Raw genomic sequence first — 72,089 nt, 5'->3', positions numbered from 1 at the left:
TCGTGTTCCTGTTCCTCGTGTTACCTGTGACTTATAACATTTTATTTAAATTTGACTTTCACGCATTCTGAAAAATTATATAGTACCACTTATCTCGTCAAGTGTCTCTTGCTTCTCTCTCGCTCTCTCTCTGTCTCTCTCTCTCTAAACTCTTTCACCCTGTCTCTCTCAACAATCTCTCTGTCTCTCTCTCTCTCTAAACTCTTTCACCCTGTCTCTCTCGACAATCTCTCTGTCTCTGTACACACTGTCCAGATTTAATGTTGGGAAACTGGCCCAGTCCTGAGTGTCTGCGCTGAGTCACTTTTACCTCTCCACTGCCGTGTGTGTGGGTGTGTGCGAACTCACATTGAGAGCATTGTGGGGAATGGGAATAGGTCGGCTTGTAATCAGGGAGTGAAACAATCACAACTGAGTCTGTGTTATGACACTGAGGGTTGGTGAGCTCATCTCTGATGTGGTTTTATGAGGTGTGTGTGAGGTATGTTTGGTTTGTTTTTTATTTAGAAAAATAGTTTTACCCCTTTTTCATGGTATCCAATTGGTAGTTACAGTCTTGTCTCATCGCTGCAACTCCCGTATGGAGTCGTGAGAGGCGAAGGTCGCGAGCCGAAACACAACCCAGCCAAGCCGCACTGCTTCTTGACACAGTGCCCACTTAACCCGGAAGCCAGCCAATGTGTCGGCACCAATGTGTCAGAGGAAACACTGTACACCTGGCTACCGCGTCAGCGTGCACTGCGCCCGGCCCGCCACAGGAGTCGCTAGTGCGCAATAATAGGACAAGGACATCCCTACCGGCCAAACCCTGCCCAAACCCAGACGACGCTGGGCCAATTTTGCACCGCCCCATGGGTCTCCCAGTCGCAGCCAGCTGCGCCAGAGCCTGGACTAGAACCCAGAATCTCTAGTGACACAGCTAGCACTACGATGCAGTGCCTTATACCACTGCGCCACTCGGGAGGGCCCAAGTTTGGTTTGTGTGTTCTCCATTTCTCTTCCTCTGCCTAAAAATAAAATGCTCATCTCCACTGTCTTTCCCCTTTCCCTGTCTACTTCGCAATGTGTTGCGGAATCACACTGCTTATTGATTCCTGAGGCGATGGCTGGAGGAGATAATCCGTCTGTTAGCTGGGTTTGACCTGTTGACAGAGTTGGGCATCATTTGAGGCACTGCGATGGAACAGATCTGTATCGCTTTATTTGAACTAATTCGGTCAGGAACTGCCGATGTAAAAACAATGCCATGGCAACCCGTCACAGTAATAAGGTTAAAGGTGGAGTTTTGCAACATTGTGACACATGGAAGCAGGTTTGTAATGTTTCTTAACATCTCATTAAACGTGTACTCATTCTCCTCTCCTACCTCCTCTCCACCCTGCTGTTACCTCATATTAAATCGTTCTTTATCATTTGTTCCTTCCTGTGTAGGTGTACTCCCATAGCATCTAGCCCTCCTCCTCCTCCTCAATTAGTACCACTTTCCTTTCTTCCCTTGTTATCGTCAAGGCAACATTCCCCTGACACTTTCTATTTGTTTCATCATAGTTCAAACAAGCGGCTCAGGATCACAGCTCATGCAAAGCCAAGGCTTTTTATGACGGCTTTCATTACTCTTGTACCAGGGGAGACGTGAGTGTTTTTTGCAATGCTGAAATACATTTAAAAAGTACTTGACTGGAGCAGCGTGAACTGTTAAACAGGATAATGTGATGTTCAAGCCTGCAACATATGTCCTGGGACAAATCATTTGTGATTTAGAATTCCGTACTTTGGTTTATTCTGACATACTGAACATCATACCTCATCACTGCCAGGCAGATAGTATGTTTCATATACTGTATTTTTGCATCAGCATTAACCAATACCACACCCTTCCCCTTATCCATTATTGGGCTGGTCTGACGTTCACAATGGTGCAAGTGGAACCTATCATAAAATGACCATCGCTTCCTTATCTGGTGCTGTGTCCTACTCGGCCTGCAGTGTGTGTGTTTATTTCGGGCTCGCCTTTCCCTCTCTCCGGATTCCATCCACCATTCCCTGGCCACTAGCCACTGTAACATTCTGCACCCTCCCCTCCTAGCCTCTCCTCCCAGTCCTCAACAGGGCAACATATAAACATAGGATCATGTCACCACGGCAACAACCATTATGGAATATCGCCCCTGGTGGGGTGTGAAGCTAAGCCTGATAAATGACTATGGAGGATGATGAACCCCCCCTCCAGCGACACCATCGGAGGAACTACTGTACTACCACGCTACTGTTCTATGGGACAGATTAGATTCAGAACATAACTGTCATCATCACACTAATATCAACAGTCTTGCTACAGCTAAACAGTACAGTACATTACATGACCCCTAAGCAGCATGTCGGCCTGGCCTACCAGTGATTCCATTGGGGTGATGTAATGAGATGATGATACAAAGCCACATAGAAACTGAGAGAACAAATTGAGAGGGCAGAGTTCTCTGATGCCAGCCAGCCACTATGTCTAGACCAGGCCTCATTAAAAAGTTATTTCCCCCAACCAGCCCCTGGTTCTTCCAGAGTCAGACCCTGATGACTCTCAGAACCTTCACTCAGAGCCTCACTGCAGAATGACAATCAGGAGCTGTGAAGTCTGGAACAGGAAGAGGCTGCAGCCAATGGAAAAACTGTTCAGCCGGGCATTCTGGGAAAGGCTGAAGCCATACAAACATAGGATGTTACATCATTGAGGGCATCGCCATCTCCTGTGTCGGGGTGGTGCCCCGACGCAGCCTGATTAAAGTCATGTAGGAAAGGAAATGCACGTCTTCGTGGCCATCAGTAGCTCTCCCTGTATGTGATTAATGAGAGAGAGAGAGGGAACGGACCGAGGGAAAGAGTGAGGACAGAGATGGAAACTCCATGAGTGTCCCTGTGTTACCCCACTCTCTCCTCCCACTCTAGCCATGGAAAAGTCTGGTCTACATGTGAGTGTGTACGCTACTATGCTTGAAGGAGTACCTGTGGAGAATGTGGTTGGTTGAGTGTGTGTGGGTCTTCACAGAAAGAAAGAGGGAGCTCTGTTTGTCTCTTTCTTTGCACCGAAAGGGAGAGTGGCCTGGGGGGGCTGAATTACAGCTCATGGAAAGCTGTCAGATGGTTACACACTGTGTGTGTGTGTGTGTGTGTGTGTGTGTGTGTGTGTGTGTGTGTGTGTGTGTGTGTGTGTGTGTGTGTGTGTGTGCGTGCGTGTGTGCGGCACACGCATGTTTGTGTGTATGTGGAATAAGAGTGTCTGTAAATCTCTATATGCAATACTGTGTGTGTTTGTGTACAGTGTGTGTTGGCTATGACAGTGTATCCTATGCAGGGTGCTGAGTCCAGGCAAGTCGACATCTGTCTATTGCTCATGAGTCGTCTCTCTGAGGGAAACACTCCCTAGGAGATTCTGAAAATACACAAACCAGCCTGAGGCCCAGAGAACACAGTAAACAAGTCATACATTCTACTGACTGAGAATGAAATAACAAGGAGTGTGTATGTGTGTGTGTGAGAGAGAGAGAGAGAGAGAGAGAGAAAGAGAGTGTGTGTATGTATTTCAGAGAGAGAGAGAGAGAGAGAGAGAGGGGGGGGGGGTATGAGAAGAAAAGTAGAAGGTACAGTGGTAAACAGGCCTCTTAACATTCAAAGTCTTGCAGTCCCATCGATGATACATGAGGCCTATCCTGTTTTGGCATCTGAATGCAGCGTTTTACTATTAAAACCTAAAAAGGCTTTCTAGTTTGGTTATTTTTCTCTGAGGGTGAGTGTTCTGCCTCTGACTCATAGGCACTGGGGATCATTCTTAACCACACACTAGTTGGCCCTGTCCGGGGGTTTCATCGGATGGGGCCACAGTGTCTCCTGACCCCTCCTGTCTCAGCCTCCAGTATTTATGCTGCAGTAGTTTATGTGTCGGGGGGCTAGGGTCAGTCTGTCACATCTGGAGTATTTCTCTTGTCTTTTCCGGTGTCCTGTGTGAATTTAAATATGCTCTCTCTAATTCTCTTTTCTCTTTCTTTCTTTCTCTCTCTCGGAGGACCTGAGCCCTAGGACCATGCCTCAGGACTACCTGGCTTGATGACTCCTTGCTGTCCCCAGTTCAACTGGCCGTGCTGCTGCTCCAGCTCCAACTGTTCTGCCTGCAGCTATGGAACCCTGACCTGTTCACCGGATGTGCTACCTGTCCCAGACCTGTTGTCCCAGACCTGCTGGAACCCTGACTTATTCACCGGACGTGCTACCTGTCCCAGACCTGCTGTTTTCAACTCTCTAGAGACAGCAGGAGTGGTAGAGATACTCTCAAAGATCGGCTATGAAAAAGCCAACTGACACTTACTCTTGTGTTACTGACTTTTTGCACCCTCGACAACTACTATGATTATTATTATTTGACAATGCTGGTCATTTATGAACATTTGAACATCTAGGCCATGTGCTGTTATAATCTCCACCCGGCAGAGCCAGAAGAGGACTGGCCACCCCTCATAGCCTGGTTCCTCTCTAGGTTTCCTCCTAGGTTTTGCCCTTTCTAGGGAGTTTTTCCTAGCCACCGTGCTTCTACACCTGCATTGCTTGCTGTTTGGGGTTTTAGGCTGGGTTTCTGTACAGCACTTTGAGATATCAGCTGATGTAAGAAGGGCTATATAAATAGATTTGATTTGATTTGATGACGACAGAGCAAACAGTTGTCCAAACCACAGCTAAAAACTACAGCAGTTATGGCTATAAGGGCACTATGGCATCTCTTTCTTCTCCTAGCCAGCCCAGGGCCCCTTTTCTGCAACACAAAACCACACTCTCAGACTCTCTCTCTCCTTAGAGATCAGTCACAGTCCCATGACATCAGCATTTTATAATGTCAATTAAATAAACCTAATATTAATATCTGTCTGTCTTTCATGACCTATCAAAAATGTCATGTGGATTTGATAATTGTTGTAGATAAGGAATGTCACAGACCAAATTGTATTGTAAATTACCGTCCATGCCCTTTTGGATGGAACTCAAGGTTTTCACAACAAATGTTTAGGGAATGTAGATTAGGACATGTTTGGATGACATTAGGATTGATGCCAACCCTTTACTCTGGTACCCTCCCACATGCATCAGATATTCCACAAGAACAGGAAGAGGAAGCCTAGTGAGGAAAGAAGAGCTACTTGGGTTTTACTAGGCAATGGACATCTACCTACAGATGTCGGATCTTATTATGAGACAGTTCGCTTCAGCAGGAAAATAATCCTGCAGCAACAGTAAATATGAATTATTATATGGATTATAATGAATTTACATTTTTTGTAGGGGTTGATACATTTGTCGTTGGGGAAAATCAAGTCTGACATTTTAAAATGAAAATTACAAGCCTTTTTAAACCTTGAATATACTACAAGCTTGCATTTCATGCTGCGCAGGAAAATTCTCAGTAACAAAAGAGCGATCAAATTAAGATCCTACATCTGTATAAATGACCTCTACTCCCATCTTAATCAGATGCCCGTGACCTCCCTCCATCGTTCCTCATGGGGCACAGATGAGAGGCATGCCTTGTGAGTCACCCTGGCAGCTGTCTGATCCTGTCTAGCCCCAGTCTGCAGTATGCAGCTGTGCCTTCAGCTTTCACAATGACCCATCTGGGCCCCTTCTGGGCCCCTTCTGGGACAGGAGCAGGGGTGGAGGGGCCTGGCAGTTATAAACATGGTGCTAGCAGCTGATGTACTACAGGCTACTGTACATTTCCATTGCTTAAGCCTCTTTCTATAGGCATAGTTTTTTGGGGCTCAACACATTTAACACACTACTATAATGAGAATATTTATTTACAAGAAGCTATTACAGAAGAGGATTGGGAAATAGTCTACGCATCTCAGCTCACTCTTTTAGTTCAATTAGACACAGCCAAGGCACAGAGATCAGGTTCTCGTTCCATCTACCTCGAGCATCCTGGGGAATCCTCATGACCACCATCCCGACGCAGCAGAGGAGTACAAAGGGAATTCTGTGTATTGACCCACGGCATCTCTGATCTCACCATCCCACTATGGCAAACAATGTAACATAGCCTAACTGTGATGGCTTCACATGAAATGAAGCAGTGGAAATACACTCTACACCTTTGCCACCAGGACCTCTCCCTTTCCAAACCGAACTCCAGACAGCCAGCTCGAAAAAGTTCCCTGTATTCTATTTGGACACAATTGTGGTGTAATGGTACATTCTGTTTGACACCGGAAGGGAGTTCCTTGGGGTTTCTTTCAGAGCTATGTGTGACCTCACCACACAGGAGTCTGGCGGGGATATATCCCTTTCCAGGGCTTAGCCAATCCCCTCAAACTCTCTCTATGACTACGACCACTGGAATCCCTACAACTACAACCACTGTCAACATGGCATCACCAGCCATCATGGAACCTTTGCTTTTCCACACGTTTTTCTGTAAGACTGGCACGTCTAACTCTCTAACGTAGCGATTCTGTAATGTCTGTACTAAGATCTGGTCCAAACTTCTAACATTAACACCAGGTTGAAGGTTTAGACATAAAGTCTGTATCAGATCGCATCGGGCTGTAGTAATGATTCATGGAACCATCATTCCTGCCTAATAACACAAGACACACATCAAGCCATTAATCCCATGTCATGTCAGTCTGCCTTTTGTTCTAACTGTATCCACTGTGGAACTAATTCTGCTTTATCTAAAGGGCACATCCTTGGGGAAGGGAGGGGGATGTTTTTATGGAAAAAGTTTGACATTAGAGGAAGAGCTTTTGCTCTCGCTCTTCGCCTGCTCGTCAGGTGTGCAGCATCCTCTGTTTTGGTTTACACTATCAGACTATCCCTGGAGTTTATTAGGACCAACACAATCCATTGTGTTCTCCTTCCCCTCATCCACCTCTGGTGGAAGTTTAGGCCACCTGAGACGACTGATTAATGTCCTATCAGGAGATATGCCAGAGTTGTCAGAATCTCTACCGCTGAAGTTCATATCTCATAGTTGACATCAACATACCTGGGTGGGAGGCACTAGTTCTATGACCCGCACTTAAATGTCTTCCCTCTCAGAGAGAGAGGTGTTAAGTAGTTCTAGGCAGTGGTGAGTCTTAATAAGGGTGAAATATAGGAAGACTAATAACAACTAAAGCCAGTATCAAACCCTCCATCCACCCATGAGAGCTCCTTGATAAGAAACCATTTTAAAAGCTTGATCAGTCTAATGCCCTCTGTGTGCAGTCTGCTAGGTTAATAATCAGAGTTATGAGTGGCCATAACCCACCCAGTGCCCTGCCTAGATCTCAGTGACAGGATATAACTCACAGGCCGGTGCCAGGAACACACAGTCCGAGCCGCAGGCATCGGTATTGGGGACATGTCACCAGCTAACACAGCTGCATCTGGAACTGCAGGACACACTGTCTGAATACAAATATGTTATGCACTGTGTTTAGATGTTGACATCTGAATAGCCACACACAATCGCAAAGACACAGGTGTGCACACACAGAGATACAGAAACACAGAGACACATCCACACACATCCAGATACACTGACACCATCGTTCTGTGCTGCTGCCGGTGGCTAAATCCAGTCTCACTCTATGAAACAGGACCCGCCGCCATTCCATTCCACATCGTTGCAAGAGTATTTTTATCAAAGCACCAGAGCAGATTTTCTTTTACACGGTTTCTGAAAAATTTGGCTGAGTTATTACTATCTTGGCAGTGGCCTTCTGAAGTAACGGCTAGAGGGTAGGCTACAACGTACAGTAAGTAACATGCTTTCAGTGGTTGCTCCAGCTCCCACAATTCTGTGGACTGGAATTGGAACAAAATATCTGTTGACCAACCAAGAACGTTGAGTGGACGGATGTACAGGTGCCCTGACCTTTAGCTTGCCTGGCAAATCATGTCTTCTGTTGTGGGAGCGAGGTCTGTAAGCCAAGAGGGTAGTGGGTGGTTGAGCCCAGTGCAGACGTCTGGGTCATATGAGTAGTTCATGTTTGTATATCTTAATAAGTGCAGCTCACAGTGACTTCATCTGGTCCCCTTAATTCGGTCCTCAAGTGCAAGAGGCTTTGACCCACACCCACGCACAAAAGTACACACACATGCACTCATTGACAGGATGTGAGCTGAATTAGCTAATGGGTAGCAGGAAACAACAGTCTTGTGGGTCTGCGAGTCAGACGACACAACAAGTGATGCTGTTTCTCAACAGGACCCCGCCTCTCGCCCCCCAACGCCATCAAAATGAGCCCAGCGTGAACCATGCACATTGTTAACAGTGCTGCAGGTGCTCCAGCTGTAAAGTCTACTGTTAATATATAAATAGGCATGGACAAAGAGACACACCCTACAGTGGTTTCAGGTTAATATACTGTGTCCAGGTTGGCAGTGTCTGAGGGCCACTGGCCTTCAGCCTCAGGAATAGCAGGGGTCCTCTTTCTGCTGCACATATCCCACTGGCAGTGACAGAAAAGCCTGTACGCAAGAGTAGCACTGTCTATCAGCCAATCTCTTATCAAGCCTTCACACAGCCATGAAACCCAGATACTAGCTATGAGACAGATCTATCAACCTTCATGAACCCATTGATCTTTTGTAAAGAAATTACTAGAATGAGAATGGCTTTTCATTACCCTTTAGTATTTGTTGGGGGTGACTGGGTGTGATAGGGTGGAGAAGGGGTCTTCAACAGGCGGCCCATCTGTTTGGGATTCATTCTGTCAATTTGCAGTGTACAAATGATTATAATTATGTTCCGTCCACAGACCATCCGCTCAGAATCTAGCTGGGGACTCTTACGGTAGAGGGAGGTGTAAAGAAAGACAGAGGAGAGGTGGATAGAACAACCGCCGCTGGGGGGCATATGTAGTCGGGTTTTAGCGGCACTACCACCAGACCAGACCACGGCAAAGCCCTCCTAGATCTGACACAACTGTGTAAGCAATATGGCTGAAACTCTACCAAGCTCTCTGCGTTATTAGGTGGAACTAAATGATTGAACCTATCCAGTCACGTCTTTGTATATCTGTTTCTATATCCGTGTCTTGTGTTAGGGGCCAGGGGTTGATTTGAAATCAGGCATACATTGCATTCTTTAGGACATAAACTCTATGAATATTGTGACAAGAGAATAAAAAAAAAATGAAAATAACTATTCTGTGATCTTAAAACATAAAGTTACAGGACAAAGCACGAAGAACCATAACACCCATTTTGTCAAGAGTGGAACCACATTGTTAAAATAATACACAATCCTTTTACACAAGTTAGATCAAAGGCAGAGAGAATCCTTTCAAGCCGGGGAATGATCCTGTGATGTGAAACCTATGCAAGTGCACCTTTCACAGCGCTTTTTGATCTTTCCCAAGTATAAAAAGGAAAGAAAAACAAAATGAATGACGGCTCAGTGCTCTTGGCTGAACTCCTCCTAAAGCCAGAAGAGATATGAGAGAAGAGGGAGATAATCAGTAGAGGACCACAGACTGCTGCATTGTGCCAATAGATACAGTCCATGTAGCTAGCTGGCTCCAGGCTGTTCCAGTCTGATCCTGGGCCATGATAAAGATGGTGATGATGGGAGGGAGAGCCAACAGAAAGAGCCTGTGGTTTGGAGTGGACTCAGGATGTTCAAGGAAACTCACACATCGGAGGAAAGAAGAGGAACATTTTATTTGATGCAAACCTACAAGAATGTAGGATCTCCTTGTCAAAGCGAGGGCTTCCCCTTTTTCCTGCCATGTTATGGCTGTGGTCTTCCTTCTGATCTGTCCATACAACTTTTAGGATCCCCTGAATACTCAGGCAGACATCTTAGAACAAAAAGAACAATAAAGTGAGTGGAATTAAGGTGAAAGGGCATGAAGGGATACACTTCAAATAAACTGTACATGAACGGCTTACCGAAACTGATCTAATACAACTTCTAAATTTGCACTCAACATAGAACATAACACCATGCCAGTGTGTCATTCAGAAATGTGAACAGTGAGGGAGAGGGCCATTGAACTGACTTTTCACACACACAAACACTCATGCACCCTAGTATTGAATCTCTCGGCCAGTGTTCTACAGAAGAGCTGACACGCAACAGTGAAATGTAGAGCCTGCCAGACATCTCTCCACAAGCTGCAGGTACTGGAGGGTGGGGGGGGAGATGTGGGGAGGGGAAGAAGGGAGAGAGGGGGGGAGTGTAGGAGTATGGATGACAGGAGGGGTTGACCCAGAGGGGGGTGAGAGACAGAGAGTGAGTGAGGGAGGGAAAGTGGGAGAATCCAAGGGGATGAATCAGCGTACTAATTTGGGGCTGCTGTCTATCTCTTCGTTCCTCTCTCTCTCCACCCTACTGTACGCCATCATCACACCCCTCCCCAGTTCCCCCACAGTGATCACAGTGAGTCTGGGAGGACAGGTTAGTCCCCGACTAGACCATAGAGAGGTCACAAGCTTGGGGTAATTGGTTCTGAAGTGCTGCCAGGTTTGCCTGGGGTTGGGGACTGAGACTGGGGGAGACAAGCTGTAACTGAGAAGTCGGATGTCCCCTGTGATAGAGTCAGAGACAGGACTGTCACTGTCCCCTGACTCCATGCCAGAGCAATACAGGGATGCTGAAGAGACTCGTCCATCATAGACACACAGATCCTGAGTCTTCAATAACAGATGAATGAGTGGACTGACAGCCCGTGCCACACCCTCTTTGCAATGACCAGATGGGCGGGAGGCCTTGGTCCACAGACACCTCTGAAGCATCCCTGGAATGGGAGGAGTGGAGGAGGAGGAGAGAGGATGATAGTAGATGGGTCAAGGGACATTTGTAGTTGAGAGAGGGCCGATGAGATGTAGCTTTGCCCTAGGCCTGCCACAACACTGTCAGCTGCTGCTGGGACTCTGGGACCCTCAGAGACTCTTCCTCCCTCGCACTCTCCTCCTCACACTCTCTTCCTCACACTCTCTCACAAGTACAGAGTGTTTGAGTGGCATGTGTTTCTCTCCAGGGAAAAACCTAAATAGGTTATAGCATGGGTTATGCACTACATGGGAGAGGCCATTTATGTGATTTATTATGATTTCCTCTTCTATAACAAATGTGAGATATGTCTTTAGGTGCCGGGGTCCAATAGTATGGCCACACCCTGCTGTTGCAAGGGGATTGTGTGTTCTCCCGTCGATCCAGGTTTAATTATAAAGCATCACTGTCAGAGTGTTTCCCTGATGCTAGCAATATGAAAGGATGTGGCTATTCTCAGAGAGCACTCACACGAGAGAAGAACAGCTGTGGTTGACGCCAGCACAAGCTCACACGCAAACACGGAACACGCACGAACAGAACACGGAACACGCACAAACGGAACATGGAACACGGAACATGCACAAAGGGAAAACACACTCGTAGTAGATCGCGAGTGCATCCAGCTATGCGAACATACTCAGCTAATCCTCTGACTTACAGTAACTAACTCGTACTGTAACCCCCCACTTGACTTGACACTATCAGCAGTTGAAAACGTAAGGTTATTTGCGTAACCCCAGTTCGTTGATGATGTACATGAGATGTATCACATGTGGGGTTCGCTAGGACCGCGTACTCTCTCGAAAGTACCTATCAAATGTTGGGGACAGATCGTCTGTTGGGGACAGATCGTCTGTTGGGGACAGATCGTCTGTTGGGGACAGACAGGTAGAGTGGAAAATGTGGTGGGAGACCATAAAAGGAGCCGGTCTACTGCCATCTGGTTATTCTCAAGCATAATTGTCTTCCTCACACTCTTGCGAGCAGGGGAAACGCAATGATATAGTCACACAACTGCTCCACGACAAAAATGCACCAACTGTAAAAACATAGAGCGTGCATAAGTAGCTGGCAGGCCTGTTTTTTCTTCACTCTCACTGGCTATGCCTCTCTCTCCAAGTGAGGATGGATAACTGCTATGTCATGCTTAACCAGCTGCATACCACCCTGCATCCAACTACTGGCTTGCTTCTGAAGCTAAGCAGGGTTGGTCCTGGTCAGTCCCTGGATGGGAGACCAGATGCTGCTGGAGGTGGTGTTTGGGGGCCAGTAGGAGGCACCATTTCCTCTGGTTTACAATTCCCCAGTGCAGTGATTGGGGACATTGCCCTGTGTAGGGTGCTGTATTTTGGATGGGACATTAAACGGGTGTCCTGACTCTCTGTGGTCACTAAAGATCCCATGGCAATTATCATAAGAGTAGGGGTGTTAACCCTGGTGTCCTGGCTAAATTCCCATCTGACCATCATGGTCATCTAATTACCCCCAGCTTACAATTGGCTCATTCATCTCCTCTGTAACTATTCCCCAGGTCATTGCTGTAAATGAGAATGTGTTTTCAGTCAATTTAACAGGTTAAATAAAAACATTTAAAAAAAGCTCTGCATGACAATAGCTGGCAGGACTAGTCATAAGCAGGATTGCAACTGCCGACTGGAAAATCACTGGTCATCAGGGGGCTCGAAGATGAGGAGGGAAAGGATTGGTGTCGCTCGGGCATCCAGGGGGTCCACTTTTTCTTTGCCTGTTAAGTTGGATATTCTCAGCCAAAGTGTAATTTCTCCCACCACCATTAGGCTCATGCTACAACCACATCCTTGGATGACACTACAGGAAGCCCGGATGCTATGGTCTGTAATCATACAGATCTCCTCCCAATCTGGGTCTAGGGTCTCCAAGTTCAAGTTCAGTTTCTTCCTCACCTCCACCAGCAACTCAGCTGGATATTACTCAACAGTAAAGAGGTCACGTTGAGAGCTCTAAATGCTTGGGCCAAGACCATGTTTGTTTTCTGAAAAATGGAGGCAGTAAGGCGCTGGTATCGTTAATAACACAGCACATGGTGCTGGTGTGGTGAGCCAGTGACAGCTGCACCGTGGGAGAGTTGCCAAAACTATATTGTGTATGTCCAGGCTTGGGGTACCCTTAGCAAAAATCCTGCTAGTGAGGGTTTTTTCCCACAAGCCCTTATCTTTCCTGAGGCAAACTGGTACCGCAGGGAGCAATTCCTTTATTGGGGCTGTATGTGACTGGAGTCTCTTTCTGTCGTATAGTTCCCTTAACGGGCCCTGAGCCCGCTTGCAGATACTGTATGAAGGAGCCCAAACTCTATTTGAAGAGGGGCAGCTCCACTGCTCTCGGGCCGTCAGGTCAGCTAACCTGAGAGGGCGGTAGAGCGTGGTCTTAATCTCGAGGATCTCCGTGAGATTAATCCCATCGTCATCCTCATCATCCCCTAACTCAACCTCCCCCAACACTACGTCGTCGGACAGTGAGGGGAGGGAGTCAAGGCTATCCACCATGACCTCGCCCCAACTGGGCTTAGTTGCGGAGAGCTGAGCCTCAAGCTATCGCTGTTGGCTCGAAGGCAGTCTGCAGTGCTCACAGGACTCAGGGTCCTTGAGTGCTTCCTGGGCATGTTCCTACCCAAGCAATTGATGCATAGAGGATGGGAATCTTTCCTGCTTGACCTACAGTAGGTCACACACACACACACACACACACACACACACACACACACACACACACACACACACACACACACACACACACACACACACACACACACACACACACACACACACACACACACACACACACACACACCACACACACACACACACACACCAACGAGCTGAGCGCGTTTGCCACAGAGACAGTGGAAAGAGGTGAAACCTGACTCAGAGCCAGTGTTGATTCACCATGCTGACACTCTGGCCAAGCTCCTCCAATATCATTTAACACGACACCATGCAGTCGCTGGCAGTAAATAGAGCTGGGACTGAACCGTGTAGGACTACAGCAACATGAAAGTCACAGTTCATACGACTGACTAGTGGTGGAGTCACAGTTCAGACAGTTACAGTGGTGTGGAGTGGAGTCACAGTTGACAGTTCAGACAGTAACAGCAGTGGCATTCAGTCAGTCACCATTCTGAAAGTCAGAAAGTACATTCAGTAACATAGGGGTCAAAGTTCATAGAGTAATATGGGAGTGAATGTTAACACAGTCACATTTCAACAGTAAGTATTAGTTAGTTGTTATGAATGGCAAAGCACAGGTGATGGAGAGGATGAGGAACTAAATGTGACAGGAATTTTCAAATTCATTTTAAGCATGAATTTGGGGAAGTGACAAGGCATCAGTAAATAGAGAAACCAAAAAGTGTTGTAATACTTTTCACTTCACATTAGGTTGCTCGAACGCACACAGATTGTAAAAGAAGTCAGAATGCCCCCGACAGAATCCAGGACTGGGCGATAGGAGCAGTGTGTCAAACAGCAGGGGGGCCCTCCTTTACTGAGGTAATTTATTAAGACCGGCCGTCTCTGATTGGGTTCCTGCTAAATGCCAATAGTGTAACCTAGTGCCACAGTGGACATTCCAGGAAGGGGATCTGAAAATAAGACCACAAGCCAATGCAGACACTCTAGAATAAACTGATCAAGATGGCCTCCAACAGCCAGCTACCAGATATTGACGCACCTTTAATATTGACACACCTTTAACTCTCTTCTAGTTAATTATGTTCAGAAAAAGCAGACAGTGTGAAAATATGTCATTGTTTTATAAGGCTTTATATTGACCTCCTCTATAGGCATTTCTAAATATTAAAAGACAATATATATAATTTAGGCATTAGGCAAAAATACATTTTCCAAATAGGTTCTTCCTCTGCTTTCTTCTCCTCTGGTCGATATACTGTACTGTAATCATGCCAGCTAATAAGAGCAGAACTGGGTTCAAATACAATTTAAAATATCTCAATTACTTTCACATACATTCAAAGTAAGTATTCAGATATATTTTATTTGAAAAGACAAGTAGTTTAATATTTTAATGCATATGAAGAGGTCTGAAGAGGAGACAAGACATCACAGAACTTGCCCCCAGCCAGGTTGCAAACTACCCAAAGTCTCGCCCTGTCATGAGGCTGCCAGCTGCAAGCCATTAGACAGACATTGCAGCACGCAAGGCTAAAAAAACACCAGCCCATGGAGTAGCAGGCTGCCGCAGAGAGAGCGGCTGTTCAGACTCCCTTCCCTTTTCCTCACTCATCATAACGGAATCCCTCTGCTTGACTAGGACTTTATGTATGTACACTGGAGTGGTGTGACTGGGAGGTATACAGCCTGGTACTATGTAATTAGGCTACTCTGTATTGAGACACAGGGGAAAAGTACCCCAGCTTGTTGCTATGGAGAAGGCAACACAAACAGACAGCCATACAGTTGAAGTCAGAAGTTTACATACACCTTAGCCAAATACATTTAAACTCAGTTTTTCACAATTCCTGATGTTTAATCCTAGTAAAAATTCCTGGTCTTAGGTCAGTTAGGATCACCACTTTATTTTAAGAATGTGAAATGTCAGAATAATAGTAGAGAGAATTATTTATTTCAGCTTTTATTTCTTTCGTCCCATTCCCAGTGGGTCAGAAGGTTACATACACTCAATTAGTATTTGGTAGCAATGCCTTTAAATTGTTTAACTTGGGTCAAACGTTTCAGGTAGCCTTCCACAACCTTCCCACAATAAGTTGGGTGAATTTTGGCCCATTCCTCCTGACAGAGCTGGTGTAATTGAGTCAGGTTGGTAGGCCTCCTTGCTTGCACACGCTTCTTCAGTTCTGCCCACAAATTTTCTATAGGATTGAGGTCAGGGTTTTGTGATGGCCACTCCAATACCTTGATTTTGTTGTCCTTAAGCCATTTTGCCACAACTTTGGAAGTATGCTTGGGGTCATTGTCCATTTGGAAGACCCATTTGCGACCAAGCTTTAACTTCCTGACTGATGTCTTGAGATGTTGCTTCAATATATCGACATAATTGTCCTTCCTCATGACGCCATCTATTTTGTGAAGTGCACCAGTCCCTCCTGTAGCAAAGCACCCCCACAACATGATGCTGCCACCCCCGTGCTTCACAGTTGGGATGGTGTTCTTCGGCTTGCAAGCCTCCCCCTTTTTCCTCCAAACATAACGATGGTCATTATGGCCAAACAGTTCTATTTTTGTTTCATCAGACCAGAGGAAATTTCTCCAAAAAGTACGATCTTTGTCCCCATGTGCAGTTGCAAACTGTAGTCTGGCTTTTTTATGGTGGTTTTGGAGCAGTGGCTTCTTCCTTGCTGAGCGACCTTTCAGGTTATGTCAATATAGGACTCGTTTTACTGTGGATATAGATACTTTTGTACCTGTTTCCTCCAGCATCTTCACAAGGTCCTTTGCTGTTGTTCTGGGATTGATTTGCACTTTTCACACCGAAGTACGTTCATCTCTAGGAGACAGAACGCGTCCTCTCCTTCCTGAGCGGTATGACGGCTGCATGGTCCCATGGTGTTTATACTTGCGTACTATTGTTTGTACAGATGAACGTGGTACCTTCAGGTGTTTGGACATTTCTCCTAAGGATGAACCAGACTTGTGGAGGTCTACAATTTGTTTTCTGAGGTCTTGACTGGTTTCTTTTGATTTTCCCATGATTTCAAGCAGAGATGCACTGAGATTGAAGGTAGGCCTTGAAACATATCCACAGGTACACCTCTAATTGACTCAAATGAGGTCAATTAGCCTATCAGAAGCTTCTAAAGCCATGACATTGTTTTCTGGAATTTTCCAAGCTGTTTAAAGGCACAGTCAACTTAGTGTATTTAAACTTCTGACCCAATGGAATTGTGATACAGTGAATTATAAGTGAAATAATCTGTCTGTAAACAATTGTTGGAAAAATGACTTGTGTCATACACAAAGTAGATGTCCTAAGCGACTTGCCAAAACTATAGTTTGTTAACAAGAAATTTGTGGAGTGGTTGAAAAACAAGTTTTAATGACTCCAACCTAAGTGTATAAAAAAACTTCCGACTTCAACTGTACATGTGAGGGAGGAATGTAGGAATACATGCCAGGGCATAAGCAAGTTTATATTTGAGCATATAATATATGTACTGTATCTTCACTCACTGTATATGCTCAGGTAAAGAGAAGATAAATACCCCCAAGCGCATACTGTAAACAAATAAATCGTAACTCTGGAAATCGATGGTAATGCAGAAAGTGAGTACAAGAATACACTGAATTAAAAGAAGCGCTTCGAAAGCAGCTTGGTTAGCCTTGTGAGGAGCATATAGTTGTAGGCTACAACTACTTAGAGTAGAGTACAGTTGACTCTTTCCACGGTTCTATATTCACACAGCGTTATTGTGGGTTTTCCAGACAGATAGGCCATGATGAACAGACAGCATGGCATCGCTTCAGAACTAAAATTACGTCTTCATCTTACACTGTGTTGAGGCTATCAACTATCTGTCACAGTCAGTCGTCATAGGTAGGGCATTGGTTTAATCACATGGACCACCGGTACTACTTTGTTTATGGTGTCAGCTTATGATTTCGTCCCACAGGTCTGGCTTTATACAGCATTAGCCGGATTGGTCAACCATGACACACTATGGTCTGGGAAAGGTCAATGAACTCACTCCAAGTATCATTCTTCATGCAAACTACCACACTGGGCAGACGTCAATTCAACATGTATTCCACGTTGGTTCAACGTAATTTCATTGAAATGGATGTGGAAACAATGTTGATTCAACCAGTATGTGTCCAATGGGGCTAAGATGAGTATCACTACTAACTAACACACTTAACATAGATAGCCAATCTGTGCAATATAATTTCCTGTTGATAGACAGTGTTTGGAGTTTTTCAGAAAGGGCTGAAGCCTAAGTTGGGATACATGCACGTAACTCCAATGTTGAAATCTTTGACATTATGTTTTACAAGAAAGTATACGTTACACACACATCTCAAATTATAAATTACACCATCGCATTAGCATTCGGCTCTCAAGAACGTGCTTCCTCTCCTGTAGTCTAAATCAGTGTTTCTCCACTCCAGTTCTCGAGTACACCCTTACACATTTGTATTGTTGCCCCGGACAAGCACACCTGATTCAACTTGTCAGCTAATCATCAAGCCCTCTAATGAGTTGAATCAGGTGTTTTTGTCCGGGCCTACAGCAAAAATGTGTACGGTTGGGGGTCTTCGAGGTCCTGAGCTGAGAAACACTGGTCTAAATAGCTCACTGGTCTAAACACCTCACTGGTTTAAATAGCTCACTGGTCTAAATAACCCACTGGTCTAAATACCTCACTGGTCTAAATACCTCACTGGTTTAAATACCTCACTGGTCTAAATACCTCACTGGTCTAAATACCTCACTGGTCTAAATACCTCACTGGTTTAAATACCTCATTAGTCTAAATACCTCACTGGTCTAAATACCTCACTGGTCTAAATACCTCACTAGTTTAAATAACTCACTGGTCTAAATAACTCACTGTTTTAAATACCTCATTGGTCTAAATAACTAACTGGTTTAAATACCTCATTAGTCTAAATAACTCACTGGTCTAAATACCTCACTGGTCTAAATACCTCACTGGTCTAAATACCACACTGGTTTAAATAACTCACTGGTCTAAATAACTAACTGGTCTAAATACCTCACTGGTCTAAATAACCCACTGGTCTAAATACCTCACTGGTCTAAATACCTCACTGGTCTAAATAACCCACTGGTCTAAATACCTCACTGGTCTAAATACCTCACTGATCTAAATAACCTACTGGTCTAAATACCTCACTGGTCTAAATACCTCACTGGTCTAAATACCTCACTGGTCTAAATAACCCACTGGTCTAAATACCTCATTGGTCTAAATACCTCATTGGTCTAAATAACTCACTGGTCTAAATAACCCACTGGTCTAAATACCTCACTGGTCTAAATACCTCACTGGTCTAAATAACCCACTGGTCTAAATACCTCACTGGTCTAAATAACTCACTGGTTTAAATACCTCACTGGTCTAAGTAAATCATTGGTCTAAGTAACTCATTGGTCTAAATAACTCACTGGTCTAAATACCTCACTTCCCTGTGGCTCAGTTGGTAGAGCATGGTGTTTGCAATGCCAGCATGGTGTGTGCAACGCCAGAATTGTGGGTTTGATTCCCACGGGGGGCCAGTACAACAAACAAAAAAATGCATGAAATTAAATGTATGCATTCACTACTGTAAGTTGCTCTGGATAAGAGTGTCTGCTAAATGACTAAAATGTAAAATATGTCTAAGTAACTCACTGGTTTAAATACCTCATTGGTCTAAATAACTAACTGGTTTAAATACCTCATTAGTCTAAATAACTCACTGGTCATGGAAAGCCTGAGGCTGAATAGCTTTGGCCAAGTATACCAGCTAGAGCAGTACCAGTTTAGGGTAAACTCATCCCTGAGTGAGGAGCCACTCACTCTGGTGAGAGAACGTTAAAACAGTTGCTGTGATGTTATAATAAAGTTCAGAGTGTATTTCGCACCAGCTCATGATTTTCCCATGCATCATGGAGAATTCACCCAACCCTGTGGTGGAATCTAGTGGTCTTGTACAAGGTTTCTCCACCTCACATCTGAAGCAGCCTACCACAACCCACTGCTACAATCTACCATACACAAGTGGCCGTGTATCCATCTTTGGATCCACTCAAACACTGATACACTGCTAACACTTTCTAATAACTTTCATGGATAAGCATTACTAAACTACATATATGCTACCTTCATTTTATCACTCTGTTGCCGCAGAGAATTTTCCTGCGCAGCAGAAAATGAAAATTGTATTGTATTCAAGGATTAAAAAGGCTTCTAAAGTTTGTAATTTCCACTTAAAAAATGTAAGACTTGATTTATCCAAACTAAAAATGTATCAACCCCTACAAAAATGTCCATGAATTATAATCCACGTATTATTTCACATTTCCTGTTCCAGCAGGATTATTTCCCTGCTGTAGCAAACTGGTCAAATAAAGATATCACACCTGTATTCAGCCTGGCCTCAGAGCCTGTTGGTAAACATGTATGAACACACACCCCTCCGTTTCCCACTCTCACCTGGTAGATGAGAACCTTGAAGTGCCGTCTCTTGAGCAGCTCGTTCTCGTTGCTCTCCAGCTTCTTGATCTGGCCCGCCTGCTTCTCCAGGTTGGTGCGGACCGTCTTCACGTTGACGCTGACCTTGCGCACCTTGCCCAGCATCTTGTTGACGGTGTTGGCCGTGCCAGTGTGGCTCTTGGACAGCTTGGCCAGCTCTCCCTGAATGCAAGAAACAGACTTCTCCATGTCCTGCTGTCTGGCCTCCAGCCCGTTCTGGGTCTGCTGGATCTGGTCCACCACCCCGATGATCTTGTCTAGCAGGGTCAGCACCATGACCCCGTTTACCTGCGCCTCACTCTTGGTGCCCGAGCCCGTGGCCAGCACCATGTCCACTTCTTCTGAAATGTCGTCTTCATCGCTGTCGGTGGCGGGCTGGACCGCTGCGGCTACCAGGGACAACTCCTCGTCGTCGTCAGACACCTCGGTCAGAGCCACTCGCTCCTGCTGCAAGCCTGCTGGATCCGCCATGGCTGTCAAGCCCAAACACACACCGCTCAGCTCTCACGCTCACTGAGGATAAAAATACACTATCGGGAGAACAAACTTTAAGGGGCCACCCTGACCAAAAGTCAAAATCCAAATATTTTCCTTTCTATGAAGGGACACTTACTCTTCCACTTCTTTGGAGCTTTTCCTCTTCCCACTTTCTAGTCTACTTGTCTTCTTGCTGTCTTTCTTTTCCTCCTTTTTCTCTTATTCTCAGTCCTCTCAGTCTCTCTCTCTCTCTCTCTCTCTCTCTCTCTCTCTCTCTCTCTCTCTGTCTTTGTGTCTACCCTGGGATGCTGGCCAACCAACGGGAGTGGAGCCTCTCACTGCTGAGGCATGTGTGCCCTGACTCAAATGACGGGACTCCCTGTGATACCACCCAGTCACACTTTTCCTTTCCTAGAGCCGGCCCCCACTATACCCCACCCCACCCGCCACCCTGCTCCTGGGGCTCCACCCCCTTTCCCTGCCCAGCCTGAGGGTATAACGACCCCAAGCCCCTGTCTCCACCCCTAGTGGTTGGGCAGAGCCTGGCAGACCCCGCCCCCATGGTAGGGACTCCCAGAGGGGAGGCAGGGGAAGGAGCCAAACATGCACACAATGGCACAAACTGGCACAGATTAAGTGCAAAGTTTAAAACTCCAGTCACTTGCATAATTCATTTAATCAAATCTGTAATTTCAAATATCATACCACATGGTTTAGTCAGAATAGAGTTTTGGCTAGACATGTTCTATAACTGGGAATAGAGCCCGACAGTGGAGGTGTCATAATACCCATAAAACCTAGCGGTCAAACAGGGAATCGTGTTAATTTAAAACTTGCACAAGACAGCTCACAGAATTGTCAATATAAATACATTTTGCCAATTTATTCATTTTTATTCATTTTTAAAGTTAATCCAGAGATTAAGTTAATCCAGAGATTCTTACCTTTGCCTTGATTCGGCACTCTCGTTCAGATCATCATGTCATTTATAGTTCTTTATGATATTCACATTAGCAGCTAATTAGCATTTCATTTTTTTTGGAGGGGGGGGGGGGGGGGGTATTCACAGGCGAATATATTGATAAAAGTAACCTTGTCCTAGAGAGATTTACACGGTTATCAAAACGTCACGCCAAGGTAAGCCTACACGAGACACAGACCTTATTTTAAATGCTGGAACTACGATTGGGACCATTTTCTTTTTTGACCGCTAGGTTTTGGGGTATTATGACTCATGCTGTGGTATTCTATAGTCAAACTCCAACCTGTAAATGAGGGAAATGTAAATGAGATAGAGAATAGGGAGAAAAACTCAGAGTGAGATAAAAAAACATGGATTTTTTAAATGTATTTTATATACCAGTACACACACACACACACACACACACACACACACACACACACACACACACACACACACACACACACACACACACACACACACACACACACACACACACACACACAGAGACTTTTCAACCTCTCCCTGTCCGAGTTTGTAATACCAACATGTTTTATTAAGCAGACCACCATAGTCCCTGTGCCCAAGAACACTAAGGTAACCTGCCTAAATGACTACTGACCCGTAGCACTCATGTCTGTAGCCATGAAGTGCTTTGAAAGGCTGGTCATGGCCCACATCAACACCATTATCCCAGAAACCCTAGACCCACCCCAATTTGCATGCCATCCCAACAGATCCACAGATGATGCAATCTTTATTGCACTCCACACTGCCCTTTCCCACCTCGACAAAAGGAACACCTATGTGAGAATGCTATTCATTGACTACAGCTCAGCGTTCAACACCATAGTGCCCTCAAAGCTCATCAATAGGCTAAGGACCCTTGGACTAAACACCTCCCTCTGCAACTGGATCCTGGACTTCCTCACGGGCCGCCCCCAGGTGGTAACAACACAGCCGCCATACTGATCATCAACACGGGGGCCCCTCAGGGGTGCGTGCTCAGTCCCCTCCTATACTCCCTGTTCACTCATGACTGCACGGCCAGGCACGACTCCAACACCATCATTAAGTTTGCCAATGACACAACAGTGGTAGGCCTGATCACCGACAACGACGAGAAAGCCTATAGTGAGGAGGTCAGAGACCTGGCCGTGTGATGCCAGGACAACAACCTCTCCCTCAACGTGATCAAGAAAAAGGCAATGATTGTGGACTACAGGAAAATGAGGACCGAGCACGCCCCCATTCTCATCAACGGGGCTGCAGTGGAGTAGGTTGAGAGCTTCAAGTTCTTTGGTGTCCACATCACCAACAAACTAACATGGTCCAAGCACACCAAGACAGTCGTGAAGAGGGCACGACAAAACCTATTCCCCCCCAGGAGACTGAAAAGATTTGGTATGGGTCCTCAGATCCTCAAAAGGTTTTACAGCTGCACCATCGAGAGCATCCTGACTGGTTGCATCACTGCCTGGTATGGCAACTGCTCGGCCTCCGACTGCAAGGCACTGCAGAGGGTAGTGCGAACGGCCCGGTACATCACTGGGGCCAAGCTTCCTAGCATCCAGGACCTCTATACCAGGCGGTGTCAGAGGAAGGCCCTAAAAATTGTCAAAGACTCCAACCACCCTGGTCATAGACTGTTCTCTATGCTACCGAATGGCAAGCGGTACCGGAGTGCCAAGTCTAGGTCCGAGAGGCTTCTAAACAGCTTCTACCCCCAAGCCATAAGACTCCTGAACACCTAATCAAATGGCTACCCAGACTATTTGCATTGCCCCCCCCCCCCCCTCTTTTACACCGCTGCTATTCTCTGTTGTTATCATCTATGCATATTCACTTTACTAACTCTACCTACATGTACATATTACCTCAACTAACCAGTGGCCCGCACATTGACTCTGTACAGCTACCCCCTGTATATAGTCTCGCTATTGTTATTTTACTGCTGCTCTTTAATTATTTGTTTTATTTCTTATTTTTATCCATATTTTTTTTAACTGCATTGTTGGTTAGGGGCTTGTAAGTAAGCATTTCACTGTAAGGTCTACACCTGTTGTATTCGGCGCATGTGACTAATACAATTTGATTTGATTTGGTTTTATCTGCTATATTTGTCCAGGTGTTATTTATGTTTCTGCTGTAGGCGGTGGTAGACACATCAAACCGACCCCACCTGAATATTGTATCCTTATAGAAATCTATTTGTAAGCAATGTGGACTCTCTTTTTTGGGATGCTACATGTCTTGCATAAAGAGGAAGAAAAGTAGGGTGATTCACGCTTTTGTTTAGATCTCCAGCAGAGGGCATATTGTCTTCATGGGCCCTCTACATTGTACAGTTGTACAATGACATTTTTCAGCAATCAATTCCAATTACAGTAAGCTAACACATTATTGCCAGGTCAATACTAGTCAGTCACTTAACTTTACATTCATGGCCATTCCTGTTTCCAAATATACATGTTCTTCATTACAGGGTCCGCAGTACATTTTTTGACCAGTCACAATTAGGCAGGCCGGCAATCTCACATGTACAGACACACCGGAGACCAACTTACTCACACAGGACAGGCCCATCTGCACACTCTAGCAACAAGCTGTTGAAAGAGAAAAGGAAATATGTGAGTATCTAGTCTTGTAAGTGCACTTATTCAATTGAGGGCCACATCACAATCACAGACACTACTAGGTGTTGGCATAGTTGCCCCCAGAGCTATATATTTAGAATAAATACATGGCTCTGTTTGCCCCTAACCTCTGCTTCATGGTCAGATACAGTGCCTTCAGAAAGTATTCACACCCCTTGGCTTTTTCAACATTTTGTTGTGTTACAACCTGAATTTAAAATGTATAAAAATAATAATTAATTGTCACTGACACATTTTGACACACAATACCACCTAATGTAGGATGATGTTTTTAGAAATGAATGAAAAATGAAAAGCTGAAATGTCTTGAGTCAATAAGTATTCAACCCCTTTGTTATGGCAAGCCTAAATAAGTAAAAATGTGCTTAACAAGTGACATAATAAGTTGCATGGACTCAGTCTGTGTGCAATAATAGGGTTTACATGATTTTTGAATGACTACCTCATCATCTCTGAACCCCACACATACAAGTATCTGTAAGTTCCCTCAACCGAGCAGAGAATTTCAAACATAGATTCAACCACAAAGACCAGGAAAATTTTACAATGCTTTGCAAAGAAGGCACATGTTGGTAGATGGGTAAAAAAAGCAGACATTGAATATCCCTTTGAGCACGGTGAAGTTATTAATTACACTTTGGAGGATGTATTAATACACCCAGTCACTACAAAAATACAGGCATCTCTCCTAACTCTAATAAATGAGATATTTCTGTATTCCATTTTCAATAAATTAGCAAAAATGTCTAAAAACATTTGTCATTATGGGTTGTGTGTGTAGATGGGGGAGAAAAATTGTGAGAAAATAAGTCAAGGGGTATGGATACTTTCTGAAGTCAGTGTTATGTTTTATCCTTCCAATTTGGAGTTGACGAGGCTGCACCCAGGTCTTTGGCTTGGGCAATTGTAATTGGCAGGTAGCATAGCGGTTAACAGAGTTTGGCCAGTAACCGAAGGTCGGTCGTTTGAATCCTCGAGCCAACGAAGTGAAAAATCTGTCATTGTGCCCTTGATCGAGGCACTTAACCCTAATTGCTCCAGTAAATCGCTATGGATAAGAGCGTCTGCTAAATAACACTTTTGTGAACGCCAACAACTAGATATTATCTTCAAATGAGTTGAGGTGTGCGTCATCATGATCATCAATATCGTGCGTGGTGACGTCAGTAGCCAAGCCTCTGATCGTGAAGGCTGATCAGCTGATATTTCGTTGAGTGCTGTGTGTGGAATAGCGTTGAAAACTGGGAGCCGGGAGCGGAAGACTAGTAGCTAGCTACAACAATAGTAAGAAATTGATGGTTTGGTGACAGTATTCGCTGTTCAATACCAGCATTGTTTCCAAAATATGTTTTTTTTCCCCCGTTGTAGCTAGTAAAGCAAACGTTACGGATGATTCAGTAACAACTGTAGCTCGCTAAAGTTATCCGGTTACCGTAGCTAGGTTTAATTTGCTATGATTTAAGATTATTTAGATTTCTGTCAAATAACCTTGAGTGTCAGTCGAGGAAAAACGTTAGCTAGTAAATTTGTACTGTAATATAACATTGTTTTTGCTGAACAACGTTAGCCAGCGTACGTTCCTAGAAAGTTTGAGGTCCAACAAGTGCTTCTCCTGCGCCCTGGCTAACTAGCTAGTAATGTTTGTTAGCTAAATTAGCCAGTTAGCCAGCGGTGCAATTTAATTGTCAGTTCATATCGGCTTTGCATCGACATACGCTGACAATTAATTGTACCGCTGGCTACCGAAATTAAAATTAGAACGAACTGCTTTGTTCTTAGAATGTAACTAGTTAACTAACGTTAGTGTTTGTGTGTTTTGACAGCTGATCAGACTCACTGCCTGACTCGAGCTGTCAAGGATGCAGACAAAAAATGGTCACGCAGATATGCTGAACAAGGAGTGACCCTACTAAAGAGATCCTCCTGCATGGACTTTAACGATATAGTTTGCTAAATGTATCCCCACTTGTTCAACCGTTGTAGTTAGCGTTAATGTTGAAGATTTAATCCTGCTTGACTGCTAAATCAGATCACATGATGCGGCTTAATCCATAGCTAACTAGCTAAACCTGTTATGGCACTCGAGGCATTTGCACTTCAAGAACATATGAATATGTGTGTTTAACTTACTTCTAATGAATATAGTGTGAACCTGTTGTCTGTCCTGAGTCAGTTTGCACCCTAGACTGAGAAACTCAAAGGCTTGGCTAGAAATTCTGTAATTGATTGTACAAGATGAGCCTATTGTGAGATGAAACTAAATGAGGATTGTACTGGCACATATGATGGTACTTTTACTTTGACATGTATTATGGTTCTTGAAGAGTGTCTCCCCAGTTTCATGACAAAATAATGACTAATGAGCGACACTGAATTCCTGCAACGATTATGGGGGCTAGATGTCAGATTCTTTAAGTCTCATGCCTGCTTCTGGCTTAAGTATAAACTATCACACCACTAATACAGAATGTTCATTACTGATGTACAATTAGGGTCATCTTTACAACACAGATTAGAAGAGGGAGCAGGTCTATGCCAATATCATCTTCTCTGTAATTACACTTCAAATAAAAAAGTTAAGGCTATTGTAGTGTAAAAGGAAACAACACGAGAACTCCGTTGGCAATGTAGGCCTATGTATTCTGTTGGCTGTCTTTTTGAAAACATTGGAGGCTCATCCATTCTGGTGGAAGGAACTCAGCTTCTCCTGTTTACTGTGCAGGTGACGTTTTCAATCTTTTTGTCCCTAGCTAGATATCCAGGAGAATCCCGTTGATCGCTGTGCTGAGCAGGTGCACCACACTGCGCCATCATGGGGGAACTCTTCAGAAGTGAGGAGATGACCCTGGCCCAGCTCTACCTCCAATCAGAGTCTGCCTACTGCTGCGTCAGCGAATTGGGAGAGATCGGAATGGTGCAATTCCGTGATGTGAGTCATCCAGGCTTCTCTTCCATTCCTCATTGTGATGCTCTCTCTAGAGCTAGACTCTGTGCTTATTGTCTCTCTCCTGTCCTATTTTGAGTGCTATTCTGTCTGTCAATCCATCTTCAGGCTATGGAGGTCTAGAACAGTGTACATTTTTGGCTCTTAACGGACAAACTCAGGAAGGAGGTATATGAATATGCTTGTCTGTTGTAGTAACATCGAATCAGTCCGATGGTTGTGAAAGCACATACCTTGGCGTCTGCAACATTTTCATCATGTGCACATAGCTGACCCTTTAGGCTGAGCATGGGAAAGCTCACACATGACATCCCTCCAGGGATCATATGGTGTGGGGGAAAACTAAAGCAGTGTTTCTCCCTTATTCATTTAGCAGCTGCGGGCCGCCGCTGCAAAATTGTTGCCGCGCCACTTCCCAAAATGTGTAGAATTGCAGGAAAACTTTCTCTGTAGCCAAGAGGGCCTCAAATGTTCTGTTGGATATCGCTCTATTGACCACGTCCACACTCACCACCTAAGCCCCATTTTGTTCCAGAAAAAAACCCTGAAGTTAGAATGTACACTGAGTGTACAAAACATTAGGAACACCTTCCTAATATTGAGTTGCACCCCATTTTGCCCTCTGAACAGCCTCAATTCGTTGGGGCATGGACTCGACAAGGTGTCAAGCGTTCCACAGGGAGGCTGGGCAATGCTGAGTCCAATGCGTCCCACAGTTGTGTGAAGTTGGCTGGATGTCCTTTGGGTGGTGGACCATTCTTGATACACACAGGAAACTGTTGAGCGTGAAACACTCCGCAGCGTTGCAGTTCTTGACACTAAAACAGGTGCGGCTGGTGCTTACTGGCATACCCCGTTCAAAGACACTTAAATCTTTTGTCTTGCCAATTCAACCTCTGCATTGTGCACATACACAGTCAATTGTCCCTACTTTAGGCTATCTCTACACTGATTGAAGTGGATTTAACAGGTGGCATCAATAAGGGATCATAGCATTCACCTGGTCAGTCTGTTATGGAAAGAGCAGGTGATCCTAATGTTTTGTACACTCAGTGTATATTTGTAGCATTTGACTCATTGAGTCTTTGGTGTTTTTCAATTAGGTAAATTCAGATGGGCAGTGCCGTGTTTCAGCCAATGTATTTGAAGCTGCTATGCTGCATCAGTTAGGCTGTAGTGCTTTTAAAGGGAAAATTATATTTCAGATGGTGTCAACATAATTTAACTTTTAATGCGTTTTGCCGTAGAATGTCCTTTTAAAAAAAAGTCACCAGAAGTGAATTTCTCAGTCGTTCTCCCCCAAAAAAACTCACTGATGTGCATTTCCCCCAGACTGCCCCAGCATAAGGACATTCTCCCCGTCCTCCACATCAACTTTGCCACATGTTCTGAAAAAGATCCTAGGGGAAACACTGAAAGGGACTAGCTGTTGTACCCAGTATGTTATTATACCCTTTATTTGGTTGTATTACCTCTCCTCATTCATAAGACCATATGATAGCTAACTGGTGTCCGCACTGTTTTCAGAATATATTAGTAATGCTGTTTTTGCTCTGAGGTTTCCTGGATAAGTTATTGCATTTTTATAGAAGTAGCATACGCTACAATTTCTTTGAATGCATCTTAGTGTTACAACGCAATGTTTGTCTCTAATTGTATATGACAGATACTGGCAAATGGATTTAAGGCATTCTTATCCCTGCGATGGCAAAGGTTTTGAATAGTTTGCATGTTTGCATTACAGTTGAACCCAGACGTGAACGTGTTTCAGCGCAAGTTTGTCAACGAAGTGCGTCGATGTGAGGAGATGGACCGCAAGCTTCGTGAGTGAGCTCAAGTGTTTAACCCATTGCTTCACTCATTATTCTCCCCCATATTTACAACAGTATCACTGCTATTAGTTATCCCTACTCAGACCCAGTCATCTCACTCTCTCACAGGGTTTGTGGAGAAGGAGATCAAGAAAGCCAACATTCCAATGGTGGACACGGGAGAGAACCCGGAGGTCCCCCTCCCTAGGGACATGATTGACCTGGAGGTAACTTCTCTCCGTTCTCTCTAAGAATCCATTCTGGTTACAAAGTGCTCAACTCACCATGTCCCCAGCTCGCTAACTCCCCCATCACCCTCTGTCTCTCTAGGCCACTTTTGAGAAGCTAGAGAATGAACTGAAGGAGATCAACACCAACCAGGAGGCCCTGAAGAAGAACTTCCTAGAGTTGACGGAGCTCAAGCACATCCTGCGCCGCACTCAGCAATTCTTCGACGAGGTCAACTCCACTGTACACAAACCAATTCACTACACACAGTGTTTCTGTGCCTGCCTTATTGCTTAGGCCCCTTGCGGACTTCATAATGGATCATAGGATTATGTCTGCATCCTGTGTACAGTGTATGGTAGCATAAGGCTTGTGTATTTATAACGGCTAGGTAATTACATCCCCAGACCAGTTATTCAAGTTTAACGATGCAACTAGGTTACATAGCAGAGTAATACGCCATACACAGATAGTCATTCGCGTATGACTGAGACGAGACTACCTACTGTCTACCTTTGACCTGCATCAAATCCACTCCACTGAGTTTGTAAGCAAAGCTACTTGAACTGAGAATGTTATCACCTATTTTACAAGCGCTTATGAGGTTGCATGGGGGTAAATCATTCAGCTGAATGTGTAGCCTTTTTTGCCAATCATTTACTGTTCATATAAACCCCAGCTTGCTGTTTACTATGTTTTATGAGGAGCCTGGCCTGTGTTCAATATCATGCTCCTGCCCAGAGCTCAAGCCACTGATCTGTCAAACCTTCCCAGGGTGTAAATAGTTCCCCAACAAAGCAAGCCATTTCTTCCTGAAAACAGTGATGCATTTCTAAATGTGCTATCATATGTCTAATTGGCTGAAAATCTCTTGGTCTAAATGTAATGGTTGTCATTCTCTCCGCCCCGCTGCAGATGGAGGACCCCAACCTGCTGGAGGAGTCGTCTACCCTGATGGATCCCGCTGAAGCAGGGACCCGTCCTCCTCTCAGACTGGGGTGAGTCTGAGTCCTTGGTCCACTCTATTAAGGATGGATTAGCCATCTCCTCAAGACTTAAAGGTCAATGAAAAGACTGTCATTACATTAAACCAGCGGTTCTTCCTGGAGGTGGAGTCAGTCAGTGTAACACCTAAGTGGTTTGGCCCAGACTAGCTCAGGCTGTCAGATTAGTCGGGCGACTAAGGTCACTTGACGGAGTGTGTGTGGCGGTGCTCTGTGTCTCTCTGCATACTCAGTCCCCAAGCTGACAGCCCACATGCTCTCAGTATCGGTGGACAATTGTTTTCTAATGACTTTTAATGGTTGGTAAGAGGCCAGTACTACTACTACTACAGGTGCTACCACTAGCCTGTTGCTTGGCAGTAAGATGTAACTCTGTTTATCAGGGTTCTGTCTTCAGTAGTGGAGAGAGTGAGCAGATTGGCAAATCAGACTGATGATAAGCAGTTCACAGAGCATGCAAACACCAGCAACACAAAACTGATACATGGACAAACACATTCTAGAAGAGGGGGGACTTCAAAGGTTGTAATCTATTTGCAGACAGAGACAAAGAGATTTGATTAAATGTCATAAAGAGTAAGCAAATCGGGGACGATTTCAACAGAAAATGGGGTGAAAAAAATCACACTCAGAAAATCGTAACTAAAATAGCTCAATACTGTGGATGTGGCAAAGCTTAGTGCTCATTTGCTAATGGATTGCTTGGTACGGATGCAGTGCCCCAAGGCCCTAGGGCTTCCCATCTGTCTGTTTGATGCTCCTCCATGGCTTTTGCAGCTGTTGAGCAACATGTGAGCTGTGATCCATGCCCTCAGCTCCCATTCCTATGTCCACCACTATCCAGAGAGGATGCTTTCATCAGCAGTGCTCCCATCACCAGTGTGAACAATCAAATCAATGACCTCTGTCCTTATGTGCCCGGGTTTCATTCTGTTATACCATTACATTACGGACTGATCTTCGACCAGCTTTCAACTTGAGCTGCCATTTAGGGACCTAACTCATTGCAAATATCAAACACCTTATTTTGAGATGAGGGATATACATTTGGTAGATAAATGCCGATCCATGCCTTATCGTCTTCCTGTAGGTTTGTTGCCGGGGTGATCAGCAGGGAGCGCATTCCTACGTTTGAGAGGATGCTGTGGAGGGTTTGCCGTGGTAACGTGTTCCTGAGGCAGGCAGACATTGAAGACTCACTGGAGGACCCTGCCACGGTCAGTAACTATTCACTGATACTAGTATAATAATCTGGAGGACTTAGGGGAACAAAAACTGTGCAGGATTTTGTGTGACCTATTCAGTGGGATGCTGTCGTACCATGACCGCTTGGTGGCATTGTGTGATTGTCATATGAGTGGCACTGATGTCCTTATTCATGCTACCTCATCAATACATTTTATGCTAGTGATACTTCTGCACTATCAGGCAAGGTTTTGTCTCCTCTTCACTTAACTCAAGTTTATATGTTTCCCCTACAGGGTGACCAGGTCTATAAGTCTGTCTTCATCATATTCTTCCAAGGAGATCAGCTGAAGACTCGGGTTAAGAAGATATGTGAAGGGTAAGGGGCTATGATTGGTTGAGAAATTCAAGAAACACTGACTAATCTAGACAGAGGAATGTTGTAATTGGTTTTCTGTTCCGCTCCAGGCACTCTGGGTTAATCATTCCCTCTCACCTTCACCTCTCAGGTTCCGAGCGTCACTGTACCCCTGTCCAGAGACCCCCCAGGAGAGGAAGGAGATGGCTGCAGGGGTGGCCACCCGTATCGATGACCTGCAGATGGTACGACCTGCCTGGCCTATTGTAACACAGACAGGGAGTCCACCTACAGTCAGCCAGCCAGCCAAAACTAACAGATATTTACATCATGTCTTGTTACAAATTAAATCGAACAGATCCTTACATTTTTCAAGTGAATTAGTCTTTCAATATTTCATCTGTTTTCATTGTGAACTTGATCTGGGCTCTATCATGGCTTCTGATCAGTGTTCTGTTTTCCCTGTAATTGTATACTCAGCAGCCAGAGGCTGTGGTGGAGGGGAGTGGTAGGTGACCACATGAGGTATGTGGCTAATTCAAAGGTGGTTTTAGTCATTCGTTTTAGGAACGAAACCTTCTTTCAATTGTTCAACATGACATTAGTCATCTTTTGATGTGCTTTTTGGATGGACTCTTAACTTTCTGCTAACGTTAAGACTTTTGCGTAGTCAGGTTTCCTGCTCTGCGTCTTGCTGATGCAATGTCCGCGGAAGTTTCAGTTCCTCTTTCTGCCGTTTCCTTTGTACTGAGCCGTCAAGCCCTCAGCCAAATTATGAAGTGGAGGGAAAGACTGATACTAGATTAGGTCCCCCAGCAGTGTTGCCGTAATATATATTTTATCTATCACACAAAACCACAGAGGAGATGTTTGTTGATCACATTAGGGAGGCCTTCAAATTGAGTTAACTTCTGTCTGTCTGCAGTGTTCATATCTCAAACGTTCTGGCTTCAGTTTCTGACTCACTCAACCTCTTTGGCGGTGTTGGGCGTCAGCATCAATGGGCTGGGTGGAGCTGGGTGTGAAAAAGCTACAGGGAGAGGTCAGAAACGGTTGTCACTCGTGCCGTGCCAGGCCCATGAGGTGGCTGAACTGGATCTGCCTCTGCCAGTGGATATACTCTCCTGCCTACACACATACTGGCCTGGCTTTGGGAGAGCACCTCTAAATCTGGCACAGTGACTCACCGCTCTAAAACGGGGCAAAAACAGGCACGGGACTGGGACAGGCCAATCCCAACACAAACGCACCACCTCTTTGGTATTATAATCCAGTGTCTAGCACTCTATCTCCTTGTGCCAACTGTGTCTGGTGACCCAGGAACAATGCTTGTCTCAGTGTTTTCTGGTTTTTGCAGCTGTTGAGCAACATGTAAGCTGTGGTCTTTAGGAGTCCAGCCCACACAGACAGAACTTCATTTTAGCCTTCCATGGAACAGCAGCAGCGTATGGTGCAACACCATCCCTATACTAAGAGAAACCCAATACTCCCTCTGGGAATACCCACTTCTGTTATTGTGTTCTGCTCCAAAGCCCTACGTAGTCTGGTGGCGCAGATGGTTTGCACTTGGATGGACAGGAGGCATCCTTTCCTTGTTTGGCAAGGAGGAACCCTCACTCTCCTCGCATATAGGAAACCAGCTGATCGTCAGGGTGGTTTACACGGAGTTCAGCCAATTAGCCACCCACTCCACCCACACTCTCACCCACACTCTCACCCACACTCACATAGTGACCACATTTACTACTCACATTCTCAGGAATGGGCTTAGCTTGAATTTAAAAAAAATAGTCACTCACATACCACTTCTCTCTGATAGACAGACGCCCAGTGGTGTGTGTATGTTTCAGTGGTGTGTGTTGAGAATCTCTGTGGTTCAGGATCAGTTCCAGCCCCCAGTGTGGACGGAGAGCTTGGGAGAGAGCGAGAGACTCTGAATTACGTTTGGCAGGCCCCCTGTCTGCCAGAAATGTTAACATCCTCTCATAGCCAGTAAGTGCCTGGGAATGCTTGCCTCGCTGTTTGAGGGGTCACTGTTATGCCCGTCGCTACGGGGGCGGGATAGTCGTCGTCAAGAGGGAAGGGCGAGGGAGGAGGGGAATGCCCGGCCCGCTAGTTTGGGAGTGAACAGTGTGTGTTTGTGGGCGTGAGAGGGTCTCAACAACGTGGGCGAGAGTGGGTGTAGGGTAGCGGCATGTTAGCAATCCGCTGATCATAAGACATTAACTTGATATGAGTCAGTGCTGTATACCTGAGAACACCTCTGCTGGCTCTTACGGGAAATTGGGTCTGATATAACCCCTCATCAAACTTGATAACATAGTGCACACTGCCCAGCAAAGCCTTCTATTAATGTGAACCACCTCCACAAATAAGAAGGGGAACCTGATTCATTGTAACAGCACTTGCTGTTCTGGACATGTAGGGAAGGCACACTATGCAGACAGTTCAATGCCACTCCCCACACAATTCTAGCATTGAGTGGAAACTACTAGAGGATTGTTCTGATGCCACAGTCTCCGGCCCTGGCCTGCATCTGTTAGTTTTCCATTTGAGGTCGGTTTAGTTAGGCACATACCTCGTTTTTGTTTAAATGCTGAGTGCGAATGTGTTAATTGAGAACTGCCTGCAAACTTTGTCAGACACATGAACAGTCTGGAGACTGTCTAGGACAGAGCACCTGAGCTAGTTACACAGCTGGATATGTTCTGTACCCAGCCACGCAAGGTTTCAACTACAGTATCATCCTAGTCGCATCTTGTCTTCATATCTCAAACCCTCCCCGCTACAGGTGCTGAACCAGACGGAGGACCACAGACAGCGGGTCCTGCAGGCTGCAGCCAAGACCGTCAGGGTGTGGTTCATCAAGGTGAGGAAGATGAAGGCCGTCTACCACACCCTGAACCTGTGCAACATCGATGTCACCCAGAAGTGTCTGATCGCCGAGGTGTGGTGCCCTGTGTCAGACATGGACTCAATCCAGTTCGCCCTGCGGAGAGGCACGGTGAGTTGAGTGGACACCCCTCTTGACTAGAGGCATGGGGGAGGTACAGGAAGTTTTAAGTTGCGTCCCAAATAGCACCCTATTACCTTTTTGGAGTCCATAGGGCTCTGGTTGAAAATAGTGGGAATGGGTTCATTCCATATCTATTTAATGGGGCATTTCTATCATACTGTTTAGGTCAAGTTCATTGATGGAAGACACCTTAGCATTAAGACATTAAGAACCAGCGAGCTTCATAGTCACCAGTTAACCCAGTGTTGAGGTCATTATGCCTGGACTCTGTTAGGCCGTTAAGTCATAACAGATCCAGACTGAGAGACAGTGCTAACAGGGCGTGGAGAGGCACTGCATCAGTGCTGGCTATGTGAGGATTTTACACGTATGAGGCTAGATTCCAGCGGTATCAGGACGTCATTCTGTTCTGTAGTCCTGTTCTGTAGTCCTGTTCATGCCAGTAAGGGCTTAACCCTGTCACGCACAGCATTCAGTCTCCATGCTGCATTTATCCCCTCAGGCTATTTTTACCCCACATGTCTCGTTGAGAAACACAGGGACATACTGCCCTCAATACACGCAACGATTCTGCTTCTATCTCAGCCATCGAACCATCCCTTGGACAAGCTGTTGTCCTTCACACACAGCAGGCGTGGGAGATCAGATGATACATGTAGTATGATAGATTCATCTCTAAACCAGCTGTGGAAATGAATCTGTCATATTAATCGGATTTATTGAAGCCGTTGTTGCAGATCTTTGTGAGTGATGGAGGTATGGAAGGCCCCAGTGCCCAGTCGACAGACTAATGGGGAAAGCAGGAGGATTCCTCTCATTCCTGAGTGCTGAGGAGATCCCAGGCCAGCTGACAGTCACTCTGGCTGGAACACAACATCCCTTTGTTAGACACATTCATGGGAGATTGAGCTAGCAGGGCAACTCCTGCTGTTCTCAATGCCTTGTAGGGCTGAATACCTCAAGTCCCTGTAGAAGTTAAATGAGTGGTATTGTGTCCTCCTGACCATTCTCTGAGCACGGTTCTCTGACCGTCTTTCTGTCTTGGTCTCCAGGAGAAGAGTGGTTCCACCGTCCCCTCCATCCTCAACAGGATGCAGACCAAGCAGACCCCGCCCACCTTCAACAAGACCAACAAGTTCACCTCGGGCTTCCAGAACATCGTAGATGCCTACGGTATCGGCAACTACCGCGAGATGAACCCAGGTAACCACAGCTGACACCATCAACCTCCTCTCATAGCTCACATAATGTCTATGTGTTCAGCTGGCTAGATCATTGAGCCAAAGCAGGTGATAAATGTTCACCCCCGGTGCCAAGTCTATTTCCCCCATTATCACCCCATCACTGTTGATCATGCTGTATTGTGTGTCAGTGTGAGCTTGGGTTGGCTCACTCTCCCATTCCTCAATGTGAACGCTCATGAGTCCTCCCTGTCCCCAGCCCCATACACCATCATCACCTTTCCCTTCCTATTCGCTGTCATGTTTGGGGACCTGGGCCACGGGGTGCTCATGACCTGCGCTGCCCTCTACCTGGTCCTGAGAGAGAGCCGCCTGGTCGCCCAGAAGAACGACAACGAGGTAGGGACGTCACTACCCATGCCATCAGCTCCATCCCTCACCCTTTATCCAGCCTTTAGCTCCATTTACTGGGGACTTAACAGGGTTTGGTTACCACTCTGCTTTAGACAGATTCTATGGCCCTAACACTGTAGTGGCATCAAGATGGCCAGTTTAACTTTCAAGTTGGTGCTTTTTGAGTGTGAATAAATAACCAAATCCTCTATGGCTAAAACAAAATGTAACTGAGACCAGATTCTAACAGTGTAAAGTATCACTTCTGGTCTGTGTGGATGTTTGACGTGGTGCGCGTTCAGCAGGACGCAATATTTTGGAACATTCAGATAAAAATGTTCTATGTAGAACAAACATGCCTCTGACATGTAGAATAAGGAATCACTTCAGTTCTCATGTTTTGTCTGCCTGCAACGTTCTACAGTGTTTGGCAACGGAGCGTGGCCGTAGTTTGATTCTAACAGTGTAACGTGTCACTTCCTGTCTGCAGGTGTGGATGTTAAACGTGGTGTTAGATTCAAACAGTGTCACTTCCTGTCTTTGTGTAGATGTTCAGCATGGTGTTTGCTGGGCGCTACATCATCCTACTGATGGGCGTCTTCTCGATCTACACCGGCATCATCTACAACGACTGCTTCTCCAAGTCCCTCAACCTGTTTGGCTCTGGCTGGAGCGTCAGGCCCATGTTCGACCCTCGCGCTAACAACCTCACCTGGTCGTAAGTATCCCCTCTGTCTCATACTGTCTGTGGATTGGAATAGTTTACCTCCTGTACCTTGTTGGCAGTGCCCTCTGTGAAGTGATGATTCATGCCATGTTTGATGTTCTCCTCAGGTTTCAGACACTTGATGAAAACAAGGTTTTACAGTTGGACCCTGCAGTAAGAGGAGTCTTCAATGGACCTTACCCCATTGGCATTGACCCAGTGAGTACTCAGTCTCTGTGAAAACAAGCTAAAATCCCCGTACAATAAAGATGGATAGTGAGCTAAAAAAAAAGTGTTATTTTGATAAATGTAATATGTTACATTTATATCATCCTGATTTCATTGTCTTATAACTGTTTGACTGTGTTCTTCAGATCTGGAACATCGCCACCAACAAGCTGACCTTCCTCAACTCCTTCAAGATGAAGATGTCAGTGATCCTGGGGGTCATCCACATGCTGTTTGGAGTGTCTCTCAGTCTCTTCAACCACCTGTGAGTCACAGTTAAGCTACAGTCCTTGTATATAGAGCACTGTCTATGAATTTGAAAGGGTTTATATTTCCCCAGCCTTATCCCTCTGCTGTCTACCAAAACAAGTGGTGGGGCGATTTTTTTTAAAAAAAAATTAATTTTTTATTTTCTTCCTTTTTTTTCTTTTCTATTTACATTTTTTTTATCCCAGACTAACTTTAAGCAACCATGACAGTTTGTTTCCTGTCTGTACAGGTCTATTTTATCCGATGGTGAACATGTCTTGTTCTTTTCTGAAGGTATTTCAAGAAACCCCTGAACATTTACCTGGGCTTCATCCCAGAGATTGTGTTCATGGCCAGTCTGTTTGGGTACCTGGTCATCCTGGTTTTCTATAAGTGGGTGGCCTACGACGCTCACACCTCCAGAAATGCTCCCAGTCTTCTCATCGCCTTCATCAACATGTTCCTGTTCAACTATAGCGACCCCACCAACCAACCCCTCTACAGAGGACAGGTGATCATTCCATCCATCCTTTCATCTGTCAATCTGTCCTTTTAAAAATGTTTATTGAGTGAGCCATTTTATGGTGGGATAATGTGTGACGCCCCATACGCATCTAACATCCCTCGTTCTCTCGTCCTTCCCCTCCGTAGATGGTTATTCAGACGCTGCTGGTGTTGATAGCCCTGGCGTGTGTTCCCTGTATGTTGATAGTGAAAACCCTGGTTATGCGGCGACAGTACCTCTGGCAGAAGAACTTGGTACTGTACCACCATCTGCCCTTCCACACACATTTGTTCCATTGAGTACCATTGGGATGTGGAGTGTAGAGTTCGTCACCCCAGCATTAACCCGTCGTCCTCTTGTCTGTTCCTCCAGGGCACCCAGAACTTTGGGGGGATCCGGGTGGGAAATGGCCCGACGGAGGACCAGGCTGAGATCATCCAGCATGACCAGCTCTCCCAGCACTCGGAGAGCGACGAGCATGAGGTGAGAAACCAGGATGCCCCCAGCCTCCACTCTGTTGGCCTAGCACATACGAAGTATGTGACCAGAGTAGTCTATTATAATGTTGGCCAAAGACTTAATAGCGCATCCCATTGGACACTGCCCAGATGGAATAACCTTGAATAATGAAGCCATCAGCCACATATAGAAACCCAACCCATTTACTTAACATTACCAGAGCTCTCCTATTCGCTGCTTCGATTACAGCAGCATAGAATACGTATTCATTATAGAAGTGGGATCTGGCAGGAGCAAATGTAACTGACCACAAAGCTAATCCAGCAGCTCTTAACATGTGCGTTATTGTAATACCTACAAAAATGTAGTTTTACATTTTTAGAGTTGATTCAGTGTGACAGTAAACAGTCCGTGGGATTGTTCTGTGTTCTCTCCCTCACCTTTTTCAGGAGTTTCTGATAAACATATGAAACGATACAACAGGCTCCTGTGAACCTCAAACCAGACGAGCTGTCAGTTTGTTTCTGTAGCTCTCGGGAAGCGGTTATGGCTGTTTACAGACGGAGCTTGCTCTTTTATGGTCCCAGGACCCAGGATTTATAGAGCAGCTTTCAAAGCGACTCACACAGATTCCTCTCATTGTTGACCTTTTGAAGTGGAGAGGAATTTTATTTGATTGGAGGTTACTTTATTTAGCAATGTTAGTCTCTACAGTCCATGCCACTATAAACTGTATGGCCTTGGACGAGAAGAGATCTCTACGTGATTCAGTGGACGGGGCTGTGCTGGAACAAATCTTTTAATTCTAGTATGTTGTATTCATTTCCAAGACGTTTCAGAGCCGTGTTACAGCACATGTTGATAATGTGAGCTCTGGCTCATTAACCAAAGGCTGGATGGATTGGAGTGGTTGCATGTATCACCATGCAATCCGCTTCCAGACATTTTTTTATTAATTGCATATTGTGTTTCCAGTTCACTGACCAGACTGCGTTGTGTGTTTTAGAGTTGTGCAGCTCCTCCCTCTGGCTAGCAGGTGTTCAGGCAGGCAGGGTGCTAAGTAACTAACACAGTAAACATAGCATTTCTGTTTTAACATGAAGCAACTCATTTTAACAGGCCACCTTTACAGAATTCTTGCCTATAAACTACTCAGGTCATCTGGTCAAGTATCCAAATTACGCTAACCGTGTTAATCCTCTACGACAGAACTTAATTCATTAATTTCTGTTCAATTGGGAAATGCCATCTTTGGTCTTCGAAATGGTAAATAGCTATACTACCGTTAACTAGGCTAAAGCTTTAGTTAGCTTTTTCCTAACCAGCCTCTCTGAATGGCTGAGCAGGCTGTAACCCAAATAGCCCAGTCCCACCTGCTGTCACTGTCAGAAGTGGGACACCAACCCCATTGCTCTCTACATTCCCCATCACTGTCTCCCCTAGCAACCACAGACACCAACTCGACAACAATATGCCAAAGATCAAAGGCCTATAGATATATCCGGAAATGTCACAGTAGAATGTTGTCACAATACTAAGCATGCACAAATGCATGCTTTTGGAGGAATGGTTATGCATCCCCTAGATACCAGTGCCATAATGTTTTATGCAGCCCCTTAAGAAACGTTGTCAGTAGTTTTGATCCAGTGCCTGTGATGACTGCAACACCTAATCACCTTCTGTATATTATACATCTCCGTTTCCTATGTTTTAATGTCATTGTTTTTTCTCATCACTGTGTTGTCCTGTCACTAACAAACCTAACTTGTTGTCAATTGCTTTCAAGGCCCCCGAGGAGGAAGTGGTAAGCCAGGCACTCATGCCCCCCACCCCATCCCCTTACCCAAAGCGCATGTCTTGCTAGTCTGTCTCTGAGCCTCTGTGTGTGTGATAGTGTGTATCTCTGTCCTGCATGTGTGTGTTCTGTGCCCTGAGGCTGACTGTGTGTCTTGAGTTTTTGCTGTCTCTGGGTGTTCCAAGGGATTCTTCTAATGCGCAGCAGCACACTGAGACTAGTAGTACTTACTGTCTGCCCTGATCATGAGGTGGTACTACCATTACCAGCATGGCATATCCTGCACAGCTCCTCATTTGTCTGCTTCATGGGTCGTAAGGAAAGAGCTTCTTGGGAGACCTCTGCTGCAGGGGTCTGACTAGTGGGTCAGGCTGCTGTTTCTGGAGCTGTTTTAATCTAGTGAATGTCTTTCTCAATGTGGTACCGTTTAGCCATGAACTTTACTGTCGTTAAAGATTGGTCCAAATGAGGTCCGGGGCAGTCTCCTGGTCCCTGTACTGTTGTGTCCTTGTCACCTAGGGGTTCATACTGGATGTGTGTTCTCTCTCTCCCTCCTCCAGTTTAACTTTGGGGACGTGGCTGTGCACCAGGCCATCCACACCATAGAATACTGTCTGGGTTGCATCTCCAACACAGCTTCCTACCTACGCCTATGGGCCCTCAGCCTGGCCCACGCTCGTGAGTACATAAACCTCATGTTCTCCCCTCTCGCTGCCTCTCTCTACCCTTTTTTGGGGGTTTCTCTTTGAAAGGGTACAGTAAAACAGTTGATTTCCTTCTCTTCCTCTGTGATCCGACAGAGCTGTCAGAGGTTCTGTGGACCATGGTGATGCACCTTGGCCTGTCCTCCAGGAGCTTTGGGGGTTTCGTTGCCCTGTCCATCATCTTCGGGGCCTTCGCCATCCTCACTGTCTGCATCCTGCTCATCATGGAGGGCCTGTCTGCCTTCCTGCACGCGCTGCGTCTGCACTGGTGAGAAACACACACTGTGGAGTCTCAAACTAAGGTCTCTAGACACCACACTCCGAGGGCATCACCACCTCCCTATAGGCCGTCTCATCGTTGTTGGTAATCAAACCTACCACTGTTGTGTCGTCTGCAAACATGATGATTGAGTTGGAGGCGTGCATGCCCACGCAGTCATGGGTGAACAGGGAGTACAGGAGGGGGCTGAGCACGCACCCTTGTGGGGCCCCAGTGTTGAGGATCAGCGAAGTGGAGATGTTTCCTACCTTTACCACCTGGGGGTGGCCAATCAAAGTCCAGGACCCAGTTGCACAGGGCGGGGTCAAGACCCAGGGACTCAAGATGAATTTGGAGGGTACTATGGTGTTGAATGCTGAGTCAATGAACAGCATTCTTGTCCAGCTGGGATAGGGCAGTGTGCAGTGTGATGCGATTGCATCGTCTGTGGACCTATTGGGGCGGTAAGCAAATTGGAGTGGGTCTAGGGTGTCAGGTAGGGTAGAGGAAATATGATCCTTGACGAGTCTCTCAAAGCACTTCATGATGGAAGTGAGTGCTACGGGGCGATAGTCATTTAGCTCAGTTACCTTAGCTTTCTTGGGAACAGGAACAATGGTGGCCCTCTTGAAGCATGTGGGGACAGCAGACTGGGATAGGGAGAGATTGAATATGTCCGTAAACGCCAGCCAGCCAGCTGGTCTGCGCATTCTCTGAGGACGCGGCTAGGGATGCCGCGGGGCCGGCAGCCTTGCGAGGGTTAACACGTTTAAATGTTTTACTCACGTTGGCCACAGAGGAGAGCCCACAGTCCTTGGTAGCAGGCCACGTCGGTGGCACTGTAATATCCTCAAAGCTCGCTAAGAAGTTGTTTTGATTTGTTTGGAAGCATGATGTCCGCGACGGGGCTGGTTTTGGTTTTGTAATCCGTGATTGTCTGTAGACCCTGTAAAGGAAGGAGCATGTCTTCAATATTTTCCTCCTGTCAGAGGGCATGGAGGTGTGGCTCACCCCTGTAGCTCCCCCTGCTGGTGAAACTATGGTAACAGACGTTTTAGCTCTAGTTCCTCGGGTCCTCGTCTGAGCCCTCAACCGTGTGTGTGTGTCTCAATGGAAACAGGGCGTGTCTCTCCGTCCCACTGGTATTAAGCAGACCGGTGCTACTGGGAGCTGTGGTTTTCCAGCTCTCACCTCCAGCTCTTTCCTGGCCCAGAACCTGGAATCTCTCTGCATCCCATAAAGCAGTGGAGGATAGTGTGTGATATGGAGGCCATCATGGAGAAACTTCTAGTGTCTCAGAACAGCCCTGTTGAACTGGAAGTGATCATCCACTGGCACCCTCGCACAGCGCTGACACAGACCCTCATCACTGTATTTACCCAGTACATTGGAATCTAACGCTCCACTCTCACTGAAAGGCCCAGAACCTGGAATCTCTCTGCATCCCATAAAGCAGTGGAGGATAGTGTGTGATATGGAGGCCATCATGGAGAAACTTCTAGTGTCTCAGAACAGCCCTGTTGAACTGGAAGTGATCATCCACTGGCACCCTCGCACAGCGCTGACACAGACCCTCATCACTGTATTTACCCAGTACATTGGAATCTAACGCTCCACTCTCACTGAAAGGCCCTTAGGGAAGGGCAAATGGGACATGAGGCCTTCTAAATAACTTTAAATAAGTAAATAAAACTTATTTTGCTTAGTGGCTGCTATCTAACACAGTTGTAAATGTGATTTTTGAACTGCCAAAGTAATGTCAGGCGTCTGTAAAATGTATAGCAGTAGTAAATGTTGATCTAGCTGTGGCCAACATGCATATGTACTCACTCCTATTCCAAAACCATCATTTGATCCAGCCAGAGATTCCTCCAGTAGCTGAGAGAGGAGTCATCCCTTAAACACTTCTTGGTCTAGTTTAGATTCTGACATTTTATAATTTCAAACAAATACTGCCTTTGGATTTGAAAGGATACAATCACTGAAGTTAAAGTGCAAACTGTCAGCTTTAATATGAGGGTATTTTCATCCATATCAGGTGAAACGTTTAGAAATTACAGCACTTTTTTTTTACATAGTCCCCCCCTCCCATTTTAGGGGACCAAAAGTATTGGGACAAATTCACTTGTGTAGTAGTCAAAAGTTTAGTATTTGGACCCGTATTCCTAGTACACAATGATTACATCAAGCTTGTGACTCTACAAACTTGATGGATGAATTTGCTGTTTTGGTTATTTCGGATTATTTTGTACCCAATAGAAATTAATGGTAAATATTGTTTTGTCATTTTGGAGTCACTTTTATTGTAAATAAGAATAGAATATGTTTCTGAACACTTCTACATGAATGTGGGATGCTACCATAATTATGGATAATCTTGAATGAATCGTGAATAATGATCGAGAAAGTTAGATGCACAAATATCATTCCCCCAAGACATGCTAGCCTCTCACCATTACAATAACAGGGTGAGGTTAGCATTTTGTGGAGGGTATGTCATTTGTGTGCATCATTTCAAATCCATAATGCTGGAGTGCAGAGCCAAAACATCAAAACATTTGTCACTATCCCAATACTATTGGAGCTCACTGGAAATCAGTTTTCAGTCTAGGGCGCAATTACGATCTCCGATTCATAGAAACACAAAGCCTGTCACTATTTTTCTTTGTTGCCTTAAATGTTCTGAAGGAAAGTAGTGCTAGTTGACTCCATCAAACATAACGCCACTAAGTTTGACCTTTTTCTTTGTAAGCGTATTCTAGTGAAATATTCTAGAGCCCCAGCATACCCAGATGAAAATCTACCTCCAGACGTAGGGAGGAATGGCAAGCATGTCTACTTCCTCCATTGAAAGGTTATCCAGCCGTCAGTTTGCAGGGAGATTTTATAAATGGGGAGATGGAGGTTGTGTTTCGCTTCTGAGGACCAGGCCTAGGCCCTACCGTGGGTGTGTTTTTTTAAAGTGGGTTACACAGGGAGGTTGTGGAATGGAGAGCAGGGGTCATCTCATCTTGCCATCATCTCTGCCTGGCTTTGGCTTGATACAATCATTAAGGGCTACCTATATTGCACCTCAAAGACACTCCCGTTTAAAGGGACTCCTCAGACTTACTTTCAAAAGATTTTTGTATAACTGTTGGTGCTTGACTAGTATGTTTGTCTGTGTAGCATTGATTGTTATTGTAATATGCCTGATGTTAACTGTTGTCTCTTGTTCTGTCTAGGGTGGAATTCCAGAATAAGTTCTACGTAGGCCAGGGCTTCAAGTTCCTCCCGTTCACCTTTGAAAGCATTCTGGAGGGAAGGTTTGAAGACTGAACACTGTCCTGACCACTGCTCCTATAACCTCACTCTGTTCTTCTTGACAGCCAATGTGATGTTGGTGTAAGGTAGACTCCACCCACCCTGGGTGTTGCCATAGGAACCCATGTGAATAACTCTGAGCTCACTGGTCAGGATCTTGGGTAAAATAGCTCTTTCTGAAAATCTGAAGTTAATGACGTCTATATTTCACATCCTGCTGCCGTGATTGTTTTGTTTGTTCGATAAATTATTTAATATGTTTTTTGTTGTTGTGAAACCTGTCCAATGATGTGTTTGAACCTCCCTGTGAGAATTGCACTTCTGATCATTGTAAACAAGGACTAGCTTTCCGGTAGTCTAAATTGACTTAATCTACAGATTGTTATTGATACAGTAGATGAGAAAATGGCACCAGGCTCAGATCCAGTAAAGGAGATTACTGGAGGTCTTTAAGTGTTTTTATTAGTTTTTTTAGTTGTCCCGTGTCCTTACCAACATCTCCCTCTCACATCGCTGCTCATATTAATACACAAAACACACAGAAAAAATGTTCACCCACACATTCTCTGAAGCACATAAAATCAGACAGAATTCTACCATACTACTACTACCTTTCTACTCATGATAGCAGTTTCTTCTCTATGTGATGCAGTGAATTGAATCTCTTATGTATCAGAGGTAGATCTTGACACACGGCCTATAATTTTCTGCTGTTTTTGACCTGATGTGTTCTATACTGATGGCACTGTTTTCGACTACATATCTGTGATATGCAGTGAACTATGGGTAACCTGTCATATTAGTGTGGAGTATTTCAATAGTGTAGAAAGTATCTGGATTTTCTGTGATAATCCGTGACTGAGATTATTGGTCATTGTGTGTTTTTTGTTCCACACCTGTTTAATTAATTGTTTACACTGTGACTGTAGGCCCGTGTGAGGGGAGAGGGAAGGACAGACCACACAACAGGAATATGTAAAGGAGATCAGTGTATCGTCATAAATATGAGACATCAACTAAATCTGTATAGGAGGGTAGTTGCATTGAGAATCTGTGTGTTTGTCATTAAACGTGAAAGAGCTGGTTAAACAGATTATTACAATTCTTCTGGCTGGGATTGGTGGAGGGTCATGTGTTTCAAGTGAGCAGTTAACAGATCAAGTAAATGTGTTGGGTTTTAAGGTGGTAAGATGCCATTAAGTGGATAATAATTAATTGAATGCTAGCACCACACTTTATTTTTTACATTCAATGTCAACACTTTTTGGGGGGGGGTATTATGGCAAACGGTTAATGCATTATGCATGCTTTCAAAATCCATTCACAAACATCAAGGTCTAAGCCTGTGCTAAAATGGAAACTTTGGCGATATGAATACAGGGATGACAAAAGCCAAGCCAAGGGCACTTTCTGGTGGTTACTGAGTGTAGTGCAGGTATGGTTTTCAGTATCTGTAGTTTCTCAGGAGTCCCCATGAGGGAGCTATTGGACTGGAGTTATCACTGGTCAAGCAGCCAAACACATTCTCACTGCAAACGCTTATTCACTTTAATCATTCTAGTAATGTAAATGTTATTTAGTAGACAGTGCTCTGTTCTTCAAAACTAGCTGTCAACTGAAGGAAACTATTTGCACCGTAAGGGAACTTTTCCTTGGCTGTCCTACCAGAATCCGATATGTGTTAAAAGTTCTTGATAACATCAGCTAAAATGTCTCTGTGACATATTAATTATTTGAATGACCCTGCTCTACATGTGTACTTTGTGACTGGAATGTGATATCTTAAAGCTCCGTGCTAACCAAAATGAAATGAGTCCAGAAACGGCTGAGCCCTACCTGTAGCACTCATCCGCTCTCACATAATGGGTCTTTTCTTATAGCAAAACCACTTTTCACTGCATAATGGATTGACCTGATTAAGACTTATTATGGCAGGGGATTGTGTTATGATATTATTACTCCAAACACTTTAAGTGCACACTAGATATTTCTCCTGCTGCACAGCTTGCTCGGAGTCACATTGACCCTCTTATCCAGTGGAAGACGGCTTGAAAATAGAAGGCTCCCCGCCCATCCCATAATTAAACCTGACCTGGTTTAGCTCAAGGAATAACAAGGACAAGGGAAGGCATGTTGAGGGGCTCCTCAATTGAACTATGTCTATGGGGTCTCTGTCTACATGGTGTGGCCCTGAGGCTAGTGTGGTTCTGATCCATGTGTTACTGTAAAGTGCCCTTTTTAACAGTAGTCCTCAGACATTGGGAGAAAGAGGGAACACTGTTCTTCTCCAGACAATATATTTTTTCTAGGGCCCTCAACACTAGGCCCCCCATCTGCCATAACGGCACAAAGTAATAATAGTTGTTTATTTATCGTACTTTTTTTTTTTTTTACAACTTTGGTCATGTTTCAAAGCAGAAAGTAAGAATGAGTTTATTTTTCTCCTTTACCTAATTAAAAGATGGTGTTCTTTTAACTGACCACAAATAATCTCATTTGGAATGTTATTTTTCTAGTATGGTTACAAGAGATTTCTCCTGGGTCAAAATATGCTTTTACAGCTGTTGTAATTGTTCTGGCTCTGATTCTCAAATCTCTTCACATCCACTGATCCAGGTACAGTAAGATATAGGGACTTACCTGCTCAAGATGTGATATTAATCAATTAGGTACAAATATGTGCACAGTCACAGCTCTGTGGTGGGGGGGTGTGATACATATTTCAAAGCCCAATCCTTATCCAGTATTTTGTTGAATAACAGTATTTGCATAGTCTATTTTTATACACTTGTGTGTACTGTACACCGCCTGTCTGTGTGTGGCCTGTGTGTACAGTACACAGGCCTATAGGTACGTCAGTGTACTCTAGCATGGAATTGGAACATTGCGTACCTTGCTAAACTCATTAGCCTGATTCCAACACCCCTTTAACATCCTCTTGATAGTCTTACGGAAGCTTTTTTTTTTTCATTTACCACAATCTGTGACTCTGAATTCAATCGATCATATGCTTTTCTTTAGGTTGGCACATTTTTTTCCCCTCCCAATGGCCAATGAACCTTGGATGTGACAACCCCAGTGCTCAGCCAACCACAAGGTTCTTAGAGGTGACAAACTGGCGGCACACATATCCAATCATTTCTAGCCCCAGGTATTGTTTAGTTATTCCAACGTGTGTCTGCTTCTAGCTGTCTGAGTTGCAGGCACATTGAAATGATGGAGAAATCCTCTTCTAGCTTTAATCCAAGGCACCGCTATAAACCACAGCCATTACTCAGTAACGGGAGTAAAATGATCTGTGAATTACAGGATCATTAATGAGCCCGACTATGGAACATGGCCTAACCATAGCATATTACCCATTTTGACCAGGATGACTGACCCAGTCTCAGAAGATGTATCTTTCAAGTCAAATATCTGACTTAAAAACAGAAATCAACTTTGATTGAAGAAATCAAGTCTCTCCTGTTTGTTTGCTATTTAATAACAGAGGAGGAAAGACGAGACAATTTGTCCTGGGAGTCATAGGACTTGTTACCTCTTGACATTCCTCTGAATGCCCCTCTCTTTCCCCACAGCAGTAGCTACCTCTTAAGCTTAAATATTGTACCATCTGTCAGTTTATCCTGAGACAGGTTAAAGAAAAAACTCCTTACACTATCTGTCAGCTGTGCCAATTTAAGTTTAAGAAGGTAGAGTCGGAGAGACAGATGCGATGATAAAGGAGAGCGTTAGACATTTGAGTGACAGGTACATTAGGTATGTTAAACGCCCAGGTGAGGCCGGGACAGAGAAACCCCCTATTCTGAGGGCTAGGGTTTTTCCTCACGATAGTGTTATTACTGCTAAGAGCGCTGATAACATTGTTACAGAAACACTTTTCCACGACCTGTCTGGCCTCGCCATTGTTTTCAGCGGGGTTTGTTGTGCACGGCGATATGGCCGATTACGTCAGGAAGTTTCTCACAATATGAATATCTGACTCTAATGGCGGCATTACACACGCATACACAAACACACCTCTGTGGGAGTGAGTTACATAACACCAAGGAGGGAAGGAGGAGGAGTGGAGGAAGAAGAAGCTACAGACACACAAATGAAACGATGACAGCCTTTCTTCTCGTTAACGTGTCCTGTGCTCCCCCGAGCAACCTTGAAAGTATTCTTAGCGGGTTCCAACAAGTTCTTCCATGGTATCCTGATAAATCAGCTGGTCCTAAACTGAAAGAACACAAGTTTATTGGTTTCCCTGCCCTCATCAACACACCCGCCATAACAGAACCAGTAATACCAGCTGCCATGGCCATCATATCATCACACAGCACAACGTTGTCACCATTCTCCTTCGTCACCAAACCAGAACCAAAAACAGCTCATGCCACCAGCTGAAACCATCATGGTAAATAGTCTTTGATCCTCAACTCACATGGACACACCAAGTGGCAGTTATGTGGCGTCACTGAAGAATCGCAAGTCATAGCTTGCCATTAAATCCAGGAGGCCAGAGTTGAATTGTTCCCTTCCTCTTTGACAACTACAAGCGTGGCAGAGTAGAAGAGGTCACAGGGTAGAGAGGTATTGAGAAAGATAGTTGGAGCATGAGATGGGCCGGGAGAGGAGGGAAAGACCAACCGTATCAGCCTATCGCAGCTAGAGAGCGTGTTGTGTACTTGACTGTTCCCCAACCCCAGAACCCCAGAACCCCAGAGCTGAAGTGATTGGGATGGAAATGACTAAGAGCTCTGAATGATCCAGACCACCAGATTCAGTTCTGTTCCCCCTCACTCTGAAACACTGGGCTCCCTTACGCGCTAGTAGTCACAATGAGCCCACAGAGTTCACTGTGGGTGCCTGCATGTACAGTACTCCAGTCCAAACAACTGTATTTGGCAGTATTTGTATCGCTGTCAGTGAGCTTACCCACCACACAGAAAATGAACCCTATAAGGACTGGTTTAGCTGTGCCTCTTGTTTTGATTGGGGCCTTTTCAAAGGTATTGAGTTGAAGTTGGGAAGTTCACCCTGAGTTGAGTATCACCAAGTTCAATAATATCATTTCTGTCAATGCTGCCTGCCTCTTCCATGTTGTGGCAGGATACAGTTGCCACAGACAGAGAAAAACAGCCATCTGACCTGGCAACTTTTTGTTTAGAATGCTTTTGTGTTTTTAAGATTTTTCCAGGGAAAGAATAAATAGCTGTGCTTAACCAAAGGCATTCAATGTCTTGGCTGAGAATGCCTCGCCATGAGAAACATATTACCCGTGGTTAGGATAGGCTTTGTGCTCTCTGAACATTTTCTTTTTTTTCTCTCTTCAAAGCGGGACTAACTTGCGACGGCAATTTTCTCTTTATTTTGTCTTAGTTGATATCTACAGAGGACACAAGCGGAACGTCACTACACATTAGAGGAACAGTATTTGCATGTGCCATGGTTGGCCTTGTTATCAATAGGAAACACTACTGGCCAGGAAACACAAAGACATGAACCTCTGAGTCTTTTCTCAGTGAGTGTTCTCTCAGTCTCCTGTGAACTGCACTTGATGACATGAGATACTTGAGGTCAATGCTGGAATGTAACTCAACAAGTAAACTAATTGGAGAGGGCCAGACAAACAGGCACATTCCAGATTAATTGGTATGTCAATGACCTGTCAATGTTGTAGGCTACACTTGCACTACTAGAGGGCAACTAGAGTCATTTGCTGGAACGCAGTTGGATCGTTTGTCTGGGCCTGGGGAATGGAATGTCATGTGATGTGATGAGGGGTTGATAGATTGACAGGCTTGCCTGTTGAACAACATGGCACAGAAAGCTCACTGGAATCTAATTGCTGTACCATTAACAATGCCTTAAGCTTTGTATGTGAACAATTATTTGTCAGACTGATACAAGTTCTGATATGTAAAAGGTGAGCAGGATGTGAGAGAGATGAGAGTAAAGGGGGTGGGGTGGAGAGCCGAGCCTCCAACCCCCTCCAAGCCCCTGAGCAGGGATTGTTTTGTGATCCCCCCTCTTGACTACTCTGACATCAACATGATCACACCATAATGAAACTTTAATCAGGAACATAAGCATCAAATCATTCATTTCCCCATTATGCAAGGTGTGAGGGAGCAGCTTCTAGGAAAGTTGAAAGACTGACAGAGATCTAGAGGTTGAAGAGAACGGGGCAAATGAAAGAGCACCGGAGAAACGTGACGGATAAAGACTAACAAAAAGAGAGAAAAGTGAGAGAAAAAATAAGGAAGTAGGCAGGGGTATAAAACAAAAGTCTGGGACATTTTATTCCCATGGTGTTAGCTGCTAAATGTCCTTAAGTATTGAAATAGAGCATGGTAAGGCCGAGTGTTGGCTTGGTCTTTCATACAAACAGCCTTCACACTAATCTCATAAGATCTCTCATGACATATCGATATGATCTTATGGAAACAAAGTCTAACATTCTATTTGCATAGTATTTGCCCTATGCTCAAACAATTCAAATGAACACCGGTCCAGTGGTCCATATCCCTAATTCCAACCGGTTGTCAAACATGGTCAATCTTGGTTTTGTAACTGGGGATGTTGAGTTCAGTCAATGGCGTCTATATGGGAAGACAAAAGATTTCTCCCCTTCCCCACGTTCTGCTTTTCTGATTCCCTGTTACATTTTCAACTCAGGATCAAGGTTATGACAACTTCTGCTCTTTTAGGACGCTTGGTTACCAGGGAACAAAAAGCTTGCTGGCTGCTTTAAGCAGGAACGATTTAGAATCCAGATGTCTGACATTTTCAAACAGAACGGCCACATTTTGTTTTGTACATCAGCAACACAGTTCACACATAGAGTACTACTAACATCATGGCTGGAGATGTGAGGGCGAAGGTCAAAGGCGATGAGTTAGATGCTGTAACAGATCATTGAATCAATTTGTTATGTCCTGCTTTGGTAGAAAGAGATGGCCAAGAGTGATAAACCAAAGGAAAACCTCTACGCCAAAGCCTTTGCTTCTCCTCCAGAGAGCAGGTTATCTTAGTGTCTATGGAAGCTTTGCTTTATTCTTTTCATTGGTCCAGTGGTTTTGAGCTGTAGTTCTTCCATGAAGGCTTTGGTCTTGATATAACTACACCTGAATAATTTTTTTTGTTTTTTAAATCCTCACAATGGCCGTCTTCCAGATATGAGGACAAAATGTTCCCGCAACTGTGAAACCCAGCAACATAGGCTCTCTCTGTCATGGTTTGCATAACGTGTGCGTGCGAGGGTATGAATGTGTGTATGGGGTTGGTAGGTGTGAAAATATAGCAATGGTGCAAAACAGAGCCACTCCTGCTGAGAAAACAAAGGCTATATTAACAAGGGTGAATAAAGGGAGAGGGAAAGTTACTAACATTTCTTGCATTCCAAAGGTCTGAGAAGGATATTCAAGGGAAACGGTCACTCCAGGCAGGGCCCGTCCGTCCATCCAGAGCTCAACACGGCCTGAGTGGAGCTAGCTGGACTGGGCCCAGTGCCGACCCTCAGCGGAAGAGCACATTAAAGCAAGAATCCAGAACATTGGCATGCAGGGACAGTCTCCTTTGTTTACTTGCAGCAGGTTGAACAGAGTGTGTGTGTACACACACAACCAGTGAAGAAAGCACCACAGCATGACCCTTTTCAAGTGACACTGGTATTTCCTGTGAAGAGTGGCTAGATGTTTCTGGAAACCCATCAGTTCTTCTTGCTACATTTAACTTGTTTCCCCAAAATACCAAAAAAACAGACACTTGGGAAATGGTCTTAAGTGTAAACTAAAGATACTGTAGTTTGGAGGAATGTTTTTCAAGTGAAGAGACCATAATATTCAGCACACAAGAGGAGAATGTTACAATGGGTCACAATGGTTCCCTGGTCCTTTGTACAAGGAACTACATTCTGACAAGACTAAAGCTTTGTGGTTGAGGGCACAAGACACGCAGTGGTTGTTCCATGTCTAAACAGAGCACACAATGAAGTAAATTCATCAAGATGAATAGTTTAATACAACATGTACATTTATTGTTCTTCGATACATTTTTGCGAGGCATGCCATCAACATTTATTCATTTCAATGTAACGTCCACCTGGACACAAGTGCAAACCTGCCTGAAATTCATGAGCAGTAACCAGGAATGAAAGTCATAAGTACAGAGTCAAGATAAAAATAAAACAAAAAAAAAGAGGCATACAATAATTATTAAAATGTTCATACATTATGGATATTAAAATATTTTACAGATTATTCTTACACTATCAAACATACATTTCAGTACTTTTTGAGAAGTCCTCAAGAGTAATTTCTCTCAAACACCACATATCCAAAAGGAGCTTCCTTCAAAGCCTTTCCATTGGTTGCAAATCATTGAACTGTCATTGACGCCACAATTCAAAATGATTGTGACGTCATTGAATCCTAGTCACTTCCTCTTCAAAAAGACATCGGTTCACAATGCCTGAAGGGAAATATATTGTGACATATCCAATATGGCAAACTGATATTTCAAACATGAGTACATGGAAATTGTGCAACAATAGCAACAACAAAAATCTTACAAGAATAAACAGAAACATCAACACAACAGGTGAACATTATGGCACTTGGTGGAAACGAGTGATGCAAATATATTAACAATAGATGGTGGGAAGTGGCCATGTACATTTGTGTCTTAATTAATCATTCAACTAAACTGTGCTTTTTGAGCCATTTCATCAAGACTTTGGTTATTACTTTCTGACCATTTGTGTAGTTCATTTTTAAAATAAAAAAAGTGCTTTAAATTGACATCAAGATTGTCCTTACACTAAACAAAGGATGTGATTTAAATAGATGTGGTGATTGAGATGGCTTTCTATGTTTGGGGGCCTGAAGTGGTCATATGAACACGAACAAAATCAGAGAAGACTATTTTGAACCCTTCTGGCTGGTTTCTGTGAGGGCACTCCCCTAACACAGTCAGTCAGTTAGTTATCCTTTGCTGCGTAGGCAGCATCTCATCTAGGGACATCTGTCTAACCACATAGGCATCCTTCATAATCAACATCATCATGAAAGGCATTTAAGGCTCAGACCTCAACAAAAGCAAAGTGGTTCCAACTTCCTGTTGGCCAACGTCATTTCCTCTCAGGGTGAGCAGTTACATCCTCACAAAGGAGAGGAGAAGTCCTGGTTCAAAAGGTCAGGTAGGGAGTGGAACGTGAAGGGCAGCCAAGGTGAGAGCCAGGTTGAGGGCCAACATGGGATCAACGCAGCCTGGGACAAAGCAGGACTTCCTTCACCGAGAGTGCAGACCAGACCAAGTGATGGATGAAGTCAGTCCCACTGTTCTAGTCTTCATAGCCGAGCACAAAGAACTGGCCCACTCCTTCCATTCACAGCACTCATACAGTTACAGTACCCTCGCTACACATGCATTAAAGTGTGTCAGTGTGGCTCATTACCAGACGCCACACATCAGCACACTAATCAGCACAGGGTAACATGCATCAAACACGCATGGATTTACTGCACACGGTCAGCTGAGCTCAGACAGATATCACACATCCATCGCAGCAGTAGCAACAGCACACATACAGAGTCAAACAGAGCTGGAGGCCCTGCGTCGGACCAGACCAGGTCTCACTGGCTTCCAGACAGTGTCCATTCTGTGACAACAGTCCAGTCACTCACTACACAGTGTCTAGTGGAGCCCTTCCTCAGCAGATGAGCTCTTGTTGGATCTCTGGCAGTGCGGGGAAGGGCTCAGAAGTGAAGGAAAAGGCATTGCGGCCTGTCTTCAGGTCTACCTGACCGGGGCACATCAGGTACGAACCCCTGCTCTCCAGCTCTGGGGAGGGTGCCGGGCTCTCAGGCTCAGACTCGGATTGGCTGGTCTCAGGCTCGTCCAATGAGGGTAGAGAGCTGGCGTGGAGCTGGGTGTAGAGGTCAGCTGGTCCATTCAGCCAGGGGTGGTTAAGGCACTCCGCTGCAGTGGCTCGCTTCCTGTGGACACACAGACAGAGAGGATGCGTGTCAGATCTCAAATCAATCAATGTCTAGGCAGCAAGGACTTTAAAGCTTCTGTTCATCCGTTTTGAAAGTAAAACTGAAATAAGCTAAGGTGAATATATGTAAAGGAAAGCCAATGGTAAAAAAGGTGACAAATATGCAGTTACACAACTTCCTGTACCTCCCCTTCCCTCAGACACTTCTTTCCCTGACAGTCTGTTTGAAAACTCACTTTTTCCCCTCTTTGGGATTACTCAGACACACAGGAATGTTTTTGCACTTTTTTATACCGCCGATAATCTGCAGCAATTCAATTATATTGAGTGAAGATCATGGCCCTGGATCACAGCGATAGACTACTGCTGTTTGTCCTTGAGACATGGTGACACAGTATTTAGCCCTTCTGTGCTGGAACACTTGATCAAAGTGACAGTGGTGACACAATGTGTTAATAGATGGAACGTAACAAGGACCAGTATCCTTATATTAAATTGTTCATATACATTACCACGCGTCGGGAGACTTAACGAGGATGTGCCGCAAGCAGCAGTATGAATCACATCATTCACGTGTTAATTAGCGTTGAACTCACTATGGGACATGTGGGAGAACATCCATCGGTTGGGCTGTGGCACTGAACTAACTGAGTGTTGACTCTTGAACCTATCCTGTTCCTCACCTGGGGTTTTTGAGCAGCAGGGTCTTGATGAAGTCAATGGCGAGGGAGGAGACGCCCTCGAAGGCATCCTGGGAGTAGTCCACGTTGACCTGGGAGATGTTCAGGAAGGTCTCCTGCTTGCTGTCACCCAGGAACGGAGACTCGCCCGTCAGCATGACGTAGGTCAGGACCCCTATGGACCTGAGAGGAGGAGGAGGGAAAAGGTGTCAGACTACAAGACATGGGGAAGTATTTTTCTCAGACTTCCACTGTGGAGCTGGCTGGTGATATCAATATTTTATGGCTTCTGGAAAAAACGAGATGTATTGAGGACACTAGCTGATATCTGCTTGACACAGTCCCTTTAGCTCATACTCACCACATGTCTGTCGCTATGCTGATGGGTTCATAGTTCAGGATCTCTGGAGCTGGAAGAGCATAGATAACGCCAATTAGTCCTGATAAACATTTTTACAGTACTGAAGTTAAGAATTGCTTATCTAGCTTCCTTATTGATATAAACCGACTGCAGGAGGCAAGACTCACCCACATACTCCGGGGTGCCCAGGATCTCTCGGACTTCTGTCACACTGTCCATGCGTCTGGACAGGCCAAAGTCCACGATGCGGATATCACCCAGTGGGATGGCACTGGTCAGCAGGATGTTCTGGGGCTGAGGGGCGAGACCGAGAAGACAGATGAGACCAAATCCAAAGAGTGCATGGTAAGTGAATTGACAGAGGTCACATACCATGCTAGATAGTTAATCAGTTAAGAAGTCATTGAGACTCAAGGCCTCCCACTAAAGAGTCTAATCTACATGAATAAGCCAAACCCACAGAGTGTACAGCCCCAGAGGGATTCAATTTGGTTACATCAATATCACTAAACCAGGTTCATCCCCTTAGCCTATTAGATGATTCCTAGAAAAGGTGGGATGTCTTGGAGGGCTGATCAGATGGCTCCTATATCATATAGGATGCTTAACCTCCGGGTCATACTGGCTCGATTCCTGGCCTGGGGCCTTTGGACAGGACATCTTGGAGGACCAAGTAGCGCAGCGGACTAAGGCACTGCATCGCAGTGCTAGAGCCGTCACTACAGACCCAGGTTCGATCCTGGGCATTATCACAACCAGCTGTGATCGGGAGTCCCATAGGGCGGTGCACAATTGGCCCAGCGTCGCCCGGGTAAGGGGAGGCTTTGGTGGGGTAGGCCGTCATTGTAAATAAGAACTTGTTCTTAACTGACTTGCCTAGTTAAATAAGGTAAAATACATTTAAAAAATCTAGGATAATGAAGGCACAAGAGACAGACCAGAGCCTGAGACAGCCAGCCTGTGACATTTCACCAGGAATAGATGTAATACTGTATCACTGGGGGAGGAGAAAAGGAAAATGGGGAGCCAATAAAATCTAGTCTGGGGACAGAGTCGGTTCAGTCCCCCTCACCCAAAAACCCTGCTCATAAACCCCCCTGGATCAGAGGAGGGTTTCTTCATATATAACCTGCCTGCCAAGTTCTAACACGCTCCAAAAGTGTTTTTTTATTCATCATTATCAACAATAAATTTTTTGACATCACTGGCCAGACAAAACAAACCTATAAAACTTACAGCTTTTGTTCTGTGTCTTCTGCGACACAACCCTGCAGTATTTTACTAAATAAGTTCTACAGAGAGAAACCAGACCCTGACAGGGTTCATTTTTTAAGAGCGGGAACTCCGGGACGAAAACGACGCAGCATTCACATAAAAACAGTTGTCACTCGTTAAAATGCTAACAGAGTAACTTGGACGGGCGTCTTTTTTTGCTAGACATGTCCCATGTACAGGGAGAGTTACTGCTCTGCCACATTAAGGGGTTCATTGCTTAAAGGGAGAAATATGGCAGTTGAGAAACAGTCGCCCATTCCAGGGTGCCCTATTTTTATTTATTTTTTTAACTAGTCTCTCGCTTTGACAGCCGTAACTAGTAGCTGATTTGGTTCTGGGTGGCGAGATTAGCTTTCTACTGACCTTCAGGTCCAAGTGGACCACGTTGTTGCGGTGCAGACAGGCCACGCCAGTGAGGATCTGTCTGGCCAACCTGATCACATCCTTCTCTGTGAAGGCCTCGTCGTTCTCCGCAACACACTGGTTGAAGATCTCTCCACCGGCAGCACTGGAAAACAGAGGCAATGGAGGATCAAAATAGATTCACTGATGAGATGAACAACAAACAGTACGTGTTTATTAGATCTGTAGTTTTAACATGGGCTGCTGTGATTGATTGCTGATTATGCATTGTAAAGCATTTCCACTCATGAAGAATAGTATACACCCTTACACTGTAAATCACTGCATTTGTACCACTATCAACTCAAACATGATGACAATGCCAATCACACCCCTATCCCGTTATCACACACAGTGAGTCGAGCCCTAGCCCGTGATTTTTTATTTAAAAAAGTTACGCAACTGGTCCTGTGGTTATTGTACTTTGGGCTTGGGAACAGGGTCCGTCCTCACATCCACACACAAAGCATGTGACTCCTGTCTGTGGCACTCCGACGTTCCCGCACGGAAATCAGAAGAAAAATGGTGCCTCCCTGACCTCAGCTTTGACTCGAGATACGAGGACCCATATCAGTCAGTGCCAGTCCCGGATAAGGCTTTCCATAGTAACACACATTCCAGATCAGTTAAATAAAAAATAAATAAAAAAAGGGTAGTTTGATATGGGATCTCTATCAAACTAGAGATCCCTGTCATAGAATAAAGAGTTACCTAAGACAGCACACTGAAACAATCCCATAGTTTTACAGTAGTGGATAGAACACTAAATTGTAGGGATTACCACCACATTGCTGTGTCACTCCCCAAAAATTGGAAGTTAATCCAATCTGGGCATCCACTCCTAACTGCTCAGGATTGGGGGGGGTATCCTATTTTTTGGATCCACTTTGAAAATAGAAAGGCTAATTACCAAATAAATAAAAAATGGTGACATCTCATTTTTTGTTAAGGCAAAATTCCTGGTTTGTCAAGCCTCGTCATGCTTGTGTAACAATGGTAAGTAAGCAATGCCGTCTGGGACATTGCACATTTACGTTGGATGCTTCTCCAAAGCAGATGAAGCCTGAAGAGAGGACGCTTGCCAAATAGCACAGCCATGTGTGCGGGATTTAGTCGGCACACATGCTTTTTATCTTTAGAGGAAATCTGCGACCATGGCCCTGGCATAACTGTTACATAACCACACCATCCAATCCCTGGTTAGCCTCGCACCGTTGCATCCTCACCTTCACTGTCCTCAGCTGTGAAAATATGAGGTTCTGTTTTTCTGGATATCCATCATTGGGCCATATAAATCCCCTTTCGTTTGGGGCTCCACACATTTATTGCTGGCCGTCTCTTTTGACCCCCCCCCCCCAAAGTCCCTACAGTACCCATGTATACCAAATGTGCATAGCAGGCCTAGTTTACCAGCTTTGGGGGGGTAGAGAGGAAATGAGAGACATCAGTGTCGTTGGAAGCATGGCTTTGATTTATGCTTGCTGACAACTGCATGATTATAAAATAAAAGCTAACTGATCGTGCCACTCATTCATCTGTTCCATGTGCTGGGTCTCAATTGAATACAATTGACTCAAATAGGTCTAATTATCCCACGCCTTCCTTTCCCCGTTTGAACTAATTACCAATAGGCAGAAACAAAGATACCCTCAAAAAGACTTCAATAAACTCATCTAGGAGGAGACAAGGTTTTTAGTACTAACAAGAGCCATCCTGTAGAAATGAAATGGACTGAGGACATACACTCCAAACACTCCAAACACTTTGGAAAGATCTAATACAAAAACATGATGGCAGGAGAGGTATGGTCTCATTTCTCCCTCTATGCCTCAGTGGATCAGTCTCCCCACTGTCAGTCAGCAGACAGATGACATGGAATGGTTTCCCATCCACTTAAGACAGAAGAACTGTGCAGAGTCCCATCAAAGAGACTCACAGTAGCCGTCACCTGCAGAACATCAGGATTGGACAGGCAAAGAGCTACTCGAGAATGAGCTGAAGACAGATGAGCCATGAGTTTCTCAATGAGAGGATGTGGGACAGAGTGTATTTACGTGTGTCCTTTACAATAATGGCTGCATTATCACAAGCCAACTTGGTTAGTCTGGGTTTAAGATCTCCAGGAACAGGCATTATGCTCTTGCTGGCCAGCTACCAAACAGAGAAAACCTCAAAGCCTACTACTGATCACTTCTCACAAGGCCTGTATGTTGACTGCATTGTGTTCTCAGTACATAGACTCTGGTGTCAGAGATGTCATCATTTAGATGGAATTATGCTGTGACAACTCATCCTCCAGTTGCAGGAGACTTGATGTGTCAAACCTTAGTAGAATGAAGAGAAAGCGGTACAAACAGTTTTTCCAAGGAGGCTTTTCCCATTTCGAAAATTGGAATACAATTAACTAGACAGCGCCTCATCCTCAAAAACACTTTTACTAGTTCCTAAAAAGATTTCCTGAAGACTTTATTGCAGTTTTAAATGAAGGGCAGCCCATGCCAGACAGTGGAGATGTGTCAAAGACTCTTACATAATCCATTTACTTATCTGAGGACTGCGTACATTTGAAGTGACAAAGATAAAATGGCCGACATGGACTGGAGGTGAGGGTTTCAATTTCCGTTGCGTAAGATGTCTCAATACCCACGTAAAAACATCAGATACCATTACACTTCAGGATGAAAGCAGAATGAAGAGGACAAGAAGAAGAAATCACCCTCTTTCCCAATTACAGAGAGGCTGAAAAACTGTTGTAGAAAAAAAAATGACCTCAGGAATGATTCCATCAGCATTGAAAGATCAAGCTCGAGTGAGTCAAAGTGATACATTTTCATAAACATACCCTGTAAAGCTTTAAAGCTCCTCTATGGTTATGATTGGCCGGGCAATCTGTGGACCGGACCGCCATTCCCAAGACTATCCGATTGCCTGTAATTGGTTAGGATTTTGAGTTCCTCTTATCTGAAGTTACCTCAGTTTACAGCAGTGTCATGAGTTCAAGGCCTCTGAGGTGAAACAGCCGAGTACAGTATTCACAACACTTGTATCTTGTATTGTTTGCCAGATGGTAAACAAATATGTAGTGTTGGACCAAACTGTAGTTTTTCCAAGGTCACAGTGTACACACAGCTAACGTCAGGTGACTTGGTTCATCTAATTTTCCCAACATATAATGTAGACCTCTAGAAATGCACATGCACAATACTGTATTTGTCAAAATGACAACAACGTAAGATGTTTGGTCTCATCCTAGAGGGTTGTTTGATCTCCGGTAACACCATGGGTTTCCTTGACAAGACATGTAGCAAGTTGGGAACACACAGATGACAATCTAAGGTTTGTTGTAGAACCATTGAAGAAATGTATTTCTTGCAACTATTCACCACCATCAGAAGCAGGCCATGGACTGTGCCCCCCCCCCCCTCCCGAGTACAGAAAACCATTATGATTAAACCGTCAGAACGCGTTCTAAGCAGTGATGATGCAGGTTCATTTCTCATTAAAGTGGCATTTTCATTTCAGACTAGTCGTTATGTGGTGCGTTTGTGGTGCTCGTGCAGACTGGGTTTAAACTTACTGATGAGGAACATTTCGTTTATCGTTTCCATTTCTCATACGTTGCGTGGGGATGTGGTTGTGGCTATGTGCAGACCAATGTGTGCCAATGTGTGAGTATGAGTATGCTACTTTGTGTGTGCGTGCTACTTTTGAGAGCGTCACTAACTGCTTCTATGTAAACCCACAGGAAACAGAACATTATTCTCTGGTTTGCAGCAAAGCTAGCCCACGCTGAGGTCAGAGAGCCCTTTAACAGGCAAAGAGTTCACAGTCATACAGGCTGCAACAGCGTCTCAATGGCTGCAGATTACCAAGTTAGTAGGGGACTTCACTAGGAGCCATAACCTATACTGGGATCTGGATGAACATAGGCCTATAAGAATCTCTCAAACAGATAAAGGAAGACTGCACAAGGAAGCGCAAAGTTATCTGGCAGCTAGTGCAGGGCTATGGACCAGTGCCTGCCCCTGCAGAGCTGACCCCCTGAAGGCATGAAATAGTGGCTCTGCTTCCTCATTTCACACTGGGATCCAAGGCCAAACACATAACACCCACCCCCCCCCCCCCCCCCACTCCTATAGGGAACCTTTTGTTCTGCAGGAGCATTCTATGTCTAGGAGGGGAATGGGTGGAGATGTGGGTGGTTTATGACCAGACCAGGGTCAAGAGGGGACACAGTCTTGTGGTTTTCTAGATTAACTGATTGGTGTGGTGTTGTCCATTTGTAAAATGGGGCTCGGGGATCATTACGATGCTTATTACTATCTCTGGCTCCTAATTAGAATAAGACCAGAGTGGTCATGGAGGACAGCCATTGCACATACGCTAGATAGTGGTCATAGGGTATGACACCAGACAGATCCTTTCACCCTGACCTCCATGCTTTGTTGATCAGATGGATGCAGCTCAGATGCTGACTGGTTCACCTGTATTTGGATGGAATGGATGCTTTGAAGCATGATGAATTAATTTGACTGATGCTAGTTTTCCTTAAAAATATATCATGTGACAAATACTTATTCTCAAGAATCTTCTAGATTGAGTCATTTGGTCCATCTTCGTCCGTCTGTTTACAGGAACACTGACACAATCACAGTCAGACAAGGTAACAACAAAAATCGGGGATGTGGCTATGAGCACAGCGACCAACCACAGGGGAGTTATCATTTCCTTATAAGGTTACAAGGTTCAAGCAGGCATGCGTGTGTATGGTGTGCGTGCACACGCAGCTGTTGCTAAGGTGAGAAACTCTTGAGTGACACACAGCTGCATCCTCAGAAGAAAGAGTGCAACACAGGAAGTCGACGTGTTAGGGTTAGACTGGAGAGATGTAATCTACCATTTCTCAAGAAACCCAACATTCACGTCACTCAACATCCCGTCTATGCAAGTACTCATGCGGTTTTGAAACAAAGATCACAATAAAAAAATCCCATGTTTTATATTAATCAGAATACATTTTGACTCAGGCGACCACATCAATCAAAACCCCTCGAAACTACGCAGAAATAGAAAAACCTGCAGAGATGGAAAGTATTTTTGGTAAATGGCGCATAATGGTTTTTCATTTCCCCCCTCATTAGGAACCTTATCATTTCATCCGTTTTTCCTGGCAGTGCTGCATTGTGGTGGAGCATCAACATGTACGGAGAGTTTAAAAGGTCTTCTAGATTACCATCACCAGCATTTTCTCCCGTCACTGGCGACATGAACTAAGGGCGGTGCAGAGATCCAAACACACTCACATACTGTACACACCACGTTTTTCCATGGTCTTTGCGTTTTGATGCATACGAGTTCACTCACCACTCGAGGATGAGGATGATCTCAGAGTTGGTCTCGTAGACCTCATGCAGCGCCACCACATAAGGGTTAGCCTTTGCTGACTCCAGAACAGCGATCTCGTTGAGGATGTCCATGCGGCAGTCCTCACCCTTCCGACGCTTCCTCAAGAACTTGGCAGCGTGCTCCTTCCCCGTCGCCTTTTCAATGCACTTCTTCACCACAGCAAACTTTCCCCTGGGAAGAGAAAAATAGTGGGGGAAAGGGATATGTTGAATAAACAGAAACACAATTAACAGTTTAATTTACAGTAGGCTTACACGTTTGACTTGGTTGTCTTCAATGTCTTATCGGTAAATCTGATTGACTCTGGCCATGAACCTGCAGGGAGTAATCATGGCAGAGATAAACAGCAATTACAGCACTGAGGAGTTCCAAACAATTATGACGCAACCAATAAAGCAAAAAATAAATAAAAAATGGCAGTGCAGTGAAACAGATTACAATAGGTAGGCTGCACAGGCCACTGAAAGACCACCAAGGAAAATGAAGAGGTGGACTGAGTGGTATTACAAAACAGAGGGATACACATGGAGTCATCTACCATTGTTATGCAATATAAGACTGATAAACACCAAGTGATAGGCTCCCTCATCAGTGTAGTAAGATATCCCTCTCTCCTCTTCCTCCTCCACAGTGGAGGGCCTGACAGGCAGGAGATAGGAGTGACGGTTGGGCCTGAGTGGCTGTATGGACAGGCGAGGGGGTGATAAGATTAATCGCACTCTTTAAAAGTCAACATAAAGAGAGGAGCTCAACAGCTGGGCTTGTTGTCTGTCCACAAGCCCCAACCCCAGAGAAAAGAAAAAAGAGGAACGTACAACCACAATTCTAGAATAGCATCTCAGCATTCCATTTGCTGCTGCATACATTGATGGATTCAGCAGAGGTGTTGTGGGTCAGGCTGCGGGTGTGGGCAGGAAATCCGATGTGTAGAATCACCCCACTGTGTCCAGCCTTCTACAAACACCATCCCAGGACAATAAAGGAGCCTTGTACACTTCCCATTCTTACAGCGGCGGGGGACAAATGGAATTCCCAAACGCCTCCACCCAGACCTTTGGCAGGACCCTGCATCTCCTCAGACAGCCACACAAAGGCCTGTGCAGGCTGACCAGCAAACATGGCAGCCCCTGCACTAGGACCACCTACTTCCCTGGGGCTGGACAAGGGGAGAACGGGGTTCAGGAGGCCACAGCAGAGTCCTCCCAACCCCTGAAATTATTATTATTATTTTTTTTTTTGAATATATATAAAAAATAAAAAAAAATAAAAAAAGAGGCCGCAACGTCACTTAGCAAATCATTTGGCAGTGAATTTCGGCCTTTCCTCACTTTCCTGATTCAACTGACAACTGTTTCTGCCATGTTACTTGACAAATGACAGACACTGCTTTGGAGTCAGATGTCTCGGCCAGACAGAGCCTGGCAGTGAAAGGTAACCATTCATAGAAACTGCACAGGTAAACATAATGGCATCCCTACAGTTCTGCTATTAAAAGCAGTGCCTGTATGGAGAGGGAATGTCAGCTTGGTTCCGGTCATTTTCTCACATCTTTCCTCCAGGCTGGCGGTGCTGTAAACCAAAGCCTGCTACTCCTCCTGGATATGTTAGCTGGCACAAGCCCATTCCCTGTGGGCTGTTCCTCCTTCCTCACTCTCACTGGTTCCCAGCCCTAGTGAGGATTGCTAGGGCACATTGTTCCTAATCAAAAAGACCCAAACCAGTCGTCTTTCTTCTTTAATTAGCCAATTCCCCAAGTTCAGAGCAGCTACCTCTGTGCTGGGAACTGCAGATGAAATTAAAAGAAACCCCGGGCGATGCGGAGGAGAAACAGGAGGCCTTTTAAGATGGTGACAACAGGTCAAAGGTTGCTAAACTAGGCCATCATTACCCTGCTGTTTTCACACTGTCTGTAGTAACACACCAAAAGACAAGAGCACAGGGGTTAGGAGGTGGATCCAGACATAAGTCAACACGCTTCAAAATGTCTGACCAATGAGAGAGGACCTTACTGTCAGCCTTCTCCTCAAGCAGGAAGCTGCTTCCAAAAGACAGAAACCATGTCTGCCGCTTGAAGGTTGTCATTAACATTCTGTGTAAATCCCAAATAACACAGAAAAGGCAATTATGCAGACACACCAACACCTGATTTGCAGATCCATCATTACGCAGCTTCACGTCAGCATGTGTGTGGTGTGTCAATCGTCAAATCAACAGGGGACCATAAAAGGAATTTCATTCAGTATGCATAGACACCAACCCAGAAACTTGTGGTGGTGATGGCACTAATCTAACTGAGAAACTGTTTTCCTTGTGGGGTCTGTTTCTCAAAAGGGGAGTGACTCATGTCTGGAGAGCACAGACAGCTGATCGCCTTCAGCTGCCTCTCTCACACAAACTCCCCTCAGACAACACAAAACCCCACACATTTCTGTTAATGACAACCCCTTTGCTGTCCTTCTAAAGCATAGTGAAGATCTAGGCTAAGTAAAAATCTAGGCTAAATATCAGAGGACACCCATTTGACCTAGAAACAGGGACCTGTTCCAACCAATTCAAAGTCAATACCTTTCATGGCAACTCTTGTAACTTGACCTCAAAGTCAAAACTCTTCTACGTTATCAAAATGCCTGATTTGTGTGAGCATATTTACAGAGAGGGCTGGGGGGGGGGTCATTGAAGGGAAGCAATCCGAGGCAGATTTCAGAAGCCATCAAAGGTGTTATTGCGGAAATCCGCTCCAGCGGGGGCCACAATGTCTCACACATAGTGGAGAAGAGAGAAGGGGGGGGGGGGGGGGGAGGAAGAGAGATCATCCCTCTTCTACTGGCCATCTAATCTTGACAAGCTGCTCTCCTGGCATCCAACAGCTCACATTCCTGCACTTAATGGGATTTATGAGGCCAGATCAGGATGTTGTGGGGGCGAGGAGGTAATGGGAGGAGGATGAGGAGGAGAGAGAGATGGGGGTGGAAGGAGTGCCGAGAGGACGCTGGGCTCTCTCAGAACTCAAACAGCCCCCCCAGGTCCTGGCTGCTGGCCCAGGATGTCCCATGGTGTCTGACAGGGAAATCTGGCTGCTACCAACTGGCAAAGTGAATGAGTCTTTATTTAGCACCCGACTGCATTCTATCAAGAAAAGAGAGAAATGAAATACCTCCCAGTCTCTATGAAGTTATAAAGGACGGTTGCACGGGGTTTTGGTACAATATCACCTGAGACAGAAGCGATGTGATGTGCAGATGATATAATAATCCTAGTCAACAGGTTCTAAAAGAGTTTAAAAATCTCTGAGACCTCCCCATTCAACCCCCTTGGAATGCACACATTTTAGTGTCTGGGTTCAAATGCATGGTATGTCACACTCGCTGATCTGTGGAGAACAGGGGGCCGGAGCAGGGCGGAGGGAGACTGATGGTAATTGCACGTTATCCCCCACCCTGACCCCCCAGGACAAAACAGGGAAATAGCCCACTGTAACAGACCCAAACAAACAGCCATGGGTGAGGCTGTAGGCATGGTCTGGATAAAACAGTAATAGCAAACATCTCTTCCTGTGTATGCCAGAGATTACTTGGATGGTGGAGATAGAGATAGGGAGCTACTGAGTCCAGTGATGGTACATGTAGGTCAGAGCATATTTCATGCTAATAATACTGGGGCTGGTAAAATGCATTGCATATTCACCCTTCTACTGAGGGCCCCCACAGCAGTAGCAGTTAAAGAGGGGAGATAATAGGGATTTAGGGTAAAGTTCTCCTCTGACATCTCAATTCAGTTTACAGGGGACAGAATGTGCCACAACTGAAGGAGAATCAGATAAGTCTCACATGCCATTGCTCGAGGCTGGGATGAATTCCAAATGAAGGAAACTTTTTTTTGTGCTAGTGTTGATACTGTATGTGTATCATGAGCAGAAAAATGGTCCCGTTTTAGAATGAAGTAACATTCAACATACCATCTGTACCAAAATAAAACACCACATAGAAAAACAAGGTTTAGTTTGCATCGCATTTATCAACTCCTTACTCATGTAAAAAAAACAGCCCTGAAAAAAAAAGTAGCCCACATACCAAAACCAGTTCTCTGACCACAAGAGACATAATTATGATGCTCTTTATTGTGACTGAAAATATGTGCCTGCGCAGTTGTCAGGTGGACTCCCAAGAACATCTACAAGATGATGAACAGAGACAGAAGAGGGAGTGAGACACCCCACTCGCTGTTTTTTCTGGTTCAATTAAAGTAAATTAACTACTGTCAGTAGACCAGACCCAGCTGCTAGTGCATTTGTGTCTATGGGAGACACACCCAGTTAAGTAGACCGAACTGACAATTTTGGTCAATGGTAAACGACAGAGTGAATTATCTTAATTTATCCACCATCTTTGTCATGAACACCTTTCAGAATGATCTACCCATGTAATTGTGCATTAGAGAGCTCGTAATACCAAGTTTTTTATACCAATTTCACATTATTCTGTACGTAAATCCTAACACTCCATTTAGTATGATAAGTTTCATATGGTATGTATTCATTTGTGGCTGTCCATCATCCATTTAGTATGATATGTTATGAATTGCAATTCATACAACGTTACAAATTTGCAAAAAGTTTGATATTTTATGAATTCCAATTTGTTGTTGCTAACGTTAGCTAGCTGCTAATGTTCACTAGGCTAGGAGTTAGGGTTAAGAGTCAATGGTGGAAAAAGTACTCACTTGTCATGCTTGAGTAAAAGTCTAAAAGTATTTAGTTTTAATTATACTTAATTAACAAAAGGTAAAATAAATAATTTTAAATTCCTTCTATTAAGCAACCCAGATGGCATACATTTGTTATTAGCAGATAGCCAGGGCACACTACAAATGAAGCATGTGTGTTTAGTTAGTCCACCAGAGCAGAGGCAGTAGGGATGACCTCTTGATAAGTGTTTGAAGTGGACCATTTCTGTCCTGCTAAGCATTAATGTAATGACTACTTGTGTGTCAGGGTAAATGTATGGAGTAAAAAGTACATTATTTTCTATAGGAATGTAGTTAAGTAAAAGTTGTAAAAAAATATAAATATTAGAGTACAGAGACCCCCCCCAAAAAAAAAAAATATATAAATATAGTACTTTACACCACCGTTAGGAGTTAAGTTAAAGTGTTAAGGTTGGGGAAGGGTTGGCTAACATGCTAGGTAGTTGCAAAGTAGCTAAAAAGTAGATTAAAGTTGCTAAAATGCTAAAGTTGTTTGTGATGAGAATCCAACACCCATGCTAGACATCCACGTTATACGCCTGGCCAACCAACCTTTTTTTGCCATAAGTAACCATACCAAAAGTAACATATCATACTAATTTAAGTGTCCCAGAATTACGTTTACCATGTTACGTCTAGTCTATGAGACCAGGCTGGTTATACTTAAAGAAATATCAGGGCTCACACAAAGAATACATCCCATACAACAACAAAAAATGCCAACCACACAAAACAATTTAATGGGCGCAGATCGAGAGTCTCCATGGCAGTGCCAGCGCCACTCATCCGGATTGGGCCGACACGGTGAAATGTTCACTTAGTCCCGTTTACAAGTGCAGAGAGAAAAAGACAAACATTTCACATTTGTAATTCCTCACTTGAAAGAATTAACAGTGTGTTTATTCCTGCATCCCACGTGTTAATTTCGCACTGCAGCACGCATTGACATCTATTCTAGCTCATAATTTCATGATCTGGACAGGGTAACCTATTAAACATTTCATCCGACTTACCTGCCCAATTCTCTGCCAAGTAACTCATAATTGCTCGTGAAAGGATCGGTCCTAATTCTCGTGTGAATTTTTGTCACCATCCCGTTCTTGTTCATCATTGTTATTGCAGTCCGATTGGAGAGAGATAAAATATATTTCCTTGGCAGAAGTTATATTAGCTGTTCAATACGTTCAAGTTAATTTCATGACCAAAAAAATATAGAGGAAGCTAAATAAAGAGAAAAATAATTTGTAATGAAACTTCAGAACAGCGAACTTCTCAGCACAAAAAAAATCCCCAGGTTAATTCTGTGACTCTCAGGAACAGACGTTGACTGGCAAGATATAGAAAGATGAATCATTAAAGTAGGAAGTGCTAATACACCGCAGCTGTATGTTAGTTTGCGTGAAAATAGGACAGTCCCAAAAATTAGCTCTATCGCAGAGCCAGCCTTTCTCAGTGACGCTGTGCCATGAAAGCCAATGGTAATTTGGCTTTGTTAAGGGGAGGGTTAAAGTCAGTGCGCATACTACGACACGGCTGATAGACAGGCACTAGCCTACTTGGGGTGGCATTCAACTGTTTGCCTACTCCTACTGCCTCAGTAGATGTCTTTAAAAAATTGGACACAACTACACCTCTAATGCAGGTAGTAAGTAACCAAACTTTACCACCTACTGCTTAGATTTTGCAACACACACACACACACACACACACACACACACACACACACACACACACACACACACACACACACACACACACACACACACACACACACACACACACACACACACACACACACACACACCTAAAAACAATAAGAGTTTTATGTAACAGAAACATGCTGTAGGCAAGTGAGCAATCAAATGTGTCAATCATTTCTTTGGGCAAGGTTTTACCAGGTGAGGCATGCATCTCTCCCACATATACTGCAATCATGGCAGTCAGTCAGACTGACCATGGGGCATGATGCTAGGAACTGCTCTTCTCTCATCCTGAACGTGTATCCTTCACTTGCCACTAGGAGTGGCACATTTTATGTCAGTGCCCCTGCCCTGCTGCCTGTCATCTGGCAAGAATGCACAACATGTCCCCATCCGTTGGCAGCTTATTCATGGAAGACAGATTCAGACAAGGAACCCACAAAGTAGAAACTACCATGGCCTGAAATACCATGGCCCGTAACAATGTTAAAGTCCAAAATAACTTCAAAAGTAGGGCAGTCGTCAAGGATCACAGTTTTCACTTTATCTTATAATTACATAATTTAATCAGGACTCAAAATAAGAAGAAAGCATCCCTCCCTGGGCAGCCACAGAATATACCCAGTATACTGGGAAGCCACAGTGGAGACCCAGTAAATTGGGGAGCCACAGTGAAGACCCAGCATGTTGGGCAGCCGTAGTGGAGACCCAGTAAATTGGGCAGCCACAGTGGAGACCCAGTAAATTGGGCAACCACAGTGGAGACCCAGTATATTGGGCAGCCACAGTGGAGACCCAGTAAATTGGGCAGACACAGTGGAGACCCAGCAAATTGGGCAGCCACAATGGAAACCCAGTATATTGGGCAGCCACTGTGGAGACCCAGTATATTGGGCAGCCACTGTGGAGACCCAGTAAATTGGGCAACCACAGTGGAGACCCAGTATATTGGGCAGCCACAGTGGAGACCCAGTAAATTGGGCAGACACAGTGGAGACCCAGCAAATTGGGCAGCCACAATGGAAACCCAGTATATTGGGCAGCCACTGTGGAGACCCAGTATATTGGGCAGCCACTGTGGAGACCCAGTAAATTGGGCAACCACAGTGGAGACCCAGTATATTGGGCAGCCACAGTGGAGACCCAGTAAATTGGGCAGACACAGTGGAGACCCAGCAAATTGGGCAGCCACAATGGAAACCCAGTATATTGGGCAGCCACTGTGGAGACCCAGTATATTGGGCAGCCACAGTGGAGACCCAGTAAATTGGTCAGACACAGTGGAGACCCAGTATATTGGGCAGCCACAATGGAGACCCAGTAAATTTGGCAGCATGCATGGCAGGAATTCAGGCATCCTCATTAAGTAATTGCTGTTTACAACTGGCAGTAGAGCAGAGCAGAGTGAGTTGGCCCATGATGCAGCAGCACCAGGCCTGGGCTGGGCTCCGTCCCCTAGGAAATGTGTCACCTAAGCGCCAGAGGCTTGCTGACGTCATGGCTGGCCTGGGCCGAGGACGTTCAATGTTAGGGCTGAAGGCCCCTGTTTTGGGGTGGATTGCCCCCTGGACAAACAGAGCTGGTCATTCTGTATGGGGGATAGTTTTCCTACACAGCTGAGACACATCCCAGACAATAAGGGAGCGGGGGGGGGGGGGGCTAGAGGTTGAGGTTATGACCTCACTTTACATATGGTGTAGACTGGAAAGACCACATGTGGCAAGGTGCAATGTTGATCTCTATCAAGCCATTCATTCACAGGACCAGTCAGCTTACAGGGTCCTGCTGTAGCAGAATGCAAATGTACTGCTGCTGCTGACGTTGAATATCAATCAACGGTGTCATAATGGTAGGAAACATATTTATCTTGAAATTGGGTGAGTCTTTGTTTTTGTACATGATAGCCCAATCCTCATTCCCTGTGTTTATACTGAAGGAGAGCGATATGTGAGCAGCTAAGAGGGAAAGAACAGGAATGCATAAATAATGAAACAACAAAAGAAAAATGGAAAGAACCCAATCTAAAATTCAGGCATCTAGTTATGGTTGTCAGGTGGCCATTGAAAACAACTAATGCTTCTTAGAAAATCGCCACTGGTCTGGTGCACAGTATTTAAGTAAAAAAAAATAGCATTTACTTTTACTTTTTACTTTTACTCAATTATGACAATTCAGTACTTTTCCCACCACTGTATTCAAGTACATTTTAAACCTGATACTTTTAGACTTTTACTCAAGTAGTATTTTACTGTATGACTTTCACTTTTATTTGAGTAATTTTCTATGAAGGTTATCTTTACTTTTACTCAAGTATGACAATTTAGTACTTTTTCCACCACTGCACAGCACAGCACAGCACATCACATCACAGCACAGCACAGCACAGACAAAGGATTTGGTTAAGGTTACAATACCAAACCTAATTTGTGTTGCCACAAACAGAGCGGTGAAAAGAGAGACTTTCTGAGAATTGGACATTCCAAAGGGCCTGTGAAGTCATTAAGGACCGGCTACTATGGGTTACATAACCCTGTAATGTTGCTGCCTGCCTCCTCAAATTGTTACCTTAAGTCTGGGCTGGGTGCATTCCAAAGCCATGACCCCCATCGCTATCACCCTGCATAAAACTGGGGTCAGAGTCCAGACAGGCAACGTTAGTGAGGGGGCTCTACTCGGCCCCTGAGACCTAATGAAAACATACCATTGAATTAGCCTACCAGTCTGCAGTTCAACTCACATAAATACGAGATGTTCAGCTGTGACCTGGGAACCGTGAGCACTTTCAGAGGGACTGGAACCAATCGGTCTGGACTGCTGTTGGTAAAAAAAAAAGAAGCTTTTTGTTTAACAAAAACCCAATTCGTGTGTAAGATTTGGATCGGAGCCGATAGATAAAGTGTCAAAGTTATGTGGCTGATGTTCTTCAATGGGCATTTGACTGGTTCTGTATATCAGGGGAAAACCTGAACTCTTAGCTATGTACGTAAGCCAAATGGTTCTGTTCAGAAAAAGAGTAGCATAAAACTGTGTGCAAGTCTTACATGACCATACGGTAAGCACAGGTGAAAAAGAAACAAACAAGCACAGAGGTGTGGCTGGGCA

General features: G+C 44.8%; 3 protein-coding genes across 10 annotated transcripts in view; 1 reads left to right on the top strand and 2 right to left on the bottom strand.

Annotated features, from left to right (window-relative positions):
* LOC106607299 (caveolae-associated protein 1) overlaps nt 1-20,873 on the bottom strand; it is a 31,366-nt gene extending 10,493 nt beyond the window's left edge. The window contains exons 1-2 of one of the 2 annotated variants that reach the window (XM_014204123.3): nt 20,626-20,873; nt 19,974-20,542 (exon numbers count right to left, since the gene is read on the bottom strand). In XM_014204123.3, coding sequence (XP_014059598.2) covers nt 19,974-20,483 — 510 coding nt within the window. In that variant the 5' untranslated portion in view covers nt 20,484-20,542; nt 20,626-20,873. The remainder of the gene's footprint in view (nt 1-19,973; nt 20,543-20,625) is intronic. The other variant, XM_014204124.3, reaches the window with a different exon arrangement.
* A 4,324-nt stretch (nt 20,874-25,197) lies between these two features.
* Nucleotides 25,198-45,524, top strand: LOC106607300 (V-type proton ATPase 116 kDa subunit a 1). Of its 7 annotated transcripts, none has more exons than XM_014204128.3 (23): nt 25,274-25,391; nt 25,931-26,063; nt 26,862-27,036; nt 28,796-28,874; nt 28,992-29,089; nt 29,193-29,333; nt 30,006-30,088; nt 31,185-31,311; nt 31,576-31,658; nt 31,789-31,882; nt 34,429-34,641; nt 35,706-35,856; nt 36,094-36,233; nt 36,776-36,945; nt 37,062-37,152; nt 37,308-37,426; nt 37,705-37,921; nt 38,062-38,169; nt 38,288-38,398; nt 40,161-40,178; nt 40,730-40,847; nt 40,970-41,141; nt 44,357-45,524. In XM_014204128.3, the coding sequence occupies exons 3-23, from the start codon at nt 26,920-26,922 to the stop codon at nt 44,448-44,450; spliced, it is 2,544 nt and encodes an 847-aa protein (XP_014059603.1). In that variant the 5' UTR covers nt 25,274-25,391; nt 25,931-26,063; nt 26,862-26,919; the 3' UTR covers nt 44,451-45,524. The 7 variants fall into 7 exon arrangements, with proteins under 7 accessions (XP_014059602.1, XP_014059604.1, XP_014059603.1 ...); XM_014204130.3 differs by having other exon boundaries at nt 25,275-25,391; nt 26,858-27,036; nt 29,193-29,321; XM_014204126.3 differs by having other exon boundaries at nt 25,275-25,391; nt 26,858-27,036.
* Nucleotides 45,525-52,415: 6,891 nt separating this feature from the next.
* LOC106607301 (serine/threonine-protein kinase 17A) lies at nt 52,416-68,680 on the bottom strand. The gene is made up of 7 exons (XM_014204133.3): nt 68,301-68,680; nt 62,503-62,715; nt 57,100-57,244; nt 55,629-55,755; nt 55,462-55,510; nt 55,104-55,283; nt 52,416-54,418 (listed from the first exon to the last, which is right to left on the bottom strand). The coding sequence occupies exons 1-7, from the start codon at nt 68,396-68,398 to the stop codon at nt 54,133-54,135; spliced, it is 1,098 nt and encodes a 365-aa protein (XP_014059608.2). The 5' UTR covers nt 68,399-68,680; the 3' UTR covers nt 52,416-54,132.
* Nucleotides 68,681-72,089: the final 3,409 nt, after the last annotated feature.

The sequence above is a fragment of the Salmo salar genome, chromosome 06 (genome assembly GCF_965601325.2).
Source record: "Salmo salar chromosome 06, fSalSal1, whole genome shotgun sequence".
NCBI classification, from domain to species: Eukaryota; Metazoa; Chordata; class Actinopteri; order Salmoniformes; family Salmonidae; genus Salmo; species Salmo salar.
This window is presented reverse-complemented; position numbering and strand designations above follow the sequence as displayed.

Coding starts and splice junctions, on each gene's coding strand:
- LOC106607301 (XM_014204133.3), bottom strand. CDS start 68,398: ATGATGAACAAGAACGGGATGGTGACAAAAATTCACACGAGAATTAGG. Junction 62,716..68,300: donor CTTGGCAGAGAATTGGGCAG/GTAAGTCGGATG, acceptor TTCTCTTCCCAG/GGGAAAGTTTGCTGTGGTGA. Junction 55,284..55,461: donor AGCATAGCGACAGACATGTG/GTGAGTATGAGC, acceptor TCCTCCTCTCAG/GTCCATAGGGGTCCTGACCT.
- LOC106607300 (XM_014204127.3), top strand. CDS start 26,920: ATGGGGGAACTCTTCAGAAGTGAGGAGATGACCCTGGCCCAGCTCTAC. Junction 30,089..31,184: donor CGTCCTCCTCTCAGACTGGG/GTGAGTCTGAGT, acceptor GTCTTCCTGTAG/GTTTGTTGCCGGGGTGATCA. Junction 37,153..37,307: donor ACCCCATTGGCATTGACCCA/GTGAGTACTCAG, acceptor TGTGTTCTTCAG/ATCTGGAACATCGCCACCAA.